The 71,731-nt window shown below is 43.0% G+C and overlaps 3 protein-coding genes across 8 annotated transcripts; 1 reads left to right on the forward strand and 2 right to left on the reverse strand.

Annotated features, from left to right (window-relative positions):
- Positions 1 to 18,681: 18,681 nt before the first annotated feature.
- Positions 18,682 to 40,713, forward strand: LOC129855130 (myosin light chain kinase, smooth muscle-like). 2 transcript variants are annotated; one of them, XM_055922490.1, is made up of 15 exons: positions 18,682 to 18,818; positions 19,312 to 19,499; positions 24,092 to 24,127; positions 24,358 to 24,488; positions 24,714 to 24,870; positions 25,681 to 25,992; positions 26,195 to 26,291; positions 26,644 to 26,847; positions 27,278 to 27,495; positions 35,820 to 35,943; positions 36,337 to 36,489; positions 36,907 to 37,036; positions 37,350 to 37,431; positions 37,583 to 37,723; positions 38,219 to 40,713. In XM_055922490.1, exons 2-15 carry the CDS (start codon positions 19,337 to 19,339, stop codon positions 38,416 to 38,418), a joined length of 2,148 nt encoding a protein of 715 aa, XP_055778465.1. In that variant the 5' UTR covers positions 18,682 to 18,818; positions 19,312 to 19,336; the 3' UTR covers positions 38,419 to 40,713. The 2 variants fall into 2 exon arrangements, with proteins under 2 accessions (XP_055778465.1, XP_055778456.1); XM_055922481.1 differs by lacking the exon at positions 18,682 to 18,818 and having other exon boundaries at positions 19,047 to 19,499.
- A 294-nt stretch (positions 40,714 to 41,007) lies between these two features.
- Positions 41,008 to 55,171, reverse strand: coasy (CoA synthase). 4 transcript variants are annotated; one of them, XM_055922505.1, is made up of 10 exons: positions 55,015 to 55,171; positions 52,264 to 53,023; positions 51,180 to 51,394; positions 50,545 to 50,676; positions 49,234 to 49,432; positions 49,038 to 49,102; positions 47,567 to 47,651; positions 47,227 to 47,324; positions 46,705 to 46,851; positions 41,008 to 44,811 (listed from the first exon to the last, which is right to left on the reverse strand). In XM_055922505.1, the coding sequence occupies exons 2-10, from the start codon at positions 52,973 to 52,975 to the stop codon at positions 44,740 to 44,742; spliced, it is 1,725 nt and encodes a 574-aa protein (XP_055778480.1). In that variant the 5' UTR covers positions 52,976 to 53,023; positions 55,015 to 55,171; the 3' UTR covers positions 41,008 to 44,739. The 4 variants fall into 4 exon arrangements, with proteins under 4 accessions (XP_055778480.1, XP_055778503.1, XP_055778488.1 ...); XM_055922528.1 differs by having other exon boundaries at positions 49,240 to 49,429; positions 55,015 to 55,170; XM_055922513.1 differs by having other exon boundaries at positions 49,234 to 49,429; positions 55,015 to 55,170.
- Positions 55,172 to 64,095: 8,924 nt separating this feature from the next.
- Positions 64,096 to 68,165, reverse strand: LOC129855183 (zinc finger protein 239-like). 2 transcript variants are annotated; one of them, XM_055922605.1, is made up of 3 exons: positions 67,616 to 68,165; positions 67,349 to 67,433; positions 64,096 to 65,408 (listed from the first exon to the last, which is right to left on the reverse strand). In XM_055922605.1, the coding sequence occupies exons 1-3, from the start codon at positions 67,625 to 67,627 to the stop codon at positions 64,621 to 64,623; spliced, it is 885 nt and encodes a 294-aa protein (XP_055778580.1). In that variant the 5' UTR covers positions 67,628 to 68,165; the 3' UTR covers positions 64,096 to 64,620. The 2 variants fall into 2 exon arrangements, with proteins under 2 accessions (XP_055778580.1, XP_055778574.1); XM_055922599.1 differs by having other exon boundaries at positions 64,096 to 65,414; positions 67,616 to 68,162.
- Positions 68,166 to 71,731: the final 3,566 nt, after the last annotated feature.

Consider the following 71,731-nt stretch of genomic DNA (forward strand, 5'->3'; position numbering starts at 1 on the left):
ATAACTTGATATAATATTGCCTGTTTTTCTTTGAGAGGAAATTCTTGACACAAAGTCAACAGACACCACATACCAATTTTGCTGATGTCGTCTTTTGCGGAGATTCCATTAATGCTAGATAACGCTAGCTAATATCTGGCCAGCAGCTAGCTATGGCACGCTTGCTATCTTGCTTTCTGAAGTTGTTTCCATCCTGAATAGTAACAAGGCGACACTCCATCTTAACTCCTCCTCCACATTTACTGGATTGGTTGAACAGTGCAGAAGAGAACCTTCCCCGACATTTGACCAGAATGTGGGTAATTTAGTTTCAGGCATTTCTTTTACCCGTGCTACAGGTTAATCCGGACCTGCCAAATTTGGTCTGGTTTGGGGGCAGAGCTCATTGGAATAATACCCAGGGTGCTTTGCAAGTATTCATTTTTACATTTACAATTTGGTCATTTAGCAGACACTTATCCAGAGCCACTTACAGTGCATACAACTAAGGTAGCTAAACAACTACATATCACAGTCATGCACTCCCACAGTTTTAATTTGAAGAACCCCTAAAGGACACTCCAGGAACCTTTTTCTTTTTAGAGTGTAGGAAGCAAAATGTTTCTGTAAGCCTTACTGAGAAGTTAGAGTTCAGTTGGTGGTGTCAGAACAAGAACATGTTCACTGCCAATTCTAAAGCTTTTGAAAAGGCTAAGGTAAGTGCAAGTGACATATGGTAGCAATAATAACTGTTCTCCATTTTACTCTAATTGTATATTTTATTTGAAAATAAAATGTATGAATGTAACATAATGGCTTTTCAATGTACATATAGATGTAAGTGAAATTATGTATGGTTGAAATGTAGCCGTAGAAATAACGACCAAAAAAGACTTATTTTCAACGTTCCTATATGATGACTTTTCAACTTTCACTTAGAACTGAAAATGAACTTGTCTTCAATGTCAGACAAATACATGTTTTTAAATGTCATCTTTTCAACATACGTAAAATCTGTATTTTCAACTTTCACTTAGAACTGAAAATGATTTTTTTTAACGTGACGTCTTTTCAGCGTCTTTTTAATGGCAATAGCCTCACTCTCAGAAACATTGATGCTTGTTGGCTCCGGGGTGAAGATTCCACTAGATACAGATCTAGGATCAGCTTCCCCTCCCCCAACTTAACCTTAACCATTAGTGGGGGAAATGCAAAATTGACCCAAGATCAGTGTCTAGGTACAGCTTTGCACTTTACATGCTTGTTGAGGAATTTCAAGGTCCCTGTCCCACTGAAATATGTATATGGAACGTGTGGAAACAGGATGAAGAATCGTTAACATATTTGGAATACACACTCAGAGAAAAAAAAACATTGAGCTTCCCCATCTGTGCTTTTCCTGTTTGGAATTCCTAGGAATTCGTCAAAACTGAGCGATTTCCTTCTGATAACGATTAGTGTGTAGAACCAGGAAGGCGTGGGGCTTTGAATGCTGATTTTATCCCCTTTATGTAATTCTGACAATTACCATGATCTCTATGGCTGCGTTTTCACAGGCAGCCCAATTCTGATCTTTTGCCCAATTATTATTGGTCTTTTGATGACCAATCAGATCTTTTAACAATAATTGGTCCAAACATCAGATTTGGGCATCCTGTGTAAACGCAACCAATGAGGTCCATAGAATAGATCAGGTTAGAATCATTATTTTGTCTGTATTGTGTGTATTCCATCCATTGGAAACAAGTGGAATCCCCTGGTTTGTACTCAGTGCATCTTTTCTCAATAAATTAATAAATCAATTCTAAATAACCATAGGATTTCCAATTCTACATTATGGATAGGCCATGCTGAATCCTCTCTCCAGCTTTTGAGAATATTTTTTTGTGATAATATCAAGATGTCATACTATGGTCTCGTCAGATATCCAGGTTAAAACCAGATGAAGAAATATGTTGTGGTTGCTAAAAAGTCAGACAAAATATCCTCTAACAATCAGTATTCAACTTGACCATGAAGATGTCATTGCAACCTTTTGCCTACTGTGTAGTTTCAATCCATTTAGTGACACTGAAAACACATCATGGCTTTCAAAACCGTTCTATCTTCCTGATTTCATGGTGTACTAACTTTTCTTCACAAGAGATCAAAGAGTAACACGCGTGGCGATCTTGAAATGATTTAACTCACACAGCCTTCTCATGGCCCATCAATCACCATGCTTCTTCACTAGCCCACATGGCTTGCCTGCAAAACCATTTCAGATGCTTCTGAACTTTACCACCAGCCTCACCAACTCTTTAAGTGTGTAGCCCAGTGTCATGCTATTTTTCTTTCTTGTCCTCTCGTTGCTCTTTAATCCATTTGTAATAATGCATGATGATTTTGTTATTACTGTAAATTCCAACCCGCCATTATTTATTTAAAAGTTGTTGACAACATTATTCCATGAGTAACTATGGTAACTATTACCGATCATTGTAGAGGTTCACTTTTTTTTCTCCAAATAAATTCAAATAATTCATTGACTGCTGGTTGGAGAGAACAAAGTTTATAAAGAGATTGATACTATGAGGTATCCAGTAAAAATGAGCCTATACCTGCAGTATCACATATTTGACCTAGTGACTCCCAATGAAATGCAAATTACCACTCCCTCAGTATTTTAATGCTATGGGGTTCTCCAACTGATAAACACCAGTAGGGACTGTTTGTTGGAGTAGTATCAGGAGGCAGCAGGATCAAGTGCTACATAGAGTTCATTTTATTAAGTGTAAAAGTGGTTCCAGGTTAAGTTGTAGTAAGTCAGAATATTTACACAACATCTACAACATATTTACATTGATAATCAGACCAGGGCCGGTCCTTGCTGTTCTGCCACCCTAGGAGAGACAAAAAATACCACCCCGCAAAACTGGAATAATTTCAGTAAGCAAAATTACTTTGAAAAGATGTCTATAATAAGTATTTTCCGGATGTTGAAATCAGGCACATTTTTGGTTCTGAATGAAAATAGAAAATAAAAAAGTCTATAAATTATGTATTTTCTATTTATCTATATTTGGGCCAAATCAAGGCTGGTCCAGACCGTACAAAACTTGAAGCAAACAGATGTCTATGATTGGTTCAGATTTGGTGCGGACCAAAAACCAATGTCAATGGAAATGGAAATCAAGGCCAGTCTGAACTACACCAAAAAATTTTATGAATGCCCATCTATGTGGTAAGCCTACCATTTGTAAAACAAAAAAAAGATGTCTGGTCTGGACCAAAAGAAAGACATCAGCTCGTGCTTACTGGGTTGTAAGTGTAACGGAGACGCTGAGAGTCGAGGTGCAGGTGAAACGTTGAATTAAACATGGAACGAAACATAACAGTATAAACACAGGAACAATACTGACTTGGGAAAGAACCTAATGGAGTGCCACATAAAGTGGAGGTAAGTGAGGTAATGGAGTCCAGGTGTACCGTGATGATTGATCCCAGGACCGGTGGTTAGTATACCGGCAACGTCGAACGCTGGAGGGGAGGAGCGGGAGTAGACGTGACAGTACACAACCCCCCCCCCCCCCCCCCCCCCCCCCGATTGCACGGCGACCAGAGGGACGGCCCGGTCGGTAATGGAAATCACAAATGTTGGGATCCAGAACGTCCTCCACTGGAACCCAACAACGCTCCTCTGGGCCATACACCTCCCAGTACACCAGGTACTGGAGCCGACCCCCATGACGTCGGGAGTCCAGTAGAGATCTGATGGCATAGGCTGGACCCCCCGATGTCCAAAGGGTGCGGAGGGGTGCTGTGGGGGACAGCATCAGCTAGGGGACCAGGAACCACTAGCCTGAGAAGGGAGATACAGTAGTCACTGGGAAGCTGTAACCTATACATCACCTCGTTGACCCTCCGGAGTACCGTGAACGGCCCCACAAACCCAGGGGCTCAGCTTCTTGCAGGGCAGGCGGAGTGGGAGGTTCTTGGTAGAGAGTCAGACACGATCCCCAGGGTGGTACTCTCCCTGCCGGTCCTGACAGTGACTCCTCAGGAACCTCCCCAGCTCCTGGTTCATCCTTACCACCTGCCCGTTGGACTGAGGCCTATACCCGGAAGTGAGGATGACCGTGACCCCCAGCTTTTCCATAAAGGCTCTCAATACCCATTATGTGAATTGGTGTCCACGGTCGGAGACGATGTCCTCCAGAAAGCCATAATGCCAGTAGACCTGCTGGAATAGTGCCTCAGTGACCTGGAGAGCAGTAGGGAGACCAGAAAGAGGGATTAAAACGACAGGATTTAAAATATCTATCCACAACCACCAAAATGGTGGTGAAACTGTCAGAGGGGAGATCAGTAACAAAGACAATGGAAAGATGGGACCAGAGACGTTGTCACGTTCCTGACCTGTTTTTCCTTTTTCTTGTATTTATTTAGTTGGTCAGGGCGTGAGTTGGGGTGGGCTGTCTATGTGTGATTTTCTATGTTGGGGTTTTGTTTTCGGCCTGGTATGATTCTCAATCAGAGGCAGCTGTCAATCGTTGTCCCTGATTGAGAATCATACTAAGGCAGCCGGGGTTTCACGTGTGTTTTGTGGGTGTTTGTTCTTGTGTCAGTGTTCCGCCACACAGGACTGTCATGGTAGTTATTTTGTATCGCATATTGTTTTTGTTAATTATTAAATCACTATGGAAACTAGCCACTCTGCGTATTGGTCCGATCCGTCTCGCCTCTCCTCGTCCGAGGAGGAGGATTACGACTGCCGTTACAGACGTTGAGGCACGGGAAGGAGTTTCCCTGCTGGAGCGGAACAGGTGTTGCCGTAGCGAGTGACATCCTGTGCCAAGGTGGGCCACCAATACTTTTCAGAGGTAAGGTATTGCGAGAAATACCTGGATGTCCAGCAACGATAGCTGTGTGTGCCCAGGTCAGCAACCGATCCCTTATCCCAGTGGGAACGTACAGTTGAAGTCTACATACACTTAGGTTGGAGTCATTAAAACTCGTTTTTCAACCACTGCACAAATTTCTTGTTAACAAACTATAGTTTTGGCAAGTCGGTTAGGACAGCTACTTTGTGCATGACACAAGTAATTTTTCCAACAATTGTTTACAGACAGATTATTTCACTGTATCACAATTCCAGTGGGTCAGAAGTTCACATACACTAAGTTGACTGTGCTATTAAACAGCTTGGAAAATTCCAGAAAATGATGCAATGGCTTCAGAAGCTTCTGATAGGCTAATTGATATAATTTGAGTCAATTGGAGGGGTAGCTCTGGATATATTTCAAGGCCTACCTTCAAATTCAGTGCCTCTTTGCTTGACATCATGGGAACCCTGTTTTTTAATATATATTTTTTTAAATCAACCAAGACCTCAGAATTTATTTTATTTTATTGTAGACCTCCACAAGTCTGGCTCATCCTTGGGAGCATTTTCCAAACACCTGAAAGTGCCACGTTCATCTGTACAAACAATAGTACGCAAGTATAAACACCATGGGACCACGCAGCCGTCATACCGCTCAGGAAGGAGACGTGTTCTGTCTCCTAGAGATGAACGCACTTTGGTGCGAGAAGTGCAAATCAATCCCAGAAGAGCAAAGTCCCTTGTGAAGATGCTGGAGGAAACAGGTACAAAAGTATCTATATCCACAGTCAAACGAGTCCTATATCGACATAACCTGAAAGGCCGCTCAGCAAGGAAGAAGCCACTGCTCCAAAACCGCCATAAAAAAGCCAGACTACGGTTTGCAACTGCACATGGGGACAAATATCGTACTTTTGGAGAAATGTCCTCTAGTCTGATGAAACAAAACTAGAACTGTTTGGCCATAATGACCATTGTTATGTTTGGAGGAAAAAGGGGGATGCTTGCAAGCCGAAGAACACCATCCGTGAAGCACGGGGGTGGCAGCATCATGTTGTGGGGGTGCTTTGCTGCAGGAGGGACTGGTGCACTTCCCAAAATAGAAGGCATCATGAGGAGGAAAATGATGTGGATATATTGAAGCAACATCTCAAGACATCAGTCAGGAAGTTAAAGCTTGGTTGTAAATGGTTCTTCCAAATATACAATGACCCCAAGTATACTTCCAAAGTTGTGGCAAAATGGCTTAAGGACAAAGTAAAGTGGCCATCACAAGTGGCCATCACAAAGCCCTGACCTCAATCCTGTAGAAAATGTGTGGGCAGAACTGAAAAAGCGTGTGTGAGCAAGGAGGCCTACAAACCTGACTCAGTTACACCAGCTCTGTCAGGAGGAATGGGCCAGAAATCACCCAATTTATTGTGGGAAGCTTGTTGAAGACTACCCGAAACGTTTGACCCAAGAGTGTATGTAAACTTCTGACCCACTGGGAATGTGATGAAAGAAATATAATCTGAAATAAATCGTTCTCTACTATTATTCTGACATTTCACATTCTTAAAATAAAGTGGTGATCCTAACTGACCTAAGACAGGGAATTCTTACTAGGATTAAATGTCAGGAATTGTGAAAAACTGAGTTTAAATGTATTTGGCTAAGGTGTATGTAAACTTCTGACTTCAACTGTAGATGTGCTCAGGAGGACAGTTAGTGGGTGCGGGCTCCCTCTCCAAAGCCTGGCGAACGTCCACATCTACATCCCAGACCACAGGAGCTGCGACTCGGGAGGATGGGATTATAGGTGAATTCTGGACAGTACCCTCTCCTGAATCGTAGAGATGGGACATCGGCATTGGTGTTTTTTTAACCTGGGCAATAGGTCAGAGGGAGTCAAACCTTGAAGAAAATGGCTCACCTTGCTTGGCGAGGATTCAGCCTCCTCGCTGTCCGCATATTCTCCAGGTTCCAATGGTCGGTGAGGATGACGAATGGTTTCTTGGTGCGATCCAGCCAGTGTATCCATTCCTTTAATGACAACTTCACTGCCAAGAGCTCTCAATCACCGAAGTCGTAATTCCTCTCTGCAGGGGACAGTTAGAGTAATATGCACTTGGATACAATTTCTGAGACAGAATTGCCCCCACGCTCACCCCTGAAGCGTCCACATCCACCACAAACGATATTGTGGGATCTGGGTTTGAGCAATGGGGTGGAGGTGAAACGTCCCTAGAGTAGACGTAAGGTCTCTTTAGCTGCTGGGATCCACACTAACCTACGGGGACCACCCTTGAGGAGAGAGGCGGTGACGGAGCTGAAATTCCTAATGAAATGGAGGTAGAAGTTGGCATCTACCTTCTTGTATCCCTCCTCACTCCCTGCGGGCTGATTTGGTAGCCTAAGGAGACAGCCTTCAGATGAAAGTGTCACTCTCAGCCTTGACGAACACGTGGTTAGCCAGGAGGCGTTCCAGGACTGCTCGAACGTGAGTGATGTGATCCTCCAGGATCGATATACACGACCACCTGGCGTCCGAGCATGTCTCTGAACACCTCGTTAATGAATGCCTGGAACACTGACGGAGCATTGGCTAAGCCAAATGCCAGACATCATGCTAAACGCAGTCTTCCATTCATCCCCCTCCCAGATGCGGATGAGATTGTATGCACTCCGCAGGGCCAGTTTGGTAAAGAACCGGGCCCCGCAGTGCTGTTCAATGGCTGCCGGCACCAACGGGAGAGGTTAACGGTACTTCGTGGTGATTTTATCGAGTCCTCTGTAATCAATACATGGATGTAACCCTCCATCCTTCTTGGCCACGAACAAGAAACCAGCCGACACAGAAGTAGACGTGTGGATGAAACCTTGTTGGAGCACCGCTTGGATGTAATCCTCCGTGGCCTGGGTTTCAGCGGAAGCGCAGACCCTGCCAGCAGGTTGATGGTACAGACCCAGGGGCGATGAGGAGGAAGACAGGTGGCACGGGTGTTGGAGAATACCTCCCTCAGATCCTGATATTCCTCCGGGATGTTTGGCTGGAGGGCAACCACAGGACTCTCAACTGACGTGGAACCACAGCAGATGGGGAAGCAGGTCCTCCGGCATTCGGATGACAAGTCTGCGATTCTCATCATTGACCATGAGATGGTGGGTTTATGGCGTTGAAGCCAAGAGGCCAAGGATGATCTAGTGAACTGGTGATGAAGGAGATGTTCTCCTGATGAATGGACTCCACAGTGAGGGTGAGTGGTTGGGTGATGGTTCTGGATCCTAGTGGCCGATTATCGAGGGCTTGAACCGGGAAAGGAGAGGAGAGCGGGTATGAGGTCTACTTTCCTCCACTTCCTGTCTGACTGACGTGCCCAAAGTAAACTGCCTGTTACTCAGGCCCAGAAGCCTTGATATGCATATAATTGGTACCATTGGATAGAAAACCCTTTGAAGTTTGTAGAAATAATGCATGAGACTGTAGGAGAAAATCCAAAGAAAAACCAACCGGAAAAAAACTATTGAAAGCTATGGGTCATATTCCAGCTCCCAGATTGAAATTCCTATGGCTTCCACTAGATGTCAACAGTCTTTGTTCAAGGTTTCAGGCTTGTTTCTTTCCAAACAAGGAAGAATTTAGAGTTTTGGTACTGGCAGTCAGTGTGCAATGAAGAGGACGCGCACCTGCTTATTTTGCTTTTCTATTGAACATACTTCTTTCCGTATGAAATATTATAGTTTAATTACAGTTTAGGGTACCTGAGGATTACATAGAAACATATTTTGACTTGTTTTAACAAAGTTTAGCGGTCGCTTTTTAGATTCCTTTCTCTGCATGTTGAATGAGTGGATTACTCAAATCGATGGCGCCAACTAAACAGACTTTTTGGGATATAAAGAAGGATTTTATCTAACAAAATGACCACGCATGTTGTAGCTGGGACCCTTTGGATTGCAAATCAGAGGAAGATGTTCAAAAAGTAAGTCAATATTTTATCGCTATTTGTTATTTCATAAAGCTTGTGCTGGTTGAAAAATATTTTTATGTGGGGAGCCGTCCTCAAACAATCGCATGGTGTGCTTTTGCTGTAAAGCCTATTATAAAATCGGACAATGCCGTTAGATGAACAAGACTAAGCTTTTAACCGGTATAAGACACTTGTATGTACCTAAATGTTTAATATCCATAATTTGTATGATTATTTATTTGAATTGCGTGCCCTCCAATTTCATCGGAAGTTGTCGACAGGTGTCCCGCTGACGGGACGCCTAGCCCTAAGAATTAAGAGAGGCAAGGGTCTAGTGAATAAAGTTCCCCGCGGCACCAGAATCCACTAACGCTATAGACACAGTACATTAGGGACAGTCAACTAGTGTGATATAGACACCAAAAAAAGCTTTGCAGAAAGTGATGAAGATGGAATACTCACTCCTGCCCCAAGAGGTGGAAGATCACGTGACCGTCCCTCTGCTCTTGTGGATCCCGGATTAGGAAGTGCCGGACACCGCTGGAGCCCTCCTTGACCACAATACAGACAGCGCCCTAGCTGTCTGCGTCGCTCCGCCACGTGGAAGTGTGTGACCCCCACCTCCATGGGTTCAGGCTCTGATCGAGTGTTCACTGAGGGAGGGAGAGAAGCGAGGAGAGTACTGACGCTCCTGAAGTAGGTTATCCAGACGGATGGCCATCACAAGAGGATCACAAGAGGTCCAAGGAGAGGTTCTCGACCTCTTCTGAATAGCGTATAAAGTGCAGGCTCGTTCCATCTGTCTGCTGGATACTGCAGGGCTCTACAGTGCAAGTATTTCACTTGCATTTGCCCCTAAATGTGCGAACCGGAAAATTATTTACGAGCACAGTGTGCGATTAAAGATTACAACCTACCGTAATCAATTTTTCCCCCGCTGCTAATTGTTTAAAACTACAAGTCCCATATTCCACAAGCGGCATGTGCCAACCACAGTAGAGTTTTCTGTGATGACGCAGTCCAGTCAGAGAGAGAAAGGTGAACAACACTGGAAAATAGTATCTGTATAGGCTATAAGTTAACGTGCAGACATCGTTAAAAATGAAGCCCATTCAATTTTATTTTAAGCGAAAAAGAGACGAGGAGAAAGAGGAATCCGGCGAGGGGGATTCGCAAGGTTCAACTAATGAAGCCTCTTCACAAGGTTTACCTGAGGCGGCTAACGTTGACATGGCGGCTAACGTTAGGGATGCTGAGAACAACATTAGCGACGCTACCGTGACACCCGCTGTCACTTCAACGTCCACTGTAGCCGGTGGAGGGAGAACATATAAATTCAATGCGAATTGGCTCAAAATATTCCCATGGCTAGAGTTCGAAAATACCGTCATGTTCTGCAAATGTTGTAGAGGGCAGAAACAGGCGGACAACTCGTCCTTCGTGTCAGGAAACCCACATCTGAAAAGAGATAGCGTAGCGAAACATAACATCTCGCGGCGGCATATCCAGCGCAGAGATCTGTACCTGTTGAGACAGGAGAAACCATCAGGCACGGTGTCAGAATCCTTGAGGAGGCAAGTGCTGCTGTCTGAGGAGGAGAAGAGGAGGCAGCTGAAAATAAAGATAAACATTGCATACTTCATTGCATCCTTCCTTGCGAATCATAAAATTTGGGCCGCTTATCAGACTCCACCACAAAAACGGAGTTGACATTAATCCCACATACGACAATGATGTAAGATGTACAGAGATGATCGGTCAAATTGCTGACGTAATGAGAGAGAGCCTGTCAGCGAAGCTGAAAGCCGCAAAGTGTATTGCCGTTCTAATAGACAAAGACACTGATATATCCAACACCGAATGCGAGATTGTCTACGTACGCTTGTTGGAGGATGGGAAGCCAGTCAATCTCCTGGTCGGACAACAGACCCTTGAGCACTCTCATGCCATTGGTAAGTTGTTCCTCTTTATAGGCTTTATTCTTGTGTAAAGTTGAATCATTATTCATAATGGAGAGAATTTAGTTTGTCAGAAGTACTTTTGTATAATATTTTTTTTGTGTTGTCATTCGAGGTGTTTTGGATGCCACCAAGGAAACATTTTGTGCTGTTTGCCCAGATGAGGATGAAGGGTCATGGATGAAGAAGTGCATCTCCTTCGGGGCAGATGGTGCCTCCATAAACATGGGCCACCGTGGGGTAAGGATTGCCCACCTGCAGAGAGAGGCAGGGGGACATATAATCCCAATCGACAGTATGCCACATAGGTTTGTAACCAATAAATTCTCTATGATTTAGTTTTATTTGCTAGCAGAGAATGTTAAACAATACTGTGTGTGTGTGTGTCTGTGTGCGAGCGCTAAGTGCTGGAATGATAAATACCACAGAATTATTGTTTTCTGTTGGCACAAGAGACAGGGGGGGAAGGAGACAGTGAATTGTTTGGAAGATTCTGTTCTGACTTTCACAGACTAGAGCTGGCAATACTGACCATCAAGAAGAAAGAGCCAAAGGCGTCTGTCGTGTACGATCTTCTGAATCTGATATGGAAGACTTATCACTTCAGCGGAAAATCCAAACGAGACCTCTATGTTCTCGGACAAGAGCTCGGTGTGGATATTTGAACACCGCCTAGCGTCAAGAGAACTCGCTGGATCCCCCATGTCCACAGAGCCCTCAAAGTGTTCCTACGGCATGGACAAGACAAGGACCTTGCCACTGACGAAGGCCAGTACTCCGTTGTTCTGCAGCACATGGAGCACCTGGCCATAGCATCAACAACAGTGGAAGTTCAAGGGCGGGCAAAGAAGGTCAGTTTTACACAGGAAATGTAATACCACACTAGTTTTAAAAAATAGGTTAAAGACTCAAATTAACTTTAAGAATCAAGTAATTGACAGGTGACCGTTTATTTACTCACTACTTAACAGGTAAAGCGGGAAATGGAGAATGCACTCTTTTGTGTATTCTGACATTTTCTTTCAGACATGTTTAAAGAGCTATCCTCACTTTGCCACACCCTGCAAAGAAATGACCTGATCCTCCCCCAAGCCACATCAGAGTTGAGGAAGACAGTGACCATACTGGACGCACTAACGCTTAGGGCAAAGGCAGGAGGCATGCTGGAGAAGATCCAGACCATGCTTGCTCAGCAGCAGGGTGATGAGAGGAGATTCCAGGTGTGTTAGGATGAGAGCTTGTTAGGATGCAAGAGAAATCGATGATTAAGACAGATTCTCAGTGTGAGAATCAATGTATTCGTTGCCCAATAGAACGATTTGAGGATAAGGAGGGAAATGCAGTGGAGAAGTCTTTACATTTTTTTTATGGGAGACAGACAAATGGCCAGACATTTCATAGTGTGTTGGTGTGTGTGTCTCTGTGTGTGTGTTATTTCTGTTAAAGGGAATAACACTGAAGGGGGATCTGAAAGGCTTCACGGACCTCACCAATCCCCAGCTGAAGCAGCACATTGAGGCGGCCATCAACATCGGCGTGGATGATTTCAAAGCCAGGTTTGGTGGTTTGCTGAAAGATGAGGGTGTCCAGATCCCAGTGGAGTCTTTCAGAGTGCTAAACCCTGACACATGGCCAGAAGACCAGGCCAGCCTTCTCACCTTTGGCGATGATGGTGTGGCAGACCTGATGAGGCATTTCAAGGAGCCTCTAGAGAGCTAAGAATGTATTTGACACTGCATTGCCATATGAGACAATGTTATATTTGCGTATTTGCAAACTCACTTGCGCTGTTCAATCCTGCAGATCGGGGTGCAACCTGGCTGCAATCCAGGATGATTGGCAGGGGCTGAAAATCCTGGTCAGCTTCAATTTCAAGGACAAGTCCTACAGTGGCTTGTGGGAGACCATGTTGACAAAGGACCCCTACAGGCACGATTACAAGGTAGACTAACAGTCCTGAGTGGTTATGTATGGTATCCTATGGTTGGTTTTGATAAGTTAATGGTAAGAGTTTAAATGAAATTTAAAGATATATTTTCCCAAGAACATACTGGAGTTGGTGCAGCTTATGCTGGTGCTGCCCATTTCAGCCGCCCAGTGTGAGCGAGGCTTCTCTGCGCAGAACTGGATTAAGAATTCGCCATGAAGCTGCTTTGGGGTCTCCACCACCGAAGACCTGATGAGGATCAGCCTGGAGGGGCCTTCTGTCGAGGAGTTCGATCCCACTCCTGCTGTGGACCGCTGGCTGACCTCTAAGCGTGCCAGACGGCCAACATACAAAAGAAGCTGGACAACTGATATACTTTGCGTCTTGTAGGCTTTGGTCAATGTGTGATTTTGGTGGTATGTGCTGTTCCACAGATATGTGTCCCTTAGTACACGCGCACACACTCACACATGCAGTATAAATATGTATGTAATAAATTGTTTGTTAATTAATAAATTCGGTTCCAGTTTTCACTGTGCTCCTACATTTCTTTGTGTGCTCATACATTTTTTCATTTAGGAGCACATGTACTCCTTGGGAAAAAAGTTAGCGTAGAGCCCTGTGCTGCTACTGTCCGGAAGGTAAGCGCGTACTCAGCGGCCGTCTGGTCCCCCTGCCGTAATTGGAGTAGGCGCTCACCCCCCTCTCTGCCCTACGGGTGATCAAAGATGCATTTGAACAGAGCCATGAACCCCTCATATGAATCTAGCTCCTCTCCCAGACAGCAGTGGCCCATTCCAACACCCGCCCAATCAGCAGAGAAATAACCGTGGGAAACTTGGACCTCTCGGTGGTGGGGGCTCCCATCTGGTGCGTGAAGTAGAGGGAGCACTAAAGTAGGAAGACACGGCATTTAGATGGGGTTCCGTAATATTTATCCGGGAGGCAACGAACCACTTCCATAGCCATCCCCAGTTGTGCCAGCTTGTCATGGTGATGACGAGCAGGGGATCGTCGACCATCTGGGAGATATTTTGTTTTCCTGCTGCCTCCATTGTTGGAGTCCGTATTCTGTAACGGAAAACAACAGCTGGAAAATGAGTAGGAAGCACAGTAGCATTTTAATAAGGCATCCAATAATGTTACAGCACAGTGTAGAATTTGCCATAACAAAATCTCATATAAAGCCGGTTCTAAGCACAACCTACACCGGCATATGCGAACTGTGCACCTAACTGTGAAGCTAGCTGTAGCGGAGCTTCGAGAAACTAGCGGGCCTGCTAGTGATAGTGGTGGAGCCAGCACCTCCACACGTGGCAGATGTATCCACTCAATCAAGTAGGCCTACTCCGCAACCCACAGCAACGCAGTGTTCTATGGACCAGTTTATGCCAAACGTCTATGTCTGCAGCAAAACAAGGCCAAATTGATATTGCATTGGCTGAAATGATTGCCACCGATTTCCAGCCATTTTCGATCGTAGAGGACAGAGATTTTAGAAATTATAGCAATAGTCTAAATCCAATGTACACAATTCCAAGCAGGAAAACACTTTCAAAATCACTTATTCCACAACTGTACGAGAGCTCACAGGCTTCAGTGCGGTAAAGAGTCCAAAAAGCTACTGCAGTTTGCCTTACCACTGACTGCTGGACATCAAGGGTAACCACTTCTTACATGTCGGTTACATGTCACTTTATTGAAGATTTTTTTTTATGTCTAGCTGTCTTCTGGACTGCTTTGAGTTCAGTGACAGACACACCTCAGAGAACTTGGCAGAGGAACTGTTGAGAGTGGCCAGAGAATGGCAAGTAGGTGGAAAAGTGGTCTGTTGTGTTAGTGACAATGCAGCTAACATAACCAAAGCCATGAAAATGTTAAAATGGACCCATCATCCATGTCTTGCCCACACAATCAACCTGATTATAAGAGATGCTCTGAAGGCGATGAAGCCCACTGTGGACAAAGTGAAAGCAGCTGTGGAATACTTCCACAGGAGCACAGTAGGTGCTGAAAAACTAAAGTCTACACAACGCCAGATGGGGATGCCTGAGCTGAGGCCTAAACAAAACTGCACTACAAGGTGGAATTCTAAATTTTATATGTTGAAGCGGTTTCTTGAGACAAAGGATGCCATCATCTCTACCCTGGCCATTGTCAATGCACCTGTTGATGCTCTGACCCAAGAGGAATGGGAGGTGGTGGAGGAGGTGTGCAGAGTCCTGGAACGCTTCGAGCAGGTCACTGTGGAGATCAGTGGAGAGAGGTACAGTAAGCAGTTATTACTACATCATTATTTAATCCAGTATTATATATGTATATGAGCAGTAGATGAGAATGTAGTATCAGTAGACAAAACATGAACCTGAACTAATAAGTTACTGTTCTCTCTTTTCAGCTATGTGACAGCCTTAAAAATGATACTCCTGTGTAAGGGTCTGCATCGAATCACAGACAGCCGCCAGAGAGAAGCAAACGTAACCACAGGACATGTGACAGAGTTGATGGACACTATGTTCATCAATGGACAGAAAGTTCCACAGAATGGAATATAATCACGTGCTATCAGAAACCGCTGCACTTGACCCCAGGTTTAAGAAGTTAGCCTTCAGTGATGCCAGAGCGATTGATGAGGTTCTTAAAATAATAACCTCAGCAGCAGGGAGGGACAGCCCCAGCAGTCAGCTGGCTCAGGCACCAGGGCAACAGGAAGAAGAGGGATCAGATGGAGCAGAAGCACCAGCAGTAGTGCCACAAACGTCTGCTGTTTGGATGCTGTTTGACGAGAGAGCAACTGGGGATGCAGTACGAAGGATTCCCTCAGCAGATGCCATAATGGAGGTCCGATCCTATATGGAGGAGCCCCTACTCTAAAGATCTGCAGATCCTCTGAGCTGGTGGAAGAACAAGGCCTCTGTCTACCCACGGCGTACTAAAGTCATAACAGGGAGACTCTGCATAGTGGCCACATCCGTTCCATCAATGAGGGTCTTCTCGAAAACGGGACAAATAATTACTGAGAGAAGAAACCGCATCAGCCCCTCGAAAGTGAGGCAGCTTGCATTTCTGAATGCAAATCTTTCATAAAAGCAAAATATGGTCAGCATTGCTGTATGCTGCTGGTTATAACATGGCAATAAAGAAGAGAGAGAAGAGGGACCAGTTTAATGTTTAAAGTGGGATGCCGCAGTTTTGCATCATTGTTTTTTATTTATCTTTGATATGGTGCAATATTCTATTATTATGTTGTTCAGATTGTATTCGTTTTGAATTGTTACATTTATATGCACTTTATATACATTTATATACATACGTTTATGTACATTAAAAAAGTTATACTTTAAATGCAAATGTGTAATAGCATCCTTCTTTTTTACATTTATTTCAATTTGTGGGATGTGGCAGTTTTGCAAATTGTTATTTATTTTTCTTTGATATGGTGCAATATTCTATTATGCTTTTCAGATTGCATTTGTTTTGAATTTTCTTCTTCGCTATGATCAGCTTGTCAAAAACTGACGGGTACAAACTTGAAACCACTAATCATGACAATGGGGTGACAACAGTTGTGATTGTCCATTCCATATTGTCCATTTTACTTTGACCTGTCCTGTTTTTAGGATATGTTGTTAACATAACAATGCATTTTTTTATTTGATTGGTCGCAATTTAGGTTAGGCTATTTGATCGAAGAAACCTGCATGATTTAAAAAGTATCCGTCTCATTACTGTCACACCCTGATCTGTTTCACCTGTCCTTGTGATTGTCTCCACCCCCTCCAGGTGTCACTTATTTTCCCCAATGTATTTATCCCTGTGTTTCCTGTCTCTCTGTGCAAGTTTGTCCTGTATGTTTGTCAAGTCAACCAGCGTGTTTTTTCCTGTACTCCTTTTTCCTCTTCTCTTTGCTAATCCTCTCGGTTTTGACCCTTGCCTGTTTTCTGGACTCCATTCCCACCTGCCCTGACCTCGAGCCTGCCTGCCCTTCGGTACCTACTGAACTCTGAACTGGTTTTGACCTTTTGCCTGTACACGACCATTCTCTTACCTATCCCTTTTTGGATTAATAAACATCTAAGACTCCTAACTATCTGCCCGCTGTGTCTGCATCTGGCTCTCGCCTTGTGCCCTTATACATTACATTGTCATACATTTTATCTCCAGCCTGTAGGCTACAGAAAAGGCCACATACTCTTTCTACCATATCCTCCATCTGCTACATGAATTACGTTAGATAATGTTTTTGACAGAACGTTGGTGGAGCGCCGCAGAGATGTGTTTCTCTGACAGCGCCCTGGAGAGGCGCCCCTGCCTTTTACAAAGTGGGCACTGCTTATCACCGGGCGGCATCAACACTCACCTAACTAAAAATCCCTTATGCCTCTGGTTGAGAGAAATTGAATTGTGAGGTTTTACATGTTGTTGGAGGTGCATGTTGGGTCAGTTTAGCTCAGGAAAGGCCGCCCTCGTCAATCTGCCGCCACAGGCGGCCGCCTAATCCTGCCTAATCAGCGGGCCTGACATGAATCTGACTCTCATATAATTTGTTTTGATAATCTGATATCAAAACCTAAAACTCAATCAGGCCTGCATTGCCAAACCAACTACAGCAAGTTGGGGTATACAGTACCTTCAGGCTATGGACAGCCTCTCCACATAGCTCACATACATGAGCTAGAGGATAACTAAAGAACACTGTTGAAACAGGTACATATATACAGATGACCATACCCCATGGAGCTCTATTCACCCAAATGTACATATCCCGGCTAAGTAGACATTTTAAACATTCCTGGCTCAATCTCAAAACAGGAACACTTAATAAAGGAATATACGCTTCATAATAGCTCTGTAGGTCAACAGGCTGAAAAATGTAGGCGTATTACTAATGAGCCGCGCACCAGCGCACGCTCCCATTACACATGAATGACATACATGGGACTACAAAGAAAGGTGAAATATATTTCTCATCGGTGTAGCGAGTGTCCATTTGCACCTGCACATCACATGGACTTGGAGGATTGCAAATGGGTAGACCTAAATTACCGCATTCAAATATGAAACTGAAATGGCCAAAATGTGACTTGACCAAACATTAAAGTGGCAAAATGTTTTCGGGCAAGCTGACCAAATTCACATTGAAATGTGTGTTATAGATCTGTAATTCTCATTTAACATCTAAAAATTGTTAGATCTCTTCTATGGGCAGTATTTCTATGCTCCCTGTTCTTTAATTTAGTTTTGGCTTATACTTTCGGTTTTGTACACCAGCTTCAAAGAGCTGAAAATAAAATATTTTTGGTTATGTAAAAGATATTTCAGAGCAATTTTGATTGTACAATGATTCTCTACACTATACCTGCTTGTTTTGTCACATAAACTAAATATAAAATATGAACGCTCCAAACCATTTATAAGGGGAAGTAAAAAATGTGTCTTCCAATGGTGAGAGTGGCGAGTCAGCTTCTTCACACAGTCCTTTACATATGCATGAGAGAAGATGGGCCTAGCAATGGCCACAGCTAGCAGGCAGAGAGACATTCTGTACTACAACTGTGAACCAGCGTTGCCAGATACTATTGACACTTTCCTGCCCAATGCACAAAAAAGTTACACTTTTGCCAGCCCAATGACAAAACAAATGCTTGTAAAACTTCCCAGTTGTTTGTAAAACCGCCCAATCTGGCGAAACTGCTGTAAACCCTGGAACCATGGAACACACCTTGAATGACAGACACAACAAGACACTCTCAGAAACAGCAAGCCTGCATGGGATTTCCAAAAGCAAGTGAACATATGCAAGTGAACGTATATCACCTATTCTATCCACAACATTCTATCTCTGTGAGAAATCCCTAACTGTAAGATTCATTCAGCTAGATTGGAGATGATTATTTGTAGTGTGGTTTGACACAGTGGGTTAGACAAATATAAAAGCTGTCCTACTTGCTCTCCTAGATTCCTGTGATGTCATTAGTGGCGTAGAGATTGCCAAACAAACATGCCACAGAGGAGAACGACGAGGCTGTTTTTTGTTTGTGGTGTGTGTTCTGCGTGTATGTGATTTATTGTGACAGTTGGCTAGGTGTGCTTAGCAGAGGCGTTTGGTGACTGTGTTTGGTGAAGGACATAACCAAGTAGGTGAACTCTCTCTGTTCATTTCTCTCCATGTCTCTCTTTCTCTATCTCTCTGTATCTCTCTTTGTTTTTGTTGTGTGTGTTCGTGAGTGTGTGTGTGTGTGTGTGAGTATGTTCTCTCTCTGTCTGTTGTGTTGTGGGGGTGGGGGGGGGGGGGGGGGGGGGGCGGGCCACTGGCCAGCCATATAATTGAACCTGATAAACATAGTGATTTCCTGTGGTGAGGTAGAGAGCTAGCTAGTGGCTGTAGCCAGTGTGAAAGCAATGCCAGATGAGGTGTGAATTGTGAACCAAAGGGAACATATGAGAGTTTGACACATTGCTTTGCAGAGAGATGGAAAGTGAAAGAGATAAGAGTGTGAGCGAGAGAGAAATCAAGAAGAAATAAAAGGAGACAGCCAATAAGAGGAGAGGGCGAAAAAGGGGTCGTTGACAGACAGCGAATTGGAAACCTTGTCGTGTCTGCTTAACATTGAATGGTTGCCTCTTCAGATTTGGCCATTTTCACCTGGCAAAGATGGACAAGGCCAGCATGAGCCCCAAGAAGACTTTCGTGTCCACTTTTCGGATGAATTTTAAGCCTGCCGCCCCTCAGTGTGTGTTGAAGGGGATCAAGAATGAGCTGGAGGACAGGGACACTGCTCAGGGGGGTAGCAGCAAGCAGAGAACCATATCAACAGGTAAGGACTCAGTTTGAACTATTTTAAATAGTTTACTGTTGTCATCAATCAAATATTTCTGGATCTTGAAGAACGGGACTCAGACCTTCTTTAAAAATAGCATAGTGCTTTATCGTAGCAATGGTAGTAATTATTTTAGTCATCATTTTGTAGTTATGTGGACGTTTTGGGGCATTGGTCCTATGTGAATCTCAGTGATTGAACTCTTTGCCCTGAAGAACAAGCAACTGACCCTCACTGATCATCCGAAACCTAATTAGCATATGATTCAGAGGTGTTTGCCTGACTCTCGAGGTAAGCAAGCCCCTAGACTAGTTCTGGATGTTTGTTGTTATTATCCTACCTTGCTGTATGGCCAGAAGGCTCTTTTTTGTTTTGTTGATTTGACAATATCAACATATTCAAAGGCATTTGTGTATCTATACAACTGAACCACTTATAACATTTTCTAATATTTCCAGTTATAAGTATTACATGTTGAATGCATGAGCCTATTGCCAAAATATTGAGGTAAAATAAATAACACAGAGGTTCAAGCCAGCAAAGCTGCCTTATATTTAAATCTTCTGCCGCGTTCAAAATGACTGGAAACTCGGAACTGGGAAATCTCTGACTTCAGTGAGTTCAAGACAAGACAACTGGGAACTCGGGGGGGGGAAAACAAGCTCCGACAAGCTCCGACTGTACAAAAAAATGTCTTGTATGCTGCTGCATAAATTATGTAATATGCCAGGGAGATATGTATACTGCAGCTAAGAAAGTAATACTAAGTGTATGTTGTGTAGTAAGCCGTTAGTAGCCAAATTAGTCACCCTAATAATTTGGTGCCTTTTCCCCTCATAACTTAGCCTACTGTTCTGACCATTGGTCATGTGAGTACCTACAGTATGCGGTGTCTCAGCCTGTGCTGCGTCTTTTGTGCATTGTGTATTACGGGTCTCCTCCCGTGTCGTTCTACGAGGTTTACCCGCGCTCTTTTGTTTGGGTACATCCCAGTGTTTAGTATATGTGTTTATTTTGGGTGTATTAAAAACCCAGATGATGTATTCCTGCACCTGTCTCCAAATCCTTTATACCAGGTATATTTTCACCTCTTAATTTCACCTACTGTTCTGACTTGGTGGTGCACATTTAGCCTATAGCCTATTTTAGAGAAATGTCATCATCAAATATTTTAAAAGCTTTCATTGTCTGCTTATATGCCCCCTTTATTTATCCTACGGTTCTGACTTGGTGTACAGGGAGAATACTGTAAGAACGGCCCACGTTCAGAATTCTGTTGTTGTACATTTAAAAAGTGCTGAACAAATAGTTATATTGACCATGTCTGTCCTAGCTCGCTCATTAATGTCTTAATCAAAATTACGGATTGCCTCTTATCCACTCGTCGTCCCCTTAAGCCATAGTTTGTACATCTCAATTATCATTAAAACACATATTTGTTTAAGCAAGTCAGCCATATCCGCTATGTTTTTTTAAAGGCAGTAAATGAGGCTGAATGAATTGTTTCGCTGCCAGACAAGGCTCAGCTGATAGCCAGGTGTAGCAGTGGTAAGGTGTTGAGACTGCTGTTGGGACTTTATGTAGGCCCTAACAGTTTGTGGGCACCGTTTGTCACCTTGATAGTGCAATTAATGTATTGTTTACTGTTGTGTAGCGGCTTTGATGGCATTCATCACAATTTTTGGGGTGAGTTGGCCCCATCAAAATGGACATGCTAAAATCGCCACTGGATAGATCCTAAATTGATACAATCACTGGCATCAAAAAACCTTCTAAGCAATGAGGCTGAGGCAACAGATAAGAACGTTTAGCTTAAAATGTTGATAAACTATTAGGCAATTTTTTCACATTATAAGCACAGCAATGCACACAGGGCAGTAGGCTATAAGCGCAAATGTTCCATTTGCAGGTAAACACCATTCTCAAAAGTGACCACAAATGTGATTATGCATATAATGCTTTTATTATAAAGGTGCATTTTTATGGTGAAAATGATCTTCCCCAAACTTGAAATTCATGCGTTGTGTATGTATGGCGGTTAGGCTCTACACCCGTTGTAAAACGGATTAATGTCCTTCATTTTAAGAAGTTGATTAGCCACTTTAGATGTGATACGGGCCAGCAGGTAGCCTAGTGGTTAGACTTGGCCTTGTAACCGAAAGGTTGCAAGATCGAATCCCGAATCCCCGAGCTGACAAGGTAAACATCTGTCGTTCTGCCCCTGAACAAGGCAGTTAACCCACTGTTCCGAGGCCGTCATTGAAAATAAGAATTTGTTCTTAACTGACGTGGTAAAGGTAAAATAAAAATAAATAACAAATACAAACTTTATCAAAAAATATAGGCCTACGGGCTAGGCTACATGGGTGTGTGACTTTGATTTGAAAAATTTGGGATAAAAAGCATGCGCTGTTTCGTGCTTTAAGCTGAGCACTAAGACGGCACTCAACGAGCTGTATAAGGCCATAAGCAAACAAGAAAATGCTCATCCAGAGGTGGCGCTCCTAGTGGCCGCGGACTTTAATGCAGGGAAACTTAAATCTGTTTGACCTAATTTCTACCAGCATGTTAAATGTGCAACCAGAGGGGAAAAAAACTCTAGACCACCTTTACTCCACACACAGAGACGCGTACAAAGCTCTCCCTTGCTCTCCATTTGGCAAATCTGACCATGACTCTATCCTCCTGATTCCTGCTTACAAGCAAAAACTAAAGCAGGAAGTACCAGTGACTCACTCAATAAGGAAGTGGTCAGATGATGTAGATGCTACAGGATTGTTTTGCTAGCACAGACTGGAATATGTTCTGGGAATCTTCCGATAGCATTGAGGCGTACACCACATCAGTCACTGGCATATCCCAACATATCCCAACCAGAAGCCATGGAAAACAGACAACATCCGCACTGAGCTAAAGGCTAGAGCTGCCGCTTTCAAGGAGCGGGACACTAATCTGGACGCTTATAAGAAATCCCGCTATGCCCTCAGACGAACAGTCAAACAGGCAAAGCGTCAATACAGGGCTAAGATTGAATCGTACTATACCGGCTCCGACGCTCGTCGGATATGGCAGGGTTTGCAAACTTTTATGGACTACAATGGTAAGCACAGTGCTGAGCTGCCCAGTGCTGCCCAGAGCTGCCCAGTGACACGAGCCTACCAGGCGAGCTAAATAACTTCTATGCTCGCTTCGAAGCAAGCAACACTGAAGCATGCATGAGAGCATCAGCTGTTCCAGACGACTGTGTGATCACGCTCTCTGTAGCCGATGTAAGACCTTCAAACAGGTCAACATTCACAAGGCCGCAGGGCCAGACGGATTACCAGGATGTGTGCTCTGAGCATGCGCTGACCAACTGGCAGGTGTCTTCACTGACATTTTCAACCTGTCCCTGACCAAGTCTGTAATACCAACATGTTTCGAGCAGACCACCATAGTCCCTGTGCACAAGAACATCAAGGTAACCTGCCTAAATGACTACCGACACGTAGCAATCACGTCTGTAGCCTTGAAGTGCTTTGAAAGGCTGGTCACGGCTCACATAAACACCATTATCCCAGAAACTCTAGATCCACTCCAATTTGCATACCGCCCCAACAGATCCACAGATGATGCAATCTCTATTGCACTCCACACTGCCTTTTCCCACCTGGACAAAAGGAACACCTACTTTTACTTTTTTTTCTTCTTAAAACTGCATTGTTGGTTAAGGGCTTGTAAGTAAGCATTTCACTGTAAGGTTGTATTCGGCGCATGTGACAAATGACATTTGATTTGATTCGCAAGTGAGAGGCTAATATTGTCACCCATCAGACTATTCTTGATGTAATCTGGTCTTTACATATACTAAATAATATGTGTGTGAAATTAGTTTTGATTTAGAATGGACCATTATCATGGACCTGTCTCGAAACAGGGGCAGGAGAAACATTTTTACTTCATCTATGCACTTAAATAGTGAATAGAGGACGCTTTTCCCATGGTTCATTTTCATGCCATCCAGGTAGGCTATACTCCTGTTGTAAAGAGAAGCAATGTGCTTAATATTAGGAAAGTTGTGAAATAAATATAGTAGGCCTAGCTTATAAAAAGCTGATGGGTTCCTCTTTTTAATAGAGGCCCTTCAGTCTGTTTTCTCACACAATTGCATAGCCTATTGAATTGCTGCGCAACGTGTCCAGTGAGATGTTCAATTTACATTTGCATTGATGTCAGAGTGATGAGAGGGACAATAGAGTGCTGAGTACCAGGCAGATAGCAAGTTTGGTAGGCTACTAATGACCATCAGTAGCATCAGCGCTTGGTGAAGCCTAGTTACTGTGACTAAACGGTCACGTGGAATTCGACTGCTGTCATGACCACCGGTGTGACAGTAATAAGTCACCGTAACAGCCCTAGATGTGTGCACCTAAAATTTGGATGTGATCCGCCAACCAAATCCCAAAGAAGGAGACGATGAGACAGGAGAGAGGATGCGAGAAGTAGGCAATTGGGATCTTCCACCCCCCCCCCCTATAAAAAAAGTTATAATATGAATTGCTATCTTCCCATAGTCAATCACCTATGTAATGTGACACTTTTCTTTTCAGATATCACCTCAAAAAAACGAGTCTCCACTGAAAAGGGTGAGTTGGTCCATTAACAACTGCTTGTCCTCCACTCAGATTTAGAATAACAAGTATCAAGACAAAGGCCCTCCTATTCGCATGTGTTTCATTGAACACTTAAAGTACCAAGAGCAAGTCAAACTTTACCCAACTTGAAATATGCTTCAAACCGGCAGTTTGCATGCTTTGCAAAAAGAGTTGAGCTCAGTGATGTGATGTTAACCACTCGTTGTCTCTGCCTCTTCCAGGTCCCCTGCTGGAGTTTCTTGACCCCCAAGAGCAGCTGGAGGTGCGGGTGGGAGGGCAGGCCAGACTCCACTGTGCCTTCAGGAGCTGCAGTGTTCCTGTGGCTTCCTGCTGGATCTACAACAGAGAGCAGGTCTGGGTTGAATTGGCTTGGGGTCAGAAATAAGGCTGTATGGCTTTATCATATCTATTGTTGATACTTTAAATAAATGTACAACTTTTCACAGATTAAGTTAAATGTTTTACTTCTCAAAACATCTGGGACCAGTTTACCGGATTAAGTCTAGTCCTGGACACCAATCTCAAGTACATTTTAGTCCAAGAATAGGTTTATTCTGTCTCTTCTCCCTCTATGCAGGTGGTTGCAGGCAGGCCGAGGACTCGTGTAGAGAGCAGTGACACTGACAGCAGTGTGGAGATATCTCAGGCTTGTCCGGACGATGCGGGTACATACACTATATTGGTGCGGAATCGCAGGGGCTTGGCTCAGCACACAGTCACCCTCAATGTTATCGGTGAGTATCCTGGGGCGTGTTCATGATCACTAAAGTTTCAACCGTTCAATAAACTAGGATCATATTCACTAGGCACCAAATGAAAGAAAATGTACTGAAACAGAGAGGGACTTGCTGAAATCCAGCTAGTCACTCTCTGTCCCTCTCTGTTTTAGTTTTTTGTTGCAAAACATTTTGCTACAGTGTACACTAATGAATGCGATCCTGCCTTATCCCAATTGACAATTATTGCTGATAGATTGCATGACCACAACATAATACCAATGAGCCTCGATTCTGCTCCTGGAGAGCCACAGAGCAAGACGAGATGGTTACTCGCACGTAACAATTCCAAGAATAGTCCTGCTAGTAAACTCAATGTCAACGAACCCTACAGTTCGGGGAATGTGTCTTCATCTTGACCAGTCTTGTTCAGGGTGAAGCAGGAAAAGTTCACAGCTGCTGACCTCGACTACGTCAAAAGAGTTATGCATTTGGTCTCTCGGAGCTCAATTGCTTCCATCTAAAGTTGACCATGGGCCCTCTTCCAATAGTTTTAAATGGCTTCCTGCCTTCTTTCCTACATTGAGGTATCATCACTGCTCTAACATGACTGAACTAATGAGTTAAGTAAAGTATTAGGAAACCACATCTAATTTGGGCCCTGTTCCAATTCTATACCACATCTACCTTGGATCCTGTTCCAATGCTTTCAAATGGCATCCTTCCTTAGGAATCCAAATCCACCACACCAGGCATGTCAGATCAGTGCTTTCAAAAGGAAGCAAATGTAATCTCACAGGCTCTGTGTTTGTCTCCCTGTCTTCTCAGACCGGCCTCACCCTCCGGCATCTAGTCCCATGGTCTCCCAGCTCTCCTCCTGCTCCCTGGTCCTGTCATGGTCGGGGCCCAGCTACGACGGGGGCACTGCCGTCACAGGCTACGCGGTGGAGGTGAGACGAGAAGGCACTGAGAAGCCTGAGGACTGGACTGAGGTGACGACCCGTTGCAAGAACACCTCATACCGGATCCGCTCGGTCCTGGAGCCCCTGGGGGAGTACCGCTTTCGCGTTCGGGCCTACAATTTGGCAGGTGTCAGTGAGCCGAGTGAGGTGTCGGACTGTGTCAAGATGGACACCAGAGGTTGGTGGATATTGATTTTCACCAAACAGTGACTTCGATGATTACTACAAGTTTAGATCTTAAAACAGTTGTTGATCTGATTGGTTGTCTCTGTCTATTGGTTTTTCCTTTTAATGTCTCGTATCTACATTCTGTTGAATTCAACTACACATATACTGTACAGTAGTTCTTGTTGACTAATCTTGATTCTGTGCTTTTTAAGGAGAGACAAAAGAGGAATCCCAATCGTATGTGACTGTCACCATTGACACCACGCACAAAGTCAAGGATCATTACAATGTGCATGAGAAGCTGGGAGTGTAAGCATTAGATGGTCACTCACTCAGTATATTGACTCGTTGCTGAACTGGGTTGTGTTCAGTTGGCATGAAACGGAACAAAACTGTCCGAAACTGAAGTACTATCTGGGTTGTATTAATTTGTGCTCATCATAGCAAACGAAAAGCGACAATGAGTGTTCTCATTGGACAAGTTCAGGTATTCCCTCCCAGTTTTGTTTAGTTTTCTTCTGTTTGGTGTCTTGTGAATATGACCATGAACTTGTCGATTTTCATTTTCTGTGGCGACACATTTTAAGACACTTGAAAACGTTTTGCTACTGTGTGTCCTAATGAACACAACCCCGCTAACTGCCTATTGGAACCTCAACAGGGGGAAGTTTGGCCAGGTGTTCAGGCTGAGTCACAAGGAGACAGGTCAGGTGTGTGCAGGGAAGTTCTACCGGGCCCATAGCTCCAAGGCGAAGGCTTTGGCGCGCAGGGAGATCGAGCTGATGAACTATCTCCACCACCCCAAGCTGGTGCAGTGCCTCGGGGCCTATGACACCCGCTCCGAAATCATCATGGTGATGGAGTAGTAAGCACAGCCAGTTCCAGTCATTAAGATTATTCTAGGAGTACAATTACATTGATGTCTTTACTGAGTTTACATTCCAATATAATGTGTGCATGTCAATATGTGTGCATGTTTATAGTGTGTTTTTCTTCTCTTCTGCACTTTCCTGGAGATAGGATTGAGGGCCACTGCTTGTAGCCTGGTACCTAGATCTCCTATGGTTGTTGTCATTGCCAAGATTGGACTTGGCAAAACCACACAAACCGATCTGGGACCAGGCTGCACGGCTGTTGAGAGATCTACATTGTTTACATTGAACGTGCATATGCAAGGGATCAGTCTAATAACGGGCTTGTATCATTGAGGCCTATGCAATCCTCTAGAGCTACAGGATCTATGGATTGGTTTGACATGAGGACCTTGGTCTTCCTTATACCTTCTATATCTCTAGCATTGCCGGCGGGGAACTGTTTGAGCGCATCGTGGACGACAACTTTGAGCACACGGAGCCTACCAGCGCACGCTACATGCAACAGCTCCTGGAGGGCATGCAGTACATCCACCGGCAGAACATTGTCCACTTGGACCTCAAGCCAGAAAACATTGTGTGTGTGGACACCACGGGCACGCGGATTAAGATCATCGACTTTGGCCTGGCAGCCAAGCTGGGTGAGTGTGTTTGGAGTAGAGACTAATAGTGTTTTCAAACTATCGTGCTGACCCGAACATTATTTTGCTACTTTCCTGGCTCAGATATTTTGTTTGCACAGTACAGCTTGGCTGAGCTCAACCCAGTAGTGTAAAAAGGGTCTTCATAGTGTCCTGCAGATACAAGGGCCATGTGCAGTAGGGCACAATGTTGTGGGCACAACGTTGTAAAAGGTTCAGAATCAGGTCAAAATAAATATTGCGCAGAACAGACCTACAGTGCCTTCAGGAAGTATCACACCCCTTGACTTTTTCCATATTTTGTTGTCTTACCGTCTGAATTTAAAATGGATTACATGGTGTTTTTTGTCACTGGCCTACATACAATACCCCATAATGTCAAAGTGGAATTATGTTTTAAAAAATGACACTAAACCAAAATATAAACATCACATGTACAGTGTTGGTCCCATGTTTCATGAGCTGAAATAAAACTTCCCAGAAAGGTTCCATATGCACAAAAAGCGTATTTCTTTTTTTGTGCACAATTTGTTAACGTCCCTGTTAGTGAGCATTTCTCCTTTGCCAAGATATTCCACCCACCTGACAGGTGTGGCATATCACGAAATGGTTAAACAACTTAATCATTACACAGGTGCACCTTGCAGTGAGGACAATAAAAGGTCACTCTAAAATGTGCAGTTTTGCCACACAACACAATGCCACAGATGTATCAAGATTTGAGGGAGCGTTCAACTGGCATGCTAACTGAAGGAATGCCCACTAGAGATGTTGCCAGAGAATTGAATGTTTGTTTCTCTACCATAAGCCGCTTCCAACGTTGTTTTAGAGAATTTGGCAGTACGTCTAACCGACCTCATAACCGCAGACCACATGTAACCATACCAGCCCAGGAACTCCACATCCGGCTTCTTCATCAGCGGGATCATCTGAGACCAGCCACCCGGACAGCTGATGAAACTTGGGGTTTGCACAACTGAAGAATTTCTGCACAAGCTGTCAGAAATAGCCTCAGGGAAGCTCATCTGCGTGCTCGTCGTCCTCACTAGGGTCTTGACCTGACTGCAGTTCGGCATTGTAACTGACTTGAATGGGCAAATGCTCACCTTCAATGTCCACTGGCACGCTGGAGAAGTGTGCTCTTTCAACTGTACCGGGCAGATGACAGACGTGTGGGCGAGCGGTTTGCTGATGTCAACATTGTGAAAAGAGTGCCCCATGGTGGGGTTATGGCATGGGCAGGCATAAACTACAGACAACGAACGCAATTACATTTTATAAATGTCAATTGGAATGCAAAGAGATACCGTGACGAGATCCTGAGGCCAATTGTCGTGCCCTTCATCCATCACCTCATGTTTCAGCAATGCACAGCCCCATGTCGCAAAGATCTGTCGCATGCTGAAAATGTCATAGTTCTTCCATGGCCTGCATACTTACCAGACATGTCACCAATTGAGCATGTTTGGGATGCTCTGGATCAACATGTACGACAGCGTGTTCCAGTTCGCGCCAATATCCAGCAACTTCACACAGCCATTGAAGAGGAGTGGGACAACATTCCACAGGCCACACCAGATACTGACGCCCCTACATTTTTAACATATCTGTGACCATCAGATGCATATCTATATTCCCAGTCATGTGAAATCCATAGATTAGGGCCTAATAAATGTATTTCAATTGACTGATTTCCTTATATGAACTGTAACTCAGTAAAATCTTTAAAATTGTTCCATGTTGCATTTATATTTGTTCAGTGTCATTAAAAATGAAAAGCTGAAATGTCTTGAGTCAATAAGTATTCAACCCCTTTCTAATGGCAAGCCTAAGTAAGTGCAGGAGTAAAAATTTGGTCCCTCAGTCGAGCAGTGCATTTCAACCACAGATTTAACCAGGTTTTCCAATGCCTTGCAAAGAAGGGCACATATTGGTAGATGGGTAAAAAATACAAAATATGACATTGAGCATGATGAAGTTATTAATTACACTTTGGATGGTGTGTCAATACACCCAGTCACTACAAACATACAGGCATCCTTCCTAACTCAGTTGCCAGAGAGGAAGGAAACTGCACATAGAAGAGTCTCGGTGGTTCTAAACTTATTCAATTTAAGAATGGAGACCACTGTGTTCTTGGGGACCGTCAATGTTGCAGACATTGTTTGGTACCCTTCCCCAGATCTGTGCCTCGACACAATCCTGTCTCGGAGCTCTATGGTCAATTCCTTCGACCTCGTGACTTGGTTTTTGCTCTGACACGCACTGTCAACTGTGGGACCTTTACATAGACAGGTGTGTGCCTCTCCAAATCATGTCCAATCAATTAAATTTACCACAGATAGATTTGTAGAAACAGCTCAAGGATGATCAATGGATACAGGATGCACCTGAGCTCAATTTTGAGACTCATAGCAAAGGGTCTGAGTACTTATGTAAATGAAGTTTTTCTGTTTTTATTTGTAATAAATTTGCAAACATTCCCCAAAACCTGTTTTCAGTTTGCTCTCACTCTGTTTTCATTATGGGGTATTGTGTGTGGATTGAGGAACAATTGTTTCATTTAAACCATGATAGAACAAGGCTGTAATGTAACAAAATGTGGAAAAAGTGAAGGGGTCTGAATGCTTTCCGAATGTACTGTATCTAGATTTGTAAAATAGCTGGACAGCAATTTTTTGACAACAGCTTGCCCATGAAATGGACACGCGCAGAGGAGGCTGGTGGGAGGAGCTATATGACAGACTCATTGTAATGGCTGGAATGGAATGAATGGAAATGCGTAAAATGTGGTTTCCATAAGTTTGTGTTCGATGCACTCCATTTATTCCATTCAATGAGCCCGTCCTTCTATAGCTCCTTCCATCAGCCTCCACTCGGCACCAGAGCATGTGAGCAGAGTTGAGCGGTTGGAAATCCTTATCCTCGCTCATGGAACGGTGCTTGCACACCACTTCGGCACTGACATTTAATCCTAGTAAAAATGTCCTGTCTTAGGTCAGTTAGGATCACCACTTTATTTTAAGAATGTGAAATGTCCGAATAATAGCAGAGAGAATGATTTATTTCAGCTTTTATTTCTTTCATCAAATTCCCAGTGGGTCAGAACTTAACATACACTCAATTAGTATTTGATAGCATTGCCTTTAAATTGTTTAACTTGGGTCAAACGTGTTGGGTAGCCTTCCACAAGCTTCCCACAATAAGTTAGTTGAATTTTGGCCCATTCCTCCTGACAGAGCTGGTGTAACTGAGTTAGGTTTGTAGGCCTCCTTGCTCGCACACGCTTTTTCAGTTCTGCCCACACATTTTCTATGGGATTGAGGTCAGGGCTTTGTGATGGCCACTCCAATACCTTGACTTTGTTGTCCTTAAGCCATTATGCCACAACTTTGGAAGTATGCTTGGGGTCATTGTCCATTTGGAAGACCCATTTGCGACTGAGCTTTAACTTCCTGACTGATGTCTTGAGATGTTGATTCAATATATCCACATCATTTTCCAAGCTCATGATGCCATCTATTTTGTGAAGTGCACCAGTCCCTCCTGCAGCAAAGCACCCCCACAACATGATGCTGCCATACCACCCTGCATACCACTGCTGGCTTGCTTCTGAAGCTAAGCAGGGTTGGTCCTGGTCAGTCCCTGGATGGGAGACCAGCTGCTGCTGGAAGTGGTATTGGAGGGCCAGTAGGAGGCACTCTTTCCTCTGGTCTAATAAAATATCCCAATGCCCCAGGGCAGTGATTGGGGACACTGCCCTGTGTGTAGGGTGCCGTCTTTCAGATGGGACGTTAAACGGGTGTCCTGACTCTCTGAGGTCATTAAAGATCCCATGGCACTTATCGTAAGAGTAGGGGTGTTAACCCCGGTGTCCTGGCTAAATTCCCAATCTGGCCCTCAAACCATCATGGTCACCTAATAATCCCCAGTTTACAATTGGCTCATTCATCCCCCTCCTCTCCCCTGTAACTATTCCCCAGGTCGTTGCTGCAAATGAGAACGTGTTCTCAGTCAACTTACCTGGTAAAATAACGGTAAAAAAAATAAATAATAATAAATAAAATAAAAATGCTTCACAGTTGGAATGGTGTTCTTCAGCTTGCAAGCCTCCTCCTTTTTCCTCCAAACATAACAATAGTCATTATGGCCAAACAGTTCTATTTTTGTTTCATCAGACCAGAGGACATTTCTCCAAAAGTACGATCTTTGTCCCCATGTGCAGTTGCAAACCGTAGTCTGGCTTTTTATGGAGGTTTTGGAGCAGTGGCTTCTTCCTTGCTGAGCGGCCTTTCAGGTTATGTCGATATAGGACTCGTTTTACTGTGGATATAGACAGTCTTGTACAGTCTTGTACCTGTTTCCTCCAGCATCTTCACAAGGTCCTTTGCTGTTGTTCTGGGATTGATTTGCAATTTTCGCACCAAAGTACGTTCATCTCTAGGAGACAGAAGACGTCTCCTTCCTGAGCGGTATGACGGCTGCGTGGTTCCATGGTGTTTATACTTGCGTACTATTGTTTGTACAGATGAACGTGGTACCTTCAGGTGTTTGGAAATTGCTCCCAGGGATGAACCAGACTTGTGGAGGTCTACATTTGTTTTCTGAGGTCTTGGCTGATATCTTTTGAGTTTCCCATGATGTCAAGCAAAGAGGCACTGAGTTTGAAGGTAGGCCTTGAAATACATCCACAGGTACACCTCCAACTGACTCAAATGATGTCAATTAGCCTATCAGAAGCTTCTAAAGCCATGACATCATTTTCTGGAATTTTCCAAGCTGTTTAAAGGCACAGTCAACTTAGTGTATGTAAACTTCTGACCCACTGGAATTGTGATACATTTATAAGTGAAATAATTTGTCTGTAAACAATTGTTGGAAAAATGACTTGTGTCATGTACAAAGTAGATGTTAACAAACTATAGTTTTGGCAAGTCGGTTAGGACAAGAAATTTGTGGAGTGGTTGAAAAATTTGTTTTAATGACTCCAACCTAAGTGTATGTAAACTTCCGACTGCAACTGTAGGTATTTGTAGTTGTCCACATATTCTAAGACAGAACCGTCCAAAGTAGTGATGCTAGTCGGGCGGGCGGGTGCAGGCAGAGATCGGTTGAAGAGCATGCATTTAGTTTTACTAGCATTTAAGAGAAGTTGGAGGCCGCGGAAGGAGTGTTGTATGGCATTGAAGCTCGTTTGGAGGTTTGTTAGCACAGTGTCCAAAGAAGGGCCAGATGTATACAGAATGGTGTCGTCTGCGTAGAGGTGGATCAGAGAATCACCAGCAGCAAGAGGGACATCATTGAAGTATACAGAGAAAAGAGTCGACCCGAGAATTGAACACTGTGGCACCCCCATAGAGACTGCCAGAGATCCGGACAACAGGCACTCCGATTTGAAACACTGAACTCTGAGAAGTAGTTGGTGAACCAGGTGAGGCAGTCATTTGAGAAACCAAGGCTATTGAGTCTGCCGATAAGAATGCGGTGACTGACAGAGTCGAAAGCCTTGGCCAGGTTGATGAAGACGGCTACACAGTAATGTCTTTTATCGATGGCGGCTATATATTTTAGGACCTTGAGCGTGGCTGATGTGCACCCATGACCAGCTCGGAAACGAGATTGCATAGCGGAGAAGGTACTGTGGGATTCTAAATGGTCGGTGATCTGTTTCTAAACTTGGCTTTCGAAGACTTTAGAAAGGCCGGGCAGGATGGATATAGGTGTGTAACAGTTTGGGTCTAGAGTGTCTCCCCCTTTGAAGAGGGGGATGACCGCGGCAGCTTTCCAATCTTTAGGGATCTCAGACGATACGAAAGAGAGGTTGAACAGGCTAGTAATAGGGGTTGCAAAAATTGCGGCGGACATTTTTAGAAAGAGAGGGTCCAGATTGTCTAGCCCAGCTGATTTGTAGGGGTCCAGATTTTGCAGCTCTTTCAGAACATCAGCTATCTGGATTTGGTTGGAGAAGCGAGGGGGGGGGGGTGGGGGGGGGGGGGGCTTGAGCAAGTTGCTGCAGGGGGTGCAGAGCTGTTGGCTGGGGTAGGGGTAGCCAGGGGTGGCCGGGCGTTGAAAAATGCTTATTGAAATTCTCGATTATCGTAGATTTATCGGTGGTGACAGTGTTTCCTAGCCTCAGTGCAGTGGGCAGCTGGGAGGGGATGTTCTTATTCTCCATGGACTTTACAGTGTCCCAAAACTTTGTGGAATTAGTGCTACAGGATGCAAATTTCTGTTTGAAATTGTTAGCCTTTGCTTTCCATACTGACTGTGTATATTGGTTCCTGACTTCCCTGAAAAGTTGCATATTGAGGGGGCTATTCGATGCTAATGCAGTACGCCACAGGATGTTTTTGTGCTGGTCAGGAGCAGTCAGGTCAGGAGTGAACCAGGGGCTATATCTGTTCTTCTTTTTTTTTTCTTTTTTTAATGGGGCATGCTTATTTAAGATGGAGAGGAAAGCACTTTTAAAGAACGACCAGGCATCCTGTACTGACAGGGTGATGTCAATATCCTTCCAGGATACCCGGGCCAGGTCAGTCGATTAGAAAGGCATGCTCGTTGAAGTATTTTAGGGAGCGGTTGACAGTGATGAGGGGTGGCCGTTTGACCGCGGACCCATTACGGACGCAGGCAATGAGGCAGTGATCTCTGAGATCCTGGTTGAAGACAGCAGAGGTGAATTTAGAGGGCAAGTTGGTCAGGATGATATCTATGAGGGTGCCCATGTTTACGGATTTAGGGTTGCACCTGGTAGGTTCCTTGATAATTTGTGTGAGATTGAAGGCATCTATCTTAGATTGTAAGACGTTTGGGGTGTTAAGCACATCCCAGTTTAGGTTACATAACAGTAGATAGATGGGGGGAAATCAATTCACATAAGGTGTTCAGGGCACAGCTGGGGGCTGAGGGGGGTCTATAACAAGCAGCAACAGTGAGAGACTTATTTCTGGAAAGGTGGATGTTTAAAAGTAGAAGCTCGAACTGTTTGGGCACAGACCCGCACCGCACTCACTCTCTTGCTCTTGGTCCTCATTTTTGTAAGTCACCTTGATTTTGCATCTGTGTGTTTTTATCCATTTCTTTATGAAACTCCATGACAGTAGCTAAAGCAAGCGGCTATTAGCAGCACACAAGTAGACTACAAATGCATGCTGGGGCGGGCATGCCCTGAGCTCAGTTGTGAAGTGAGGCTACTGGAGAGGGAAAGAAGGCCTATGCACCAGCCTTTGGTCATCTCGCTCCACGCTCCAGTCAAATTGGGCCCGCTCCGCTCCTCGCTCACATACTCTGCTGGGCACACACTATCAGCAGGGGGACAGAGGTTAGTAAACAGGAAAGGGTAGTCCACATATCCTGCAGCTGCACTGGCTAGCATCGCTTGTCAGCAGATGCATGCATGGACCCTACACTACCTGCTATCCAGTACCAACTACCCTTTTTCGTTGTTCCATTCTGATATCCACTACCCATTTCTATTTTTGTATTTGACTATTGGACATTTATTTACCGTTATTTTACCAGGTAAGTTGACTGAGAACACGTTCTCATTTGCAGCAACGACCTGGGGAATAGTTACAGGGGAGAGGAGGGGGATGAATGAGCCAATTGTAAACTGGGGATTATTAGGTGACCATGATGGTTTGAGGGCCAGATTGGGAATTTAGCCAGGACACCGGGGTTAACACCCCTACTCTTACGATAAGTGCCATGGGATCTTTAATGACCTCAGAGAGTCAGGACACCCGTTTAACGTCCCATCCGAAAGACGGCACCCTACACAGCGCAGTGTCCCCAATCACTGCCCTGGGGCATTGGGGTATTTTTTAGACCAGAGGAAAGAGTGCCTCCTACTGGCCCTCCAACACCACTTCCAGCAGCATCTGGTCTCCCATCCAGGGACTGACCAGGACCAACCCTGCTTAGCTTCAGAAGCAAGCCAGTAGTGGTATGCAGGGTGGTATGCTGCTGGCATTTGGATAGCATAACTCTTAAAACTTTGCTGCAATCCTTTTATGTATTATTGTCTATGTATTTTATTGTGTTACTGTAAAGTATACTGTATTTAGATGTGAAATTCACTTCGAGTTTGTTCCATTGTGATTTGATCCGCTCTGTACAGAGATGGATGAAAAATCTTGAACACAATGGGCACGTTACAGGTCATTTTTATTACAGGCTTGCTGCGCAACTGACCAGATCTCACAATACCACATTAACACACAGCAGTCTCCTGAGACTGCAATAAAGAGAACCTGGAATGTGGCCGGTATCAATGTAATAACCTTGACCGGCATGCTTTTCAACTGTTTTCCTCTCCAATACAGAGCCTGGTACTCCACTGATGGTGATGCATGGGACGCCTGATTTTGTGGCCCCTGAGGTGATCAGCTACGAGCCGGTGGGGTTGGCCACTGACATGTGGAGCATCGGAGTCATCTGTTTCATCTTGTGAGTTATGAACAGGCCCACCGACTTGCTTCTATTCAAGTACACCAGGGTCCGGTGTTCAGTAGGGTGCACTGTAGAAAAAGAATGTCTGGGTTGCAACATGCTAAATGTTTCAGATAGAAATACCATGAATAGAGCAGTTTTTTTCTGACTCTACATGTCACAGAGACATACATGGCTGTTGTACACCATATATTTATTTCAGACAGTTTGCAACATTGTGCCTCATTGAACATGGTCAAGCGTAAGTTATCTTGTGGCAATGGGTGTAAAGCTTGCCTTTACTTCCATCTGCTGGCTATAAAAATATAACAGTGCCCCATAGAAACTGTCGAATGGTTCAATAAACACAAACAATGGGCAATGTGACCCTGCTTCTCTGCTGCCTCCCAGACTGAGCGGTGAGTTGCCCTTCCAAGGTAACAGTGACGCAGAGACCCTGAGCCTGGTGACGGCCGCCTGCTATGAGTTTGACCAGGAAAGCTTCGAGGACATCTCGGACCAGGCTAAAGACTTCATCACCTCTCTGCTCAAGAAGGACACAAGGTTTGTGTGTCCTACTGTCAAGATGTTGGTTGACTGGATGGCTGCTTGCTGGCATCCATATTGTCTTCTGCACTTGGGACACGTGTACATGCGTGCCTGCATGTTTAGTCTGTCAGGCTAGATTTAAACTCCACCAAAATATTCTCCTTAGCGAAACGTTACTGACACTTGCTTAGTTACGACCTCTGACATGCACCCAAATTATGTGTGGAGACCTGCGGCGTGTGGTGAAGTCACAGATAGTCACCTCTATTTAGTAAATATAGTGGAGTATAAATCCAAAGAAATGGCTAACAATATACTACTGGAGTTGGAGCAGGTTATTCTGTGTTGTGCTTGCAACTGAGTGTGAAACCAAGCAAGAAATGTTATAATGGTGTGCTCTTGCCCCTCCCCAAACCCTGACCCCGTCTTCAGGTGTAGGCTGTTGTGTGACGAGGCCCTGGCCCACCCCTGGATGGCCTCTTTTACCCTTCTGGTCCGCCGGCCCACCAAGGTCCTCAAGAAGGACAAGATTCGACGTTTCTTGGCCAAGCGCAGATGGAAGGTATATTACCTTACACAAATTAATTCTACATCACATTCCATTTCAAACATTTTCTGTCCTAATGAACACATCCCTGGCCCCATATGGTATGTGCTAAAGCCAACTCTTCAATTGTTATCATGTCCAGCCATACAAACATCTTTGGCACGACTATGAACAGAGAGGAGTGAGCTAAAGCACAGACTGGGCCAGCAGGCGAACTCAGTGAATGAACCAACAAGGGGTCCGTTAATAGCATCTCATTGATTCAAATGGCAGATGCCTGGTTCTCAGTGATGTATGTGGTGTTTTATATCCCTCTCCATAACTATAGAAAACAGGCAAGGCTGTCCTGGCACTGCAGAGGATGGCAAACCTTACCAACGGATCTGACTCTCCTGGCAGCCCTGGGGAGGGTAAGAGACATATCCATTGACCATCCAGGGCTCAATGTCAGTGTTTTGCCTTTTTAATGTTAAATCAACTTCTGAAAAGTGGTACGCTCCTGTTTATTAACCTTTGTTCGAGATGACAGTATTATTTTCCCTCTCTACTCCCCCCACCCAGAGGCTAGCTGGAGCCCGGCAGCAGAGCAGGCCATTCAAACCCTGGATCAGGAGCTGCAGAGCGAACCCCGCTTCCAGCAGGTCCTAAGGGACACCAGCCAGCCGCGTGGATCTACCGCCCGCCTGGCCTGCCGTGTCCAGGGTACGTTTGGTTGGAAGCTTAATCAAGAGCAGTGGTTGGGACCAATTCAAATTGAAGTCAATTCAGGAAGTAAACATTCAATAATTGAAAAAAAAATTCATTTCCAATGACTTCTCAATCAATGGAAAAGGAGAAGCTATTTTCAAAAGTGTTTCCATTTGGAATTTTAAATTCAAATCATTCCAATTTGAGCGACTTCAATTAGATTTGACCTCAAAACCCATTTGCTACACACGATCAATGAGAGCACTGTCGCCAGGGTGTGCTCAGGGTGACCCTTGTAAACTTCTAAAGTTTACTTTTAACCATGGTCTCAAGTTGCTTGTTATTGTAACCTTAGTATTCCGTCGCTCGTCATTTCGAACCCGTCACTCACCATTTTAACCCTATCCCCGTCACTTGCCCTTTGAAAAATTGTCTCGCCCTGTTGCTTAACATTTCAACCCTTCTCGCCCTTTCACTCGTAATTTTAACCCTGGTCTCTCCCCGTCACAGGCTATCCGGAGCCGGAGGTGGTGTGGTTTAAGGATGAGGAGCCTGTGGAGTCGTCGTCGCGGGTCACCGTGGAGTACGACGGCATGTGTGAGCTGGTCCTGACTGACCTGGGACCTGCCGACTCTGGGGTTTACAAGTGCAGAGCCACCAACGACCTAGGGGAGGCGCTGTGCTCGGCCAAACTTACCGTGGAACTGTAGCCTGAAAACACAAAACAACATCTGGATCTCTAATCTCCACCTATTTCTCCAAAGTGTGCACTTTACGTTATGGATTTAACAATGGCGGAAACTCCCTAGTAGCCGATGATAACACCAATCCAATGTTTTGAATCCATAACGGGAAGTGTGGAAGTGCACACTTTGGGAGAAGGGTGCGGAATCGGGATGTAGCCTACAATCAATGTTGGGGAAGCTACTCTGAAAAGATAGTTTACCAAACTATCAATTACTTCACACTGGAAGAAGTTACGCTACAAATTTCAAGAACCGATCACTCGTGTTAATAGAATGTTTTTGTGCTTAATAGGACAAATTACACAATGTGTCAAGTGAGAATTGGACAGGTCTGATGTCGAAAAGGAAATTGCCTACTTCACCCATATTTTAGCAAAATAAAGTGTGTAGTAGTTAGCTAAATGGCAAAAAAAAGTAATTAACTGCTGAAACCACTATCAAGATTTTAATTTAGCTTAACTACTACCAAGCTACTGCAAAATATAGTTTAATTAGCAATTGAACTACAACGCAATCTAGAAGGTGACCTTGGTCTAAAATGTAGAATTGTTGTGAACTGCTCTGAGGTGGAAGAACTGAACCAGTGAAAGCAAATTCAAGGGTGTTCATTAGGACACTGTACAGAGAGTACCTGTTTACATGCCATTTCTTTGTTGTTGCTTTTTCAGTTTTTTGACCCTGGGATAGATTGACCACTCATATAAAATCAAATTTATTTATATAGCCCTTCGTACATCAGCTGATCTAGAGTGCTGTACTCAAAGTGCTGTACAGAAACCCAGCCTAAAACCCCAAACAGCAAGCAATGCAGGTGTAGAAGCACGGTCGGTCATGTTTCTTTCCCATCTCCTATGACTTCCGGTCATTGCAAGATGTAGGAGAGATGAGAAGGCCACTTTAGACTTGCAATACGGTCATTGTTAAAATGTCCATGGATGTCAAGGGTGGCTCAAAAACAATAGAATACACAATGGGCTGAACTGAGGTCTAAAAATGTAACAGTAAGGCTAAATGTATAGCAAGGGCAAACTAAGAAATGACAAGTGCACAAGGATGGGTAAATTCACTATTGCATGTTGACTTTTGTCATGACTTCCAGACAGTAAACTGTTCCTCAATGGTGCCTCTCGCAGCTAGAAGCACAAGGAGGGTGTAGAAAGTTCAAAACGCACCACTTTCCATTCACTTTGATTCAGTTCTGACACTTCATTTGATACACTAACTTTCAATACCAGCAAAGTACAATGCTAAACCAAACCCCTTGACTTTTCCCACATTTTGATACAGCACGAATTTAAAATGTATTGAATGTTTATTTCTTTCAAAATACCCCATAATGTTAGTGGAATTATGTTTTTATAAATGTTAACAAATGAATGAAAAGCTGAAATGTCTTAAGTATTAAACCCTTCGTTATAGCAAGCCTAAATAAGTTCAGGAATAAAACTTTGTTTAACAAGTCACAAGTTTTATGGACTCTCACTGTGTGCAATTATAGTGTTTAACATGATTTTTGAATGACTACCGTATCTTTGTACGGTTCCTCAGTCAAGCAGTGTATTTCAAACAGATTCAACCAAAGATCAGGAAGGTTTTCCAATGCCTGGCAAATGACACCTATCGGTAGATGGGTTAAAAAGAAAAGCAGACATTGAATATCCCTTTGGATGGTGTATCAATACACCCAGTCACTACAAAGATACAGGTGTCCTTCCTAACTAAGTTGCCGGAGAGGAAGGAAACCACTCAGGGATTTCACCACGAGGCCAATAGTTTAAAAACAGTTATAAAATAATGGCTGCGATAAGATAAACTGAGGATGGATCAACAACATTGTAGTTACTCCGAAATACTAACCTTATTGACAATGAAAAAAAAAAAGAAAGGCTGTACAGAATAAAAATATTCAAAAACATTCAACAAGTTACTAAAGTAATACTGCAACAAAAAAACACGGCAATGCAATTCACTTTTTGTCCTGAATAGAAAGTGTTAGTAGTATTGGATTTGCCCAACATATGAGTACCACTTCCCATATTTTCAAGCATTGTGTTGGCTGCATCATGTTATGGGTATGCTTGTAATAATTAAACTGGGGAGTTTTTCAGAATAAAAAAGAAACTGAATGGGGCTAAGCAGGCAAAATTCTAGAATAAAACCTGGTTCAGTCTGCTTTCCACCATACACTGGGAGATTAATTCACCTTTCAGCAGTAATAATCTAAAACGTAAGGCCAAATCTATACTGGAGTGGCTTACCAAGAAGAAAGTGAATGTTCCCGAGTGGCCAAGTTACAGTTTTGACTTATCTACTTGAAAATATGTGGCATGACATGAAAATGGTTGTCTAGCAATGATCAACAACCAATTTGACAGAGCTTGAAGAATAAAAAAAAAAGGGAAAAAAAGGGAAATGTTGGACAATCTGGGTGTGAAAAGCACTTAAGAGACTTACCCAGAACTCACAGCTGTAATCTCTGCCAAAGGTGATTCTAACATATATTGACTCAGTGGTGTTAATACTTACAGTAACAGTCAAAAGTTTGGACACCTACTCATTCAAGTTTCTTTTTATTTTTAATATTTTCTACATTGTAGAATAATAGTGAAGACATCACAACTATGAAATTACAATTTTTTTGGTTACTACATGATTCTATATGGGTTAAACAAATCAAGATATTTTTTATATTTGAGATTCTTCAAAGTAGCAACACTTTGCCTTGATGACAGCTTTGCACACTCTAGGCATTCTCTCAACCAGCTAACACAAGATCTGGAATAAGTCGAGGGGTATGAATACTTTGAAGGCACTGTATCTACGCACTCCTAAACTGGTCCCAGATCTGTTTGTCCTGTATAGCCAACAAGAGTGTCATGTTGTTAAATCTGTATCATGTTTCATCCATCTTTTCTCAATCTACAAACAGCACAAAATTACTCCTACATTTTTATTCCACAACTCCTTATAAACATCCCAAACATTATTTTTCACTATACTCTTCAACACTTTTTTTTTTTTAACTTAAAGCTATATTAACAAATACTTGATTGACCCTAAGCCCTACAAAAGAAAGCGTAGTCAAAATGCCCACCACTATTTGACTCGATTTATGCATTCTCGTGTCTGAAACATTCGTATTTACAGTACAGTTTGGTCTTTAGAGTATATTATACCAAGGATTGTCTGATGTCCGATTTAAACATCCATATAAAACCAGGTCGTGAGGGACTTTTATTTGTTCGTTAATATCTAAAAAACAGCAAATCTTCACAAACTTATTCACTAAGTAGCAACATTAAGAGCTCGATTCAATCCATATCACGGAAGATCTGCGGTATAGCGCAAATCAAATTTAAAGGCAATGTTTTTTCCTGCGTTCGCAGAGACTGCCTTCACGGTAAACGCTGCATATGTCGGCACAATCGGAAATGACCTTTAAGTTGCGTTATACCCCATTATCTTCTGCGATACGGATTGAAATCGAGTCCTAATTCTCTGGCCATGTTTAGTCTCCCACTATATCCACCCAATTAACAAAGAAACAACTATTTTTAAACGAGTGTGAAAAGTCGACCAGACAGACACACAGAGGCCATACTTACGAACATTAGAAACAGATTCTCCGCATCAAAATTTACATCAGCCAATTAAAATCGTAGATGACAGAACATTACATTATTGCTGGTCGCATCAGATAACTTGGTACACCAGATGACAGTATTTATTTCCTGGAACAAATTCTGCATCAGCCAATTGCAAATGTTTACCTAGATGGATGTGAACGAATACTTTTCCATAAGAGCGTCCTTAACAAAGTCCCTCGTTATCATCCTACAGATGGCAGTATTGCGGCAATGTTGTTATTTTCAAGATGTATCGCGGGTCCGGACTCGAACTCACGTTCGCAAGCATCCACACTAGAGGAAAGGTTCATTGTTTATCGTTCTACAGCACACCTGTCAATCGTCTGATCAACACATCCTACTGCACGCTGTAGACATATTAATAAGGTCATAAGACAATTCGGTGCTTTTAGAGTGTGTTTAATGTCATAGCGACAACCGCAAATAATACTTAATTGTACATGCATTGAAAAATATAAAAAAGTGTATTTAGAAATGTACCAATTCAACAGCAAACACCGTTTAGCCTGCATATTTTCTACAGCATGTCATTGCTTGCGTCGTTGCTCAAAGATCCCCTAACGATTCTACCCAAGCTACAACACGAAGCAATGATGAATGTATTATTGTTATCAAGTGAGTAAACAACTGTGGTCTATAGATCAAATTTGAATAACCGCTCAAATGTCCTGTTTAGTTTTAGCCGAAATAACTGCATACGACCTAGGCCTGATTATGCAACCCTTTGGAACAGTTATGGGTATATTCTAGAGTTTAGAAGGTCCAGAAAAGTACATTAGCAAGCCACTCATAAGTTGTATTTTGTCAGGATGTATCGGTGCTAAGATACTACAGGAAAATATGGGCTTCTTCTGACACAAATGTCTCTCTCGCCTTTCCAACTCCCAGCCAGTTCTTAAAGCTGTAGCCTATTTTACATTTACATTTTAGCAGACGCTCTTATGCAGAGCGACTTAAAGTAGTGAGTGCATACATTATCTTATATATATTTTTTTAATTCAGCAAGCAAGAGCGCATCTCCTCCAATAGGCTATTATTAAATAATATAAAGTCAAAATAAGTTTCCAACAAGCAATTGTAATTTGGCTTTACCTGGAAATCCACACGATTTAAGACGAATAGCCGAGCCAGCGAAGATGCCAGGTGCGTAATTGCGAAAACAAAACCACGAACACAGACAGGCTCGAAATGTGTAGCCTAAGTTATAAGTGTATGGATATTAGGACATAATTCATTAGCTCGAATGCTAGGCTTAATACTGCAGTGAATATATCTAGTGAATTTACACACACACGAAATAAAAAAAAGTGATCAGATAACGAATTCACAGGTAGCCTACACTGTGCGCGCTCCCAGTCCCCGGGCACGCAGTTTGAAAAGCTAACCTATTGATTATATTTTATATTCATTTTTATAAATCTACTTTGTCACATATACTTGACTCGAGGCCCAACAGTGGAGCGTTTTTTCCCTTAAATTAGAACCTTGCCCCGAGGGGGATTCGACCTCATTGCCTTCATACCTTGCAGTCTCTGGGCTTACAGCCTTAGAAGATCACACCACCAAATAGTCATAGTGTCTTTATTATTATTATTATTATTTTTTTTAACGATATATGAATATAAACGTACATGTTGTATAATCCTCCTACATCTTTACTGTTGTGAAAGCTCATGAATGTGTTTGAAATGGACAGGACAAATTTGGGATTTTGTCATATGTGAAAACGTGAACATTTTGTCTAACGTTAGTACAAGTAGCCTAGTCAAGGATGCATCATTGCAATATTGGCACACAACATTGTTACAGACCAACGGGAACAAAAGTAAACCTGAAATTTGTAGGTTTAAAATATCCCTTTAGTGACATGGGTTGACCTATTTTAAGAAATGCCAAAGACGGGTTATCTTACAACGTCACGAAAACAACGCACACACACTTCAATGGGGCAGAAGTCGGTGTTGTTGTGATTCTGGATGGCCAGATATCTAGCAACAATGACAAGAAGCTGCCATGTGGGGAATTGTAGGTGGCTCGTTTCAGCTAGTTTTATCTTGTTCTTGATACAATGTCTTGTTTTGAGGTGTTGACTGATGTCACGTCTATTCTAATATGGATCAAAGTTGTGCAAATGTATTTCAATAAATATTGGAGACAAAATTAGTTTACATGTCAACAATCTAAGTTCTGCCCCGTACTTGTCGGTTTTGTTGCTAAACAACCAACATGTCTATTGGCTGGTGGAAATAAAGTCTAAAAGATCTTTGATAGGCTGATGAGGGATTTTGTTCCAGGAAATAATCAGTCATCTGGTGAGGTTAGCATAGGGCTAAGGTGTGCCAGGTTATCTGATGGGACCAGTTACATTGTAGCGTTCTATTCATTTTAATTGGCTGATGCGCATTGAGACGGAGAAACTGTTTCAATTGAAACTGTTTCTAATGTTCACCGGTATGGCTCCAGCGTCTTTTGCAGGCACACCAAAGCAACCGCTGTGGCACTCTTTTTAAGGCAGACGCGTCCCTAACATGATTCCACCCTGGCTGTTTTGGAGCCACCCTCGTCCCTTGCAGGGCTTACAGTCGGTATGTGTGCAGTTCACTGTTGGGGTGTGTGTGTGTGCGCGCGGAGGTCTGACTCAGGACGGTGGCTTGGCTCCTTCCCGACTCTGTTGGATCCGCTTCTGAAGAAGATCCCAGGCCTTCCGTACCTGGGATTTAAATGCAGAGGAAGACGTGACAAAGGGTTTGTTTATGCAATGCATTGACTGGTATCTATATCCTCCCTGAAAGCCATATCATGAAAATACTTGGTTGTTAAACGTTAATGTGTAAGCTGCGTCCAGATTCTTCACTTTTCCCAAAGTGTGCACTTCCACACTTCCTGTCATGGATTTAACAATGGTGGAAACTAGGGGTGTGCTGAGCTTGCCATACTCTTATTTGTATCCGTTAATTCACAGGGATGATACTCGTAATTGGAAAAACTGTTTTGAAATGCCTAAATAGAGGTTTGCAATACCTAATAGTCTCCCTGCACCTTCATATAAACCAAGAAAGCTGCAGATCAGGAGCAGCGAACTTGCGTGTGTTCTCAAACTTGCAGCGGGTAGATGCGTTTGCTGTCACTCAGTCAGAACGCAGGGGTTAAAGCAAAACAATAATAAAAAAAAACACAAATTAAATGTCCCATCTCGATCTCAGATCGATTGTCTGCAGGGCCAAGTTAACCTCCCATGTAAAAATGGCATGACCATAATGCTTTTAAGGAAAGAGGATAATTTTGTACCTTAAACTGCAAGTTTGACCAATTCCAATCTTTTTCAATAATGTAAAAACACAAAATCATTGACAGAAATCTGTCGCAGTGACGGAGAACTTTAACCCGTGAGAACGTGCGTCAGCCTTTCATCTTTTTTCCTACCCTCCCTCCGCTTGTTAGATATTATCCACATTGATAGCTTGCTGATTTATCATAGTAGCAGCAGTCAGTAAAAATCAAAGTGATCGGAGCATAATATGGAAGAGCGACCAATAAAATTATCAAGCGAATGGAGATACAGCTTTGTTCTATCCAATCGTAGAAGCAGGAACAACCTAGACAGACAATTTCTTTACAGATAGCAGAACTAAACAGCAAAAAAAAAAAAAAAAAACTGTTTCTCCCAATCATGGAAAACAACAAAAAATACATACAATAAAGGCGTCCGCATACTATGTTCGGTTTTCTCCAAGCAGAACTCGGCTACGCGAAGCGAGCATCAGTGCCTCGCATCCTGCCTTAAAAAGAGATTTGCTTGAAAAACAAGAAAAGAGCGGCAAAATTACAGTTTTTCCCCTCGAGACGCCGTAGCAACAACATACAGTAACACTTCCTCAAAATAGTCTGAATCAATCTAAAGATAAATCAAGAACTCGTCATAAATTTTTCTACCGAGGTCTTAGCCGCAATTTTACATCTAAGTGTAGTATTTTTAAGGTAAAAAAATGTGCATGAAAACTAGTTGTCTGTTGTTGAATGACAACTAACACTTAATTGAAGAAACACTACTGTCGACCAATCACCGACGAAGGGATGTAGACTTAGGGTATCGAACTTGGGCTTGCCTCAATACATTTGTGTGCTCGAACAGCTGGGGAAAAAAAAAAAAAATGCCGAACACCAAAAAGTCACAGAATTTAGTCATAACTGTTCAAACTGTTTTGACTGGGAGGCATACGGTAAGCTTTAGTGGAAACTCTCTCCAGCCAATGTTTACACCAATCCAATACTTTTTAATCCATGATTGGAAGTGTGCAAGTGGCGTGCCCACTTTAGAAGGGTGGAGAATCTGGACGCAGTCTAAGATATATAAAAATGATTGTTCCTATAAAAATGCAAGAAGCCTTTATGTGTGGATGGTAAAAGTTTCAGGACTTTTAAAATGTGCTTTATCAAGCCATTTTCCCCCATCAGTGTGTCTGGCTTCGCCCTGGGTCATGTTCATTAGGGAATAGCGTAACAAAATGTTTTGCGATGGGAAAATGGACCAGCCCCTCCTTGTTTTCTTCCTTTTGGTTCCTAATGAACAAGAACCTCGTCTCCCTATCCCTTCCTTCCTTACCTGTTTCTGGGTGATCTCGGGCTCCCACAGAGTGCAGAGCACCACGTTGGCCTGCTCCACCTGTTGCGTGTTGGGCCACTGGCTCTGCAGCCGCCGCACAGCATCCTCTTGGCTGACGCCGTCCCTCGCCGTGATCCGAGACACCGCCTGGGGGTTAGGGGCGTTGGGGTGGATAATAAAACAAATAAAGTGCCTGGATCAGTGTTTTGTCTTTTAGCATTATATGTTATGCAAGGGTCTACTTACTGTTACTGTGATAAGAGCATATGCTAAATTACTAAAATGTAAAATGATCATGGAATTGAACTACCACTGTTTAAGTACAATTTTATTTATTATTTTCAATTCAAAATGTTCTGGTATGTTTTAACTTTGACATTGAGGACAAGGTTGTTTTGAGGAGTTAAGAGAAACCCTATGCCTAAATTCCAGGTTGTGTAAGGCATCAAAATGAAAGAGTGCCCTTTGCGCAGTTATCTATGAGGTTATTCTCAGACGTTTTAAAGCACAGATGTGGGTTACCTCTTCCTCAGGAATGACGGCGACCCAGACCTCGTGCACGATGTCCGTCCAGCCGGCCTCCAGCAGCACAGCCGCGTCCACCACACACACCTGTTTACCTAGGGGGAGTAATAGAATACTAATAATACATGCCATTTAGAAGACACTTTTATTCAAAGCGACTTAGTCATGCGTATATACATTTTATGTTCAGAACCCACTATTCTGGCGTTGCAAGCGCCATGCTCTACCAACTGAGCTACAGGGGAACACAAGCCCACTGTCTGTACACACAGGTGAACGCACACAAACACTGACACACACAAACACAACTTTGACACGTATCAAATCAGCAACATACCTTCCTCTCGGGCCTGTTGGATCCTTTCCTTGACGAGTAGAGCTATCTCCGGCCACACAATGTCAGTGAGGGCTTTCAACCTCTCCTGCAACAATAGTAATACTAATTTATTACATTTGTAAAGCACTTTCATTACACAAGTGTAACCTTAATGTGCATAAAATAAAAATATCAAAAATGTTACAAGACAAAACAAGTACAGATAACATATCATAAAAGCATACAAGCATAATGTTTACATACCCTACATTACACATCTCTTATGTATATGTATATACTGTACTCTATATCATCTACTGCATCTTGCCATCTTATGTAACACATGGACCACTAGCCACTTTAAACTATGCCACTTTATGTTTACATACCCTACAGTACTCATCTCATAGGTATATACCGTACTCTATACCATGTACTGCACCTTGCCTATGCCGTTCTGTACCATCACTCATTCATATATCTTTATGTACATATTCTTTATCCCTTTACACTTGCGTGTATAAGGTAGTAGTTGCGGAATTGTTAGGTTAGATTACTTGTTGTTATTACTGCATTGTCGGAACTAGAAGCACAAGCATTTCGCTACACTCGCATTAACATCTGCTAACCATGTGTACATCTGCTAACCATGTGTATGTGACTAATAAAATTTTATTTGATTTGATTTGATTTTGCATAGTTTGAGGATATCAGTTGATATAATGATTAACAGAAGCCTATGCCATTAAGTCACAGAGCCAAACTGACAACACATTTTCAGGCCCGATGTTTTGGGAAAGAAGCCCACAAAGTGCCTTTAGAAAGTATGCATACCCCTTGACTTCTTCCGTATGTTGTGTGTTGCAGCCTGAATTCAAAATGGATCAAATACAGTGCATTTGAAAAGTATTTAGACCCCTTGACTTTTTCAACATTTTGTTACGTTACAGCCTTATTCTAAAATAATATATTTGCTAGCTAAGTACAGAGAAATCCTTCACGAAAACCTGCTCCAGAGCGCTCAGGACCTCAGACTGGGGCGAAGGTTCACCTTTCAACAGGAGAACGACCCTAAGTACACAGCAAATGCAACTTTTGTGACCTGTTAAGCAAATGTTTGCTCCTGAACTTATTTAGGCTTGCCATAAAGCGGTGCAATACTTATTGACTCAAGACATTTCAGCTTTTCATCTTTAATTAATTTATAAAAATGTATAAAAACATAATTTCACTTTGACATAATGGGGTAGTCTTGGCAAGTGACACAAAGTTAAGCTTTGACACGTCAAGGGGTGTGAATAATTTCTGAAGGCACTATATCTCTGCTGATATAGTCCATTCCATTGATATTTGAAAAGAAAATGCTAAATACAACTAAATAAACCCTTTTTTTTTTTTTTTTTACATCCCTTGCCATTTGTATAAAATATAAAATATAATGTTCTCAAATATTATTGGGCTGTATTTCACACATGCCATACACAAACATTACCTTGTTTCCAAAAACTTTCCTGCCTAGTGCGCGTCTGTTGATAGTTTTGTCCTCGTTAATAAGATCTGCAAATGATAAGAGTCATTCATTGAAACAGATGCTTTGGTTAAAGCCTTACATTATATATGTTAAATCAATTCTCCACTATAAAGAATGTGACGACAGCTTCTGTCAGCTATGTGGACGGAAGACCCACCCGCACCTGATCCAAACTCCTCCAGCACCCTGTTGTAGGCAACTTCCCCCGGCTGGTAGGTCTCGTGGCCCAGCTGGTCGCTGTCGATGCGGACCGCACCCATGGCCTCCAACTGCTGGGCAATGGAGCTCTTCCCGCTGCCACTGCTCCCGGTCAGGCCAATCACATAGGGCACCAGGGGGAGATGGGACTTGTTCTGCTTCACAGGGGATAGGCAAGAGGGGTAAAGGTGAACGGGGCATCAAAATGCATTGGCAGTCATATGGGGGCTTGTGTGTAAGTGGTAAATAATCACACTAAATGTCTGACATATCATATATCTACGATACTGACTATACACATAATTCAAATCATATACTAACTTAAGGCTGAGGTCCAATTAGACTACAATGAGATAAAGAGAAACTGAATTGTGAAAAATCAGGTCTTGTGATACCTGATGCATCCCAACAACGTGCTTGACAAAGCACTCGCTGGCAATTAGTGAATAGTAGTCTATTGTGGGACTGCAATTGCCACTGAAAGATCATTTGCGGTTAGCGAGGCTGGATGAATAGCATGTTTCTTCTGCTTGAGGAGAAACAGAGTCCCTGAATATAGCCTTCTCTACCCTGGTAACCTTGCTGGAGTAACTATCAGTTGTTCTGAAAAAGCCCTGTCTACGTCCCTAATGGCCCCCTTTTTTCCTATATGGTGCACTACTTTTGACCAGAGCCCTAGTCAAAATAAGTGCACTATATAGGGCAGGGATCACCAACTAAATTAAGCCGCTGGTCGATTTTTTTCTTGAGTGGATGATCGGGGGGCTGGAACATGATTACAGATAATTATTAAACTGAAAATAGACCGCAAGCAGCACAAACAGATATTTTACTAAAACAATACATTTCAGATCTTGCTTACATTTGTCCACGATGACATGTCTCTCTATTATGCATGGAAATACGTGGGAACAGACTTCCAAAATTAAAATCACTTAGAGGCTGATTTCCTGGTCTTTTATGTCCAAAAATGAAAATTGGGGAGCCAAATAAAGCCACCTGAGGGTGAAATTCATCCCGCCAGTTGGGTAGCCCTGAAATGGGGAATAAGGTGCCACTTGGGTAATAAGATGCCATTTGGGACACAGTCCCTGTTATTTGCATAGAGATCAAAAATACTGAAATTAGCCCCATCTTTTGCCGGTGTCAGCGACTGAAACTACTTAGGGGTACACAAAATCTCTTTCTGTCTCAAATACCAAGTAGAAATTAGTATGTTATGTGTGACACCCATGAGCAGGCTGGAAGGGAAGAGGGGGAATGTGTGTACTTTTGGGTCTGTGAGGAGGGTCCCCAGGAGGCGTGAGCGGAGGCTGGAGGAGCTGATCTTCTCCTCCTCCATCTCAGTGTGGTGGGCATCCTTCAGCAGCTGGATCTCGTGCAGTACCAGTCCTGGAAGACCCTAATAGGGCAGACAGTTGATGACAAGACACCAGACATAACAAAGACAATATATAGGCTATGTTCAGCCAGACGTAACACAAACAATACATAGCCAGCCATCCCTCAGCCTGTGCTGTATCAAGAGGCCCACTCAAAACACTAGGATTGTCTTTGCCAGCTATTAAACACCATTGAAGCTTGTTCAAATTGTACTGTATGTTTCTAAACCCAGACACACAACATCACGAGACTTCCGGGAACGCTTACGAAACAGACCAGGCCTGATTTTGGGGTTTGAGAAGTCAATGAGAGAAGTGAAGAATTCTTCCTTAGTAGTTTGTTAATTGTCTCAATCTAAAGTCACAACCTGGATTTGAACCAATATCTTTAGTTGTTATAACTCCAACCTCTGAAAGTGACAAACTAAAATGTTTTAAATTATATCGAAGGAGTGCTTTTGATTTGACAGCCTGCACATGCGCAGTTTGGCAAGAGAAGACCATTTAAACCCAACGCACTTACGTTTTCGAGGCGCTTCTTGTTCACAGCCTCGCCTCCCCTGCGGGTCTCCTCGCTAACCACAATGCATTGCAGCTGGGCATCAATAACGGAGGGTCCAAAGGGGTCCGAAAGGGGCACGATCTCGTACTGCAGCGAGGGCTTGACGTCCTGCAGGAACTCATGGAGCCGCTGCACCCGCAAAGCATATGGTTCGATTAGCTCCTTTAGCACCTTCTCTGAGGACAGGCAGAGAAAGATAAGAAAAAGAGGGTGGAGAAAAAAAAGAAGGTGGAGAAAGAGGAAGAAGAGAACGAAGAATAAGAGGCAAGGAAAATGGCAGGGTATGGGACATCAAACGTTTTATTCCGCTATTGTGCAAACGTATCCGTAAATCCACACTCTTCAATGTCAAGGTTGAGTGCAGGGAATTTTCTGCCATTGTAATCCTTGGGCAGGCCGCCAAAGCATTTTTTTCGGGTCTCCTAAATCCAAACAGTAAAAAAATATATATAATAAAAAAAACTTTATACATTTATGGTGGGAAAACGCTTTCAGTGTTAACTTAAAATGACTAAAAACCGATAAAATATTTAGAAAAGATAATGGATCTCTATGTTTTTCAATAATATCATCTATGAGAATGAACAATCCCCAAAATAAAAACTAGACAACCGGGGAGAATTTAAAATACCAAAAAACAATGAATTTAGCAGTATTGATTTTGTTATTATGTTTGAGCAAAACACAGAATTAGCCATGGCAAAATGCATAGGAAATTAACTTTAAAACGGCACTATTTTCTCTCAGCTCCAAGAATTTGAATAACAGGAAATTGCCTTAAATATTCAAAAATGTCTCTACATTGTCAAGATGGGGGACCTCAAATGTTGCACCACCTGAAACCCTTTTTGATCCAGAAAAAAAACCCTGGAGCACAGTGAATTCCAAAGTCCTTTTAAAAATGCCAATCCAGATCAGATGATATAGCCCATTATGGAGTAAGGAACACAATACCTTGTGTATGGATAGAAGACAAGGTGACCTAATAATGCCCAAAGAAACTTGGTTACACAGCACCATTGTTCTTTCTCATCATTCCACTTACTTTTTAGAAGTTCTTGGTCACACACCCCGATAAGGAACCGCTTGTTCGCCAAGAGGCAAGAGATGTTCAGCAGCGTCTTGTGCGCCCCGTGGAGGCGGTCGAACGTTCCCCCTACAACCACCTCACTGTAAGTCTCCATGCGCTCCGACCTACTATCCCAGTCGTCCTTTTGGCCCTCCTTCTCTACCTCTTCCTCCAGCTTCTGCAGCTGCGGGTGGAGCAGCACCGAGGCCAAGCCGGGCGTGCAGACGTAACAGTAGCCCGTGTACCTCTGCAGACACTGGGCCACCAGCGGGGACTGGCCTGGGTCCTGCAGGGCGAAGTCTGTTAGCACCACCTCGGGGGAGTGGGAGAGGGGCTGTGGGGAAGGGAAGGGGTTACCTGCTACCCCTGTCCCACCTGTCTCTGGGCTGGAGGCATTGTTGGGATGGGCGCGGACGTTGGTGAGGAGCACTCGTACGTCCAGGTGGCCGCACACATTGGCAGCATTGCTGTAGAGCCCAGTGATAAGGCTGGACAGATCCACCACGGGCGGGATGAAGACGGGCCTGGGCTGGCCCCCGCCAACACCCAGGTTCAGGCCTGGATGGAGATGGACGTAGAGGGTGCGCTCCACCACCTGGGCAGCCGAGCTGAGTACAGGGGCAATGCGCAGGGGGAGGGTGTGGAGGGGAGAGGTGAGCACCAGGATGCCCGTGCTGAACATGGACATGTTGGCCAGATGTGTCACAGGAGCAGGGACACACACTTGGCACAATGTCTGGGGTAGAGCAAAAGGCAGGGTCACACCATTACAAAAAACATTGAGAAAACTAATTAATAGGTATAAGTTACCTAAGCTAAAGGTCGTTATCAATAAAAAGTCACAAAACCGTGCAGAGCGTTCGATTTGGCTGCTGGGGAGCAAGGAGACCCCCAGCGCCGCTGAAATTTGTATTTATTTAACCTTTATTTTATCAAGGAGTTCTTTTTTTATCTATCCAGATATCTGTAAGCAGGGCTGGACACCTTTCAAAGTATATGTTGGTACTAATATGGACACCTTTCAAAGTACATATACTTAAATCAGAGTTATTTTTATGCACTCTTGAGAACATATACTTAGAATCGACCCCTGTGGGACACCTTTCGTAATATTCAGGAAACCTGATTTAACACCATCAGTAGATACACATTGAGTTCTATCTGTCAAGTAATTTTTAAACCAGTTACATGCAGCCTGGTCGAGGCCAATTGAGAAAAGCCTCTGAATTAGCAGGGAGTGATCAACAGTATAGAAAGCCTTTGACAGGTCAATGAAGAGTTGACAACTACATGCCGTTTTCAAGGGTTTGCTAAACAAATGTTATCTATGTGGCTTTAATATCATCACCTCTTGAAGAGCATAGTCAGAACTACACATTTCCTATTGTTCCACATTTAACTATATCATCAGCGTTATACAGCAAGAAACTGCATGCTGTTCATGATCAGTAAACATCAATTGATCATATATTTTCAGATTGGATAGGCTACCCTTACCTATTGGCATGTGCTGTACCTAGCTAGCTAAGCAAACATGTGTCATTTAGCTTGCTTCAGAGATTAAGCTTTTGGAAAGAGCTTTACATGGGTAAATCCTCCTCCTGGTAAAGTTGTAAATCGGACTACTGTCTTGAGCACTATAGATGGCGAGCAAATATAGCCATCTAATTTATCCCCTGAAAGATAACGTCTATATAACAAGCTATCCCTTATATACTGCTAGAAAATTTGACACATATCCTATCATGTCTGTCAGCTGCAATCTTGATTAAACACTTTAAAACAATGAAAAGGGGATCATGTTGGGTAACTAAGCTGGGTAGGCTTAAAGTTACGTTGGAGGAAAAAAGTACTTTAGGTCTACTTACCAATATGTTCAACCAACTGTGAAAAGTTTCTATCGGTAGAAATTGCAAAGTAGTTTCTACTTTGCAATTATATCTACTGGTAGAAACTTCGCACAATTGGTTAAACATATTGGTAAGTAGACCTAATGTATTTTTTAAATAAAGGATGGGAAATTAACCTAAACCACTCATATCTGTCAGGTATATACACTTTTATATCACTCAAATATCCAATTAATTGTGGCCAATATTGAGAGATATCGTGAGGCGTTTTATTGATAACGACCTATTTAAGGGAAAGCTGTCACCCTGGCCTTTTACCAAGGAGTAAACCGTAGGTAGCTACGTCTGGTAAATCAATAACGACTAAACAAACAGATGAAGACGAATGATTTCTTATTACTATAGCTAGCTAAGTTAACTATAAGACACATTGACCTTCGTTAATGAAATAGGAACATTCGAGAAAATGTGTTTAGTTAGCTTTGCTACTTAATAACAAAAACAAGTAAAGTTAGTTAGTTTCTGGTACTTGCAGCTAGCTGGATAGCCAAGTAGCTAACGTGAACTAGCTAGCTACGTTCACGTTAGTTGGTTATGATCAAGACATTTGCAACTCCCCGGAGAGCCAACAAGTCAACCTCAACTCCGCGTTGTGAAGTAGCTAGTTAGTTTCCATTAGAGTGGAGTTTTACTTGGCAACGACGTACACCCCGGAATATTGTCAGAAGACTACACATTGAATTTACTACCATGACATACACAACCCATAGCTATCATTGAAGTATGTCGCTAACGTTAGCTGACTAATACCGAGCAAGCTAGCTACTGCGTTCGTGCGTAGAAATAACAACATGAAGAGTGACAATAGTTACTTTACCTTGTGCAAATGCTGTAGCAAGGTAACGTAAGTTAAGTTTAAATCTCGTCTGTAAATGGCTATTCCCAATGGCTAACTACGTTGTTGTACCACTGTCCAATATTGTTATTATTCTTTCGATAGAGACATGCCCATTTGACCTAGCCAGCTACCGGTTGCACATGGACAACATTCATTGGTTGATTAATGGATTTGGGGACATCTGGGTAATGTAGTCAGCGAAAATATCTAGCTATTCATTTCCATTTCATAATCAGCCGACAGAGGTCACTATTGATATGTTGGTGCTATTTGTGAAATACGAACTTAAATCAACATTTCTGCTATTGATAGAATAAATCTGGTTCCATTTTATTATATAATTTATATTATACCATTTTTTTTTTTAATTTGTAGGCTACCTATTTTATAGCATCACACAGGAGTGTCATTTAACCAGGCAAGTCAGTCAAGAACAAATTCTTATTTACAATGACGGACTACCCCGGACAAACCCTAACCTGGACGACGCTGGGCCAATTGTGTGCCGCCCTATGGGACTCCCAATCATGGCTGGTTGTGATACAGCCTGCAATCGAACCAGGATCTGTAGTGACACCTCTAGCACTGAGATGCAGTGCCTTATACCGCTGCACCACTCTGGAGAAAGAAAGAATACAATCACAGACAGGAAATGCACAGTAGGCCGACCACCTGTAAAACCTGCTTGGCATCTCAGCAATGCACTTTGTAATGAACCTCAAACCCAGTCATGTTGCGATTCCCACCATCATAGACTATAATGTTTCTTTTATAACAGATCAGTGTCCAAACTTCAGTTCAACATTTATAAGTTGCACCAGGCCCGTAATCACAAAGCATCTACGAGTAGGAGTGCAGATCTAGGATCAGTTTGACCTTAAGTCATATTGAACAAAGGTAGAACCTGAGCCTAGATCAGCACTACCGCTCTGAGAAGCTTTATACGCACTCATCTCACCTGTCTCAGTCCTTATTTCTGCTGCAGATGAGAAATCATGGCCTTTACATTGTACAAAGATAACAGATCAAATCAAAGTTTATTTGTTACGTTTCACCTTACAGTGAAATGCTTACTAACCATCAGTGCAATTTAAGTAAAAAAATTGTTATTAGGTGAACAATAGATAAGTAAGGAAATAAAAAACAGTAAAAAGACAGTAAATAATAACAGTAGCGAGGCTATATACAGTGGCGAGGCTATAACAGTAGCGAGGCTATATACAGGCCCTGGGCTATATACAGGCACTGGTTAGTCGGGCTAATTGAGGTAGTATGTACATGAATGTATAGTTAGTGGCTATGCATATATGATAAACAGAGAGTAGCAGCAGCGTAAACGGGGGGGGGGGGGGGGCACAATGTAAATAGTCCGGGTAGCCATTTGATTACATGTTCAGGAGTCTTATGGCTTGGGGGTAAAAGCTGTTGAGAAGCCTTTTAGTCCTAGACTTGGCACTCCATTACCGCTTGCCATACGGTAGTAGAGAGAACAGTCTATGACTGGGGTGGGGTCTTTGACAATTTTTAGGGCCTTCCTCTGACACCATACACACTACCCTCTGTAGTGCCTTGCGGTCGGAGGCCGAGAAGTTGCCGTACTAGGCAGTGATGCAACCAGTCAGGATGCTCTCGATGTTGCAGCTGTAGAAACTTTTGAAGATCCGAGGACCCATGACAAATCTGTTTAGTTTCCTGAGGGGGAATAGGCTTTGTCGTCCCCTCTTCACGACTGTGTTGGTGTGTTTGGACCATGTTAGTTTGTTGGTGATGTGGACACCAAGGAACTTGAAGTTCTCAACCTGCTCCACTACAGCCCCTTCGATGAGAATGGGGGCGTGCTCAGTCCTCCTTTTCCTGTAGTCCACAATCATCTCCTTAGTATTGGTTACGTTGAGGGATAGGTTGTTATTCTGGCACCACCTGGCCAGGTCTCCGACCTCCTCCCTATATGCTGTCTTGTCATTGTCGGTGATCAGTCCTACCACTGTTGTGTCGTCTGCAAACTTAATAATGGTGTTGGAGTTAATAATGGTGTTGGAGTCATACCTGGCCATGCAGTCGTGGGTGAAGAGGGAGTACAGGAGGGGACTGAGCACGCACCCCTGAGGGGCTCCAATGTTGAGGATCAGCGTGGCAGATGTGTTGCTACCTACCCTCACCACCTGGGCGCGGCCCATCAGGAAGTCCAGTATCCAATTGCAGAGGGAGGTGTTTAGTCCCAGGATCCTTAGCTTAGTGATGAGCATTGAGGGTACTATGGTGTTGAACGCTGAGCTGTAGTCAATGAATAGCATTCTCAGGTAGGTGTTCCTTTTGTCCAGGTGGGAAAGTGCCGTGTGGAGTGCAATAGAGATTGCATCATCTGTGGATCTGTTTGGGCGGTATGCAAATTGGAGTGGGTCTAGGGTTTCTGGGATAATGGTGTTGATGTGAGCCATTACCAGCCTTTCAAAGCACTTCATGGCTATGGACATGAGTGCTACAGGTTTGTAGTCATTTAGGCAGGTAGCCTTAGTGTTCTTGGGCACAGGGACTATGGTGGTCTGCTTGAAATATGTTGGTATTACAGACTCAGACAGTGACAAGCTGAAAATCAGTGAATAAACCTGCCAGTTGGTCAACACATGCCCGGCGCACACGTCCTGGTAATCCGTCTGGCCCCGCGGCCTTGTGAATGTGACCTGTTTAAAAAAGTCTTACTCACATCGGCTACGGAGAGCGTGATCACACAGTCGTCCGGAACAGCTGATGCTCTCATGCATGCCTCAGTGTTGCTTGCTTCGAAGCGAGCATAAAAGGGATTTAGCCTACCAGACGAGCTTGTGTCACAGGGCAGCTCGTGGCTGTGCTTCCCTTTATAGTCTGTAATAGTTTGCAAGCCCTGCCACATAAGAAGAGCGTCAGAGCCGGTGTAGTACGATTCAATCTTAGCCCTGTATTGGTGCTTTGCCCGTTAGGTGGTTTGTCGGAGGGCATAGCAGGATTTTTTATAAACTTCCGGGTTAGAGTCTCGCACCTTGAAAGTGGCAGCTCTACCCTTTAGCTCAGTGCAAATGTTGCCTGTAATCCATGGCTTCCGGTTGGGGTGTGTACGTACAGTCACTGTGGGGACGATGTCCTCGATGCAATTTTTGATAAAGCCAGTGACTTGTGGTGTACTCCTCAATGCAATCGGAAGAATCCCGGAACATATTCCAGTCTGTGCTAGCAAAACAGTCCTATAGCTTAGCATCTGCTTCATCTGACCACTTTTTTATAGACTGAGTCACTGGTGTTTCCTGCTTTAATTTTTGCTTGTAAGCAGGAATCAGGAGGATAGAATTGTGGTCAGATTTACCAAATGGAGGGTGAGGGAGAGCTTTGCACGCGTCTCTGTGTGTGGAGTACAGGTGATCTAGATTTTGTTTTACCTCTGGTTGCGCATTTAACATGTTGATAGAAATGAGGTAAAACTGTTTTAAGATTCCCTGCATTGAAGTCTCCAGCCACTAGGAGCGCCGCCTCTGGTTGAGCAGTTTCCTGTTTTCTTATTTCCTTATTACAGTTGACTGAGTGTGGTCTTAGTGCCAGCGTCCATCTGTGGTGGTAAATAAACAGCCATGAAAAGTATAGATAAACTCTCTTGGCAAATAGTGTGCTCTGCAGTTCATATCATAAGATACTCTCTACTTACTATACTCTAAAATCTAAAGACTTCTTTAGATTTCGTGCTCAAGCTGTTTACAAATATGCACAGACCGCCCCCCCTCGTCTTACCGGAGTGTGCTGTTCTATGTAGCCAGTGCAGCGTATATCCTGCTAGCTGAATATTCATGTCATCATTCAGCCACGATTCCGTGAAACATAAGATGTTACAGTTTTTTATGTCACATTGGTAGGATATTCGTGATCGTACCTCATTTAATTTATTGTCCAATGACTGTAAATTGGCTAATATTGACGGTAATGGCAGCTTTCCCTCTCGCCTTCTCCGGATTCTTATGAGGCACCCAGCTCTGTGTCCTCTGTACCTGCGGCTCTTTCTCTTGCCAGTAACGGGGATGTCGGCCTTGTCGGTGGTTCACATTATATCCTGTGCTTCCTGCTTGTTGAAGAAAAATGTTTCAGTCGAATCCTAGGTGAGTGATCGCTGTCCTGATATCCAGAAGCTTTTTTTTGCAGTAAAATACGGTGGCAGAAACACTATGTACAAAATAAGTTAAAAATAACGCAATTTTATTTTGCACAATTGGTTAGGCACCCATAAAACTGCTGCCATTTCTTCCGGCGCCATTTTACACGGCTGATCGATACAGAATTAAACATCCAGTAGATTGAAGACGTTGCATTGCGTCAACCTGGTTGTGCGCCCCATCATCAACTGCATAGTCGGCTTCTGATTGCCATATCGTGGTTAGCTGATATGTTTTCAGTTTATTTTATAAGAAATTATTTAAGAAAACTGCTTATAGGAAATACATTTATTGGAAATGAGCATCAAGATCATCACCATGCACTTTCACCCCGCTGTGAAGTTCACCATAATGTATGTAATCTGTAGCCTAATAACCAGCTTTTACAAATCCTAAAGGGAGGACCAAACAACACAGCCTGGCCAGCCGCTAGTGGTCGCTATTTACCTGTCTTTTGACGGGTCCATTATCATCTGGACGCACATTGTATGCCGACAATCTTAATAAAACAGTTACCACCATCATGCTAGTGCCAGGAGGTTGCATATGGCGTTCAGCCAAACACTGCACATTGTACAAATGGGCCAGGGCATGACTCTTTGTTAAGGGTCACCTAATTGGCTGAACACTGTTAGCTACACCTAGCATAGAGGAGATTCTATTAATGGCTAAGACCTGGACCAAGTCAAAGTGTTGGCGTTGATTGCATTAGTTTTGGAACTGGGCTGCCTCGTGAACCCGGTGCTCTGTTCTGAAAACAAAAGTGACATAGGTTAAGCACGTGGAGTAATGAGTAGAATTTATGTTTTAACATGTTTAACGGATGTTAAATGGCTAGCTAGTTAGCGGTGGTGCGCGCTAATAGCCTTTCAAATCGGGGACGTCACTTGCTCTGAGACTTTGAAGTGGTGGTTCCCCTTGCTCTGCAAGGGCCGTGGCTTTTGTGGAGCGATGGGTAACGATGCTTCGTGGGTGACTGTTGTTGATGTCTGCAGAGGGTCCCTTGTTCGCGCCTGGTCGGGGCGAGGCGACGGACTAAAGTCAAACTGTTACGTTGATGCTGTTGACCCGGATCACTGGTTGCTGCGGAAAAGGAGGAGGTCGAAAGGGGGGTGAGTGTAACGGATGTGAAATGGATAGCTAGTTAGCGGTGGTGCGCGCTAATAGCCTTTCAATCGGTGACGTCACTTGCTCTGAGACCTTGAAGTAGTGGTTCCCCTTGCTCTGCAAGGGCAGCGGCTTTTGTGGAGCGATGGGTAACGATGCTTCGTGGGTGACTGTTGTTGATGTGTGCAGAGGGTCCCTGGTTCGCCCGGGTTGGAGGGAGGGAACGGACTAAAGTTAAACTGTTACACATGCAAAAGTGATTGCTTTGATAAAAACACTTTATTTACCTTCCAAATGAAAACTAGTTTGAACATTCTTAAACGTATGCTGAACAACACTATAAACGTAAAGTGTTAGTCCCATGTTTCATGAGCAGAAATAAAAGATCCCATTAATTTCCAATATGCACAAAAAGTTTCTCTCAAATGTTTTGCACAAATTTGTTTACATCCCTGTTAGTGTGCATCTCTCCTTTGCCAAGATAATCCATCCACCTAACATGTAATTGCAATTCATCTGATCACTCTTCATAACATTCTGGAGTATATGCAAATTGCCATCATACAAACTGAGGCAGCAGATTTTGTGAAAATGTATATTTGTGTCATTCAAAACTTTTGGCCACGACTGTATTTCAAGGCCTACCTTCAAACTCAGTGCCTCTTTGCTTGACATCATGGGAAAATCAAAAGAAATCAGCCAAGACCTCAGAAAAAAAATTGTAGACCTCCACAATTCTGGTTCATCCTTGGGAGCAATTTCCAAACGCCTGAAGGTACCACGTTCATCTGTACAAACAATAGTACGCAAGTATAAACACCATGGGACCAGGTAGCCGTCATACCTCTCAGGAAGGAGACGTGTTCTGTCTCCTAGAGATGAACGTACTTTGGTGCGAAAAGTTCAAATCAATACCAGAACAACAGCAAATGACCTTGTGAAGATGTTGGACGAAACGGGTACAAAAGTATCTATATTCACAGTAAAACGAGTCCTATACCGACATAACCTGAAAGGCTGCTCAGCAAGGAAGCCACTGCTCCAAAACTGACATAAAAAAGCCAGACTACGGTTTACAACTGCACATGGGGACAAAGATTGTACGTTTTGGAGAAATGTCCTCTGGTCTGATGAAACACAAATATAACTGTTGGCCATAATGACCATCGTTATGTTTTGGAGGAAAAAGGGGGAGGCTTGCAAGCCGAACACCACCATCCCAACCGTGAAGCACGGGGGTGGCAGCATCATGTTGTGGGGGTGCTTTGCTGCAGGAGGGACTGGTGCACTTCACAAACTAGATGGCATCATGAGGAAAGGAAAAGTAGGCAGATATATTGAAGCAACATCTCAAGACATCAGTCAGGAAGTTAAAGCTTGGTCGCAAATCGGTCTTCCAATTGGACAATGACTCCAAGCATACTTCCAACGTTGTGGCAAAATGGCTTAAGGACAACAAAATCAAGGTATTGGAGTGGCCATCACAAAGCCCTGACCTCAATCCCATGGAAAATGTGTTGACAGAACTGAAAAAGCATGTGCGAGCAAGGAGGCCTACAAACCTGACTTAGTTACACCAGCTCTGTCAGGAGGAATGGGCCAAAATTCACCCAACTTATTGTGGGAAGCTTGTGGAAGGCTACCCGAAATGTTTGACCCAAGTTAAACAATTTAAAGGCAATGCTAGCAAATACTAATTGAGTGTATGTAAACTTCTGACCCGCTGGGAATGTGATGAAAGAAATAAAAGCTGAAATAAATCACTCTACTATTATTCTGACATTTCAAATTGTTAAAATAAAGTGGTGATCCTAACTGACCTAGACAGGGACATTTTACAAGGATTAAATGCTAGGAATTGTGAAAAACTGAGTTTAAATGTATTTGTCTAAGGTGTATGTAAACTTCTGACTGCAACTGTATGTATAGTAACCCTAGGTGTAAAATAGTAAATCATGGCTACTTCTCAGAAAGTTTTAAACTGTCAAGAGGAGTAAAACAAAGTTGTCCACTATCGGCATATCTATTTATTATTACAACCAAATTACGTATTGGATCACAAAAAAACTTCTACATTTCCGTGTAGTTTACCAATAAAATATTCTGACGGTGAAGTGGACATAGGCCTAGTCAGAATTCATATCTCAAAAGAAAATTCTCATTACAATACATTTTAATAGAAAGTTGGCAAAAATAGATAAGCTCTTGCTACCGTGGAAAGGAAAATACCAGTCTATTTGGGGAGAAAAAAAACTAGAGAACTCTTTAGTCATAATACCAGGTTACATATTTGCTTATGGCCTTGCCTACACCTAGTGACTTGTTTTTTACAGTACCAGGCAACATTTTGGACACACCTACTCATTCAAGGGATTTTCTTTATTTTTACTATTTTCTAAATTGTAGAATAATAGTGTTAAACAAATCCAAATCCATTTTATATTCTTCAAAGGAGCCCCCCTTTGCCTTGACAGCTTTTCACACTCCTGGCATTCTCTCAATCAGCTTCACCTGCAATGCTTTTCCCACATTCTTTAAGGAGTTCCGACATGCTGAGCACTTGTTGGCTGCTTTTCCTTCACTCTGCGGTCCAACTCATTCCAAACCATCTCAATTGGTTTGAGGTCAGGTGATTGTGGAGGCCAGGTCATCTGACAACTGATTGGCTCAAACACATTAAGAAATTCCAGAAATTAACTTCTAACAAGGCATACCTGTTAATTGAATTCATTCCAGATGAGTACCTCATGAAGCTGGTTGAGAGAATGCCAAGAGTATGCAAAACTGTCATCAAGGCAAAGGGTGGCTACTATGAAGAATCTCAAATATATTTTGATTTGTTAAACACTTTTTTGGTTACCACATGATTCTATATGCGTTATGTCATAGTTTGGATGTCTTCACTATTATTCTACAATGTATAAAACGGTAAAAATAAAGAAAACCCCTTAAAATTAGTAGGGGTGGCCAAACTTTTGACTGGTACTATATATATTTACAAAAAATATATACGGGGGATTGGAAATAGTGCAGACAATTGCGCTGATCGAAGCCACAATCTGAAATATTAAAACTGTTCTACATACTAAAAATAAATAAAAAGTTGAGGGAGCATGCAATTGGCAGGCTGACTGCAGGAACATCCACCAGAGCTGTTGCCAGAAAATTGAATGTTAATTTATTTACATTAAGCCGCCTCCAACGTCATTTTAGAGAATTTGGTAGTACGTACAACCGGCCTCATAACCGCAGACCACGTGAAACCACACCAGCCCAGGCCCTCCACATCCGGCTTCTTCGCCTGCGGTTTCATCTGAGACCAGCCACCTGAGCTCTGACTGGGAGAAATCGATTTGAACAGTCATCAAACTTGGAATTCCAACTCGGGAACTCTGGCCTCTTTCTAGAATTCCAACTTTCCGACTTAAAGATCACTGATGTCATGATTTAACCTCGTATATATTTCAGAGTATCCCAGTTTTTTTTTAATGTGGCGACTGTGTAGGTGTAGACACATGGTGTTCGGAATTCCATGATCAGAACACAAACTGCATGAGGTGTCAAGTCAACCGCCTGATAAAGGTCCTAGATGGCAGGGAGCTCAGCCCCAGTGACGTACTTAGCTGTCCGCACAACCCTTTGTAGCGCCAGGCGATCGAGGGGGGTGCTATTGCCATACCAAGCAGTGATGCAGCCAGTCAGTATGTCATTTAGCAGACGCTCTTATCTCTACCAACTGAACTACAGTCAGAGGACTAAATTAAAGCATAAACACTTCAAATGAGTTTGCAACTAAAGTTTATTGTCAATATAACTTATGACATTGCATATGTTTTGTGATTGCAATGGAATGTGTCCTGACCCTCTTATGACAAATGCAGGTTATACAACAAAAAGTTAACATAATTCGCAGGAGATTCTTGTTCCCTATAGTCATGTTTTTTTGCTTGTCATTATCAACATATATAGAATAAAATTCACACACAACTGGAGCTATCTAGTAAAACACATTCAAACATGAAGAGATTTCTGGATATAAACAATTCAGGTAGTTTCAGTGTAAAAATAACCATCCAATTAACCAAAATCCCTGTATTAAAAACAAAACATTGAAGATGGCATAAATTTCCATGCTGTTTTTAAACAAAGGATTAAACCATATGAGAATATTGTGCCTCTAGTATTCCTAAGAAAAATGTGAGCCTCCTCAAGGTTTCCCCATCAGCAGCATTTTGACAGCTGAGTATTTCGCTAGTGTTTGACAATGTAGAGAGACACTTCTACCACACGGAGACCATGACTTTTATCATTTGTGTATTTTCTGGTGTGATTTTAGGGAAGATGCCGTTGTGAAACTTCTCCCACAGTCCGAGCAATAGTATGGTTTCATTCCAGTGTGTCTCCTCTGATGATTTTTCAAATCTGTTGAAAAAGCAAAGCTTCTCTCACACTGAGCGCACTGATATGGTTTCTCTCCGGTGTGAATTCTCTGATGCTGTGTTAAGTTTCCGAATGAAGAGAAGGCTTTGCCACAGTCAGAACAGCCGTAAGGCTTGTTGTCTAGCCTGTGCACTCGCTGATGTGCCGTTAAAGAGTCTGCCCTAGCAAAACCCTTCCCACATTCAGTGCATAAGTGAGGCTTCTCCCCTTTATGAATTTGCTGATGTGTTTTAAGGTGATGTGATCTGGAAAAACCTGTCCCACAATCAGGGCACTTGTATGGTTTCTCTCCGGTGTGCACCCGCTGGTGTTTTTGCATGTTGCCAAAATGTGAGAACCCCTTTCCGCATTCAGGACAGTTGAAAGGCTTCTTTCCTGCATGCACAGCGCTCTCATGCGACTTGAGGTTTCCCAATTGAGAGAACCGCTTTCCGCACTGAGAGCAGGGATAGAGTTTCTCTTTGGTGGGACGCTGCACCCTCTCTGAAGTGTGAACTCTCTTGTGTATGGTTAAGATGTCTGACCTAGCAAATCCCTTTCCGCACAGAGAGCAGTTATACGGTCTGTCTGATTTGGGCAGCTCTCTGTCTGATTCCCCTGACTCCGAGGAAGTCTTCCCACTGTCGGAGTGTGAGTTTGGGCTCCCTCCTGGCCCTGGCCCTGACAAAAACAAACAAGATCTTGAGTTAGACATCTAGAGCTTAGTAAATCTCCACATTATAAATTGTCATGTGACCAATCCAAATCAGGGCTCTAGACTCCTTATTCCTAGGTTTAAGTTAGTGTAGGGGACTGATTTAGACCTGGGACAACAGGTGGGAACAATTAATTATCTGGTAGAACAGAAAACCAGCATTACTCTGGACCTTACAGGGTAAAAGGCGCTGCATGGTCAATACAACTTCTGCATTGGCTGCGCAGTATTCCCGCCCCCACCTACCATCAATATATGGTAGGTGGGGGCGGTGGCCATTTTACTCACCCTAGCAGAGCTGGTTAGGCTGTTTTCATGTTATCCAGAGCATTGGTGACTAACTGTGCTGCTGGCAACAATGAATTACACTTTGTTGCTGACGTTTACTGACACCGGACATATTCAACTATTCAATGGGTGTTGAACATTCAAAAATTCATCAGTTATTCTGCGCTCTGGCACACTAAGACGGGCTTCTTTTGTTAAGAAATGTAGCTAGATAGCTAGCTAGGTAAACAATGAATCCAAAGCATAACGTAACGTTAGTTAGCGAGCCAGCCAGCCAGCTAGCTAACAGTACACTAACTTGAAATGAAAATACTTTGTCAAAATTAGAGTGGAGTCTTTTGTTAAGACACGTAGCTAGCTAGCTAAACAATGGACCATAATCACAACTCATGACATTACTACCCTGCATGAATCTGCAGGTAGCTAACCAACCAAGTTCTATGGCTATAACTAGTCAAGCAAATGTGTCTGAGATGCGAAGAATAAGATCATACACATAACGTTAGCTAGCAACCCAGCCTGCTAACGTTAGCTAGCTAACAGTACACTTGAAATGAAACCACTTTCTGTCAAAATTAGAAACGTGTAATATCTGAAAATGTAGCTAGCTAGACTATCTTATTAGTATACATGGTTGGACGCATCTCCTGTCTGAAGCCATACATGGTTGCTCTTAGTTTGACAATGTATCCAGACTGGTATTATCTCCATCTCCTTAGACATCATTCTCCAGCTGAAGTTAACTAGTACTCTTAAGACCCCTAATTCATGTTAAGTTCAAAAGAATACAAGATATAAGTTGCTGACACCATTCAAACCAATGAAGGTTCGGAACTTTAAAGCCAATTATCTCAGAATCATCTTTTTGCAGATTGAACCTTGTACTGTAGCTCTCGAATTCCCTTCTCGGAGAAAGACATGTACACTTCAACGGGAGGGAAAGAAGATAGTGCAGGCGTAGGCAACCCTGGTCCTGGAGTGCTGCAGGCACTTCGTGTTTTTGATTTAACTGACCTGGAAGACCAGGTGTGTTCATTTTTAGCTCAGTTGGTCAGGGCTGCGTTCAGTACATAACAACGTAATGAATGTTCAACTGAACAGAAGCCATGCTGTACTGAACGACCAGTTGAAAAACAGGGAAGGGCTGGGTTGCGAGTTCAAAATGCACCCCTGCCCTTTAAAGACGTCACTCGTTGTTTCAAGCCACAACCACTGAACGGAGCAAACGTTTCTCAAAGTCTGTTCAAGAACGTTTTGGGAAAACGTGTCGTTCAGTAGAAAACGTTCCGCAACGTAGCAAACATTCAAGCGAACTGAACGCACCCCTGGTCAGGGCCTAGTTGGAAAAAAATCCAGCAGTACCTGTGGCATTCCAGGAACAGGATTGCCTACCCCTGCAATAGTGTGTGTGTGTGTGTCACTTTCAGCGCGTGGTCCACTTATTATGTCAATATTCACGGATTTGTTTTCTCTATGTAATCAAAATGCAATTAACCAGTCCCATAATTCATCTTCCACATCAGAATAAACTAAAGTAAATTAAGAAAAAAGGTAGAGGACTTTTTTGTACCACAACACTTATCCAGTAATACTCCCCAGCCACCACTCTTACTTTGATAACTGAAATCGCCATGGTCTTCTTCTTTGACTTTCAACTCCGTCGGTTGGTATTTATTCACTGATGTCCTGCCATGAGGCTGTGTAGATAAATGTATAGATTAATGAGCATGAACGCATTTTATTTAAAAAAGCACGAGTAGCCTTTATCGCGCTCAAAATCCTAAAAGCGCTTCACGTGAAGTGTGTCTCCTGCCTCAAAGTTGTAGCAGACATTAACCAAAGCAAAGGGGCAGTGGTGAAACAGGCATGCCAAACTTACCTCTTCTTCCATCGCGTCCGTTTTAAAAAATGAAGCCTATGTAAGAGGATATTATTTTGAGCAAACTTTGTGTTAAAGTAAAGCCTGTAGGCTAGTCTGTGTCCGGTAAAGCGTCGACTAACGATGTAAGCGCTCCCATGGGGCAGTATTCAGTTTGTTGTTGTGATTCTAGATGGCCGGGACGTCACGCTCCAGGAAATCGATGAATCCGGGAGAAAGAGAGCGCGCTTGTTTGAAAAAGGAAAGCTTCGTGGTAGCTCCCGAGTGGAGCAGCGGTCTAAGGCACTGCATCTCAGTGCGAGGGTCAAGGGGGAGGGATCCTGAGAGGAGTGGTGTGAGTAGTAGATCTGTACCAGTACAGAGGGATAAACCAACAAGTGATATGTTTCAGTAAGATTGATTTTTTGGCATTTAGTTGCAGAAAATAGAGGTTGCAGAAAGGTATTTGAGTGTGCGAGACTTGACATCAGAAGAGTTACAGGGTGTTTTAAGTGGTGGTGTCCCATCCTTTCAGGCTGTTGGCCTGAAGTAGGACTAAATGGATTTAAATAGTGGAGTATAGTATTTATTATTTTTAGTGTGTGTAGTGTTTTTTATTATTTTTATTAAGCAAAGTACAAGGGAGTTATACTTCAGTCTAGTAGGTGGCGGTAATGCAGCATTTATTGGATGCCAACCTGCTGTTAAACCTAATCGAAGAAGAAGAATTCTAGATGGCCAGATTGTTAGCAAGAATGACAAGAAACTGCCATGTGGGGAATGTTAGTGGCTCATTTAATCTTGTTCTTGATAACATGTCTTGAGGTGTTTTGACTGATTTCATGTCAATGCTATATGGTTTAAAATGGCTAGTTAGCTAACCAATAACTATAATGATGTATTTGAGACAAGTGCCCATTGTGCAAATGTATTTGTTTACAATAAACATTGGGGATATTTTGCCCCATAGTTGTGCACCAGTAGGTGTTGTTGCTAAACAACCATCCCCTCTGTTCACCTAGCTAGAACATTTTGGTTTCTAACCTTTGCATTTTAAGACAATGGGCACAGAGGTGTAAATTGCTATTGGGTAGATGGAGCATGACCATGAAATGCCAGACAGACCACCTGATATGGTTCCTGTCTTTGTGAATTGGTGCATTAACACAAAGCGTTGACCAAAGATATAGAACCTTGTTGATACTTGAAAATACAGAGGGTTTCACTCTGTGTTGTGTTTGTTGTAGGCCTATTCGATTTGAATCAAACCTGTAGTTTCTAATTGAAGTCCAGAAAGTTAATTTCTTTACCATGTTGTCTTGAAGTAGCCTTCTTAAACCCTTGGAGTACCACAATATGAGTCATAATACCCATAAAACCCATTGGTCAAACAGGGAAATGGTTCCAATCGTTTATCCACCATTCATTTTTCCCATTTGAGGATTTTAGAAACACTTAAAGTAAGGTCTCTGTTTTGTTTAGGCTTGCCCTGGCGTGACATTTTGATAACCAGGTAAATCTCTAGGACAAGGTGACTTTTATTAATATAGTCTGTATTTACTCCCCCCAAAAATGAAATGCTAATTAGCTGCAAAAATGGCTGCCATAAAGAACTACAAATGCCATGATCTGGACGAGACTGCCGAATCAAGGCAAATGTAAGAAACTGGATTAACTATGAATAAACTGTCCAAAAAAAATGTCATGGACAATTCTGTGAACTGTCTTGTGCACATTATAAATTAACGGTACCCGTTAGAAAAGGTCTCAGCTAGAGCAGGAGCTTGCAGGGATTTGACGCGAATTAGGATTTTTGAAACAGAGGAAATAGAGCCAAATATATTGATAAGTCACCTTGTCCGAGAGAGATTTACATGGTTATCAAAACGTCACGCAAGGGTAAGCCTACACAAAACATAGCCCTTATGTCTTTCTAAAAGCCTTAGTGTTTCTAAAATCCCTTTGGGAAAAATGAACTGGAACCATTTCCCTGTTTGACCGCTAGGTTTTATGGGTATTATGACACCTCCACTGTGGGGCTCTATTGCAAACATAATGGATGCTTTGGAGTGGATTATTTAACGCAGGCTTCTTTTCACCTCTTCATACAGGCCAGTAAATATGGAGTGAATGCAATGTTGTTGACCCTGTATTTTCACGTATTGTGGTGGCAGCATCCTGTTATTGGTATGCTTGTCACAGGTAGGAATTGGGGAGTTTGTCAGGATCAAAATAAATATCAAAAGGAGCAAAGCCCAGGTAAAACATTAGGTCTTCTGAAAACCTAACCCTGGGATAAAGTAAACATTTTCAGTGGGGCAATTACACAAATGTTTTTTTATTTAACTAGGCAAGTCAGTTAAGAACAAATTCTTATTTACAATGACAGGCTACCCTGGACGGCGCTGGGACAATTATGCACCGCTCTATGGGACTCCCAATCAGGGCCAGATGTGATACAGCCTGGAATAGAACCAGGGTCTGTAGTGACGCCTCTAGCACTGTGATGCAGTGCCTTAGACCGCTGCGCCACTTGGAAGCCCAAATGTTAATGCCAAAGACACACCAGAATGGCTTTCCAAGTTGACTGAGCCTGAATAGCCCAGTCTCAGTGACTTAAAGGCCCAAATGCAGCAGTTTTTATATCAACAGCAAATAATTTCTGGTTAACAATTAGTATACCTTACTGCAATAGATTTCCATGAAAAATGGGCAAAAATAGCTTTTTAGAAAAACTTCCTCAAGCAAGATTTTGCTAGGGCTTTCTGCAAGTGGTCTGAGTGGGGAAGGGAAAACTGAAAACTAGCTGTTATTGGCAGAGAGGTTTGGAACTCTTTGATATAGGTCTATTAACCAATGTACTGCATGGTGATGTCACCACGGAAATCTGAAACTCCCGCCCATGTAAACCTGCTGATTTACAAGGTTCTGTGTAGATTGTATTTTCAACGAGCAACTATCAGGAAATAACACTGATGTCACACTTTTGCAGTGCTAGTTTTATCAGCTGTTGTACAAAATTAAATAAAACACAGGCAAAGCTGAATTTTGACCAACCTGGGCCTTTAGATCTGCTTGAAAATCAGTGATAAGGTTTGAATATTGCTGTCTATGAATGATTCCCAACCAAATGTACTGAGCTTGATCAATTTTGAAAAAACAAACAATGGGTATATGTTACTCCGAGTTATGCAAAGTTGGTAGAATCTTATTCACAGCTGTATTAGCTGCCAAAGGTGGTGCTTTCACCATTAAAGGCAGAGTGCACTCAAAAATGTTGATAATGCTCTTTATTGTAAAAGCTGTTTGAAAAGATTACTTGTAATTTCAGCCTGTCTGTGGCATGGAGTTTTCGCCTTCCATGGTGATATCACCATGCAGTAAATTAGTTAATAGACCAATAAGAAAGTTCCAAACCTCTGCCAATAACAGCTAATTACATTTTTCCCCCTCCCCACTTAGACCACTCCAAGACAGTCTTAGCACAATTCTCGCTTAAGATATTGCCCTTTGATACGAAGTCATTTTTGACCATTAATAAAAAATAATTACAATAAGGTACTTAATTGAATTTGAGACAAAAAGGGCTGCATTGTACCTTTAAATCCAAGCTGTTAAAACACAGTGCCTTCAGAAAGTATTCACGCCCCTAGACTTTTTCCACATTTTGTTTTGTTACAGCCTAAATTGTAATTCATTAATTCGAGATTGTGTCACTGGCCTACACATAAATGTACAAATTAATTAAAAATGAAAAGCTGAAATGTCTTGAGTCAAATATTCACCAATTTGTGGTAAGCCTAAATAAGTTCAGGAGCAAAAATGCTCTTAACAAGTCAGATAAATTGCATGGACTGACTGTGCAATGTGTTTAACGTGATCATCAATTCATCATCAATATACCCCACACATACAAATAATTGTAAGGTCCCTAAGTTGAGCAGTGAATTTCAACCACAGATTCAACCACAAAGACCAGGGAGGTTTTCAAATGCCTCTTAAAGAAGGGCACCCATTGGTAGATGGGTAAAAATAAAACAGACATTGAATATCCCTTTGAGCATGGTGAAGTTATTAATTACACTTTGGATGGTGTATCAATACACCCAGTCACTACAACGATACAGGCATCCTGTC

Source organism: Salvelinus fontinalis, chromosome 1 (assembly GCF_029448725.1).
Source record: "Salvelinus fontinalis isolate EN_2023a chromosome 1, ASM2944872v1, whole genome shotgun sequence".
NCBI lineage: Eukaryota > Metazoa > Chordata > Actinopteri > Salmoniformes > Salmonidae > Salvelinus > Salvelinus fontinalis.

Bases quoted from the DNA above. Each gene is read 5' to 3' on its own strand.
- coasy (XM_055922505.1), bottom strand. From the start codon at position 52,975: ATGTCCATGTTCAGCACGGGCATCCTGGTGCTCACCTCTCCCCTCCAC. The intron at 46,852-47,226 runs GTAACCCACATC...CCTAACCCCCAG, and splicing joins CCGTCATTCCTGAGGAAGAG to GCGGTGTCTCGGATCACGGC. The intron at 44,812-46,704 runs GTAAGGAAGGAA...TTTAAATCCCAG, and splicing joins CCGAGATCACCCAGAAACAG to GTACGGAAGGCCTGGGATCT.
- LOC129855130 (XM_055922490.1), top strand. From the start codon at position 19,337: ATGGACAAGGCCAGCATGAGCCCCAAGAAGACTTTCGTGTCCACTTTT. The intron at 19,500-24,091 runs GTAAGGACTCAG...TTTTCTTTTCAG, and splicing joins GCAGAGAACCATATCAACAG to ATATCACCTCAAAAAAACGA. The intron at 26,292-26,643 runs GTAAGCATTAGA...GAACCTCAACAG, and splicing joins GTGCATGAGAAGCTGGGAGT to GGGGAAGTTTGGCCAGGTGT.
- LOC129855183 (XM_055922599.1), bottom strand. The intron at 65,415-67,348 runs GTAAGAGTGGTG...TGTTTTTGTCAG, and splicing joins TGGCGATTTCAGTTATCAAA to GGCCAGGGCCAGGAGGGAGC.